Source organism: Xenopus laevis, chromosome 1L (genome assembly GCF_017654675.1).
Source record: "Xenopus laevis strain J_2021 chromosome 1L, Xenopus_laevis_v10.1, whole genome shotgun sequence".
In the NCBI taxonomy this organism is placed as follows: domain Eukaryota; kingdom Metazoa; phylum Chordata; class Amphibia; order Anura; family Pipidae; genus Xenopus; species Xenopus laevis.
This window is the reverse complement of record NC_054371.1, coordinates 27,464,202-27,536,290: the sequence shown is the minus strand read 5'-3', so window position 1 is coordinate 27,536,290 and position 72,089 is coordinate 27,464,202. Positions and strand designations below refer to the sequence as shown.

Genomic DNA, 72,089 nt, shown 5'->3' with positions numbered 1-72,089 from the left:
TCCCTGCTCAGCAGTTAGGGACCGTCTGACAATTCCTATCCACAGCAGTAAATGAAGGGAGAATTTCACTGCATACAGTCAGGTTTCTTATAAAAACGGTACACATTTTTTAATTAAAGAATATTGGAGATAGGTTTCTTTTTCATTAAAAAAAGTAAAAATGGGATATTATTTTGTTGCCTTTACATGCCCTTTAAAAATATTCTTAATTCATTGGTGCCAAATTAGGAAATGATTCATGGATCCAGGCATCAATTTAAACATATACCCCCCAAATGCAGGTGCTTGGCTTAGCTGTGGCATGTTTGAAGCTAGACTTTTCCACCATTCGATAAGGCCAGGCCAATGTATTCTTTATGTTACAAGATCTGAGCGCTAAATATTTCTCACCGTATATGTGAAAAGAAAACAGACTGAATAGAAAGGAAATCATCCATCCTGCCCTCCTTGCTAACCTGTGAGCTACAGATTACAATGCGAGACTGAGTCGAGCTTCAAGTTCAACTGTATGGGGTAAACGGGTGCATTATCAATAACCAAAGTATGTGAGGCATGGTAACCAAGTCTCTGAGTGGTTTTCATGTCAGTGGTCTCAGGTGCATATCAAATCACAGTGCAACCTGGCTTTGAACCTTTAGAAAGGAAACAATAAATTTCAAGAGGACTATTTGATACTCTGAGTGAGTTTCTGAGAGGGACTGAAGATTCTAAAATGAATCTGAATGTAGCCCAGTGTTCACATAGCCTTCTGTGTTTAACCCCTTTCCAGACCATTAAAATGCTCTCTGTTTCATGCATAGATAAACTCCTATACAGAGCGACACAATGCACAAGGCACACCGACTGGCCATGAAATGGATTTTAATTAAAACAACATTTGGGGAGAACCAATGTACAGTATGGCTCTAAATTTGCTTCAGTATTCAAAGTTCTATAGAGAAGTTGTGTTATTAGTCTAGTAAGATAATTTAAATATAGTGCATGCATATGGTAACATAATGTATGCTCATTTTTTTTATTACAGGTATGGGATCCATTATCCGGAAACACGACATCCAGAAAGCACTGAATTACGCGATGGCCATTTCCCATAGACTCTTTCTAATCAAATAATTCTAATTTTCAAAAATAATTAAAATTTTTTGTTTGTAATAATAAAACAGTAGCTTGTACTTGATCCTAACTAAGATATGATTAATCCTTATTGGAGGCAAAACAATCCTATTGGGTTTAATTCATTTTTAAATGATTTTCCCATCCTCTGGTATTTAAAGGGAGCTAAAGTCTGCATTTTTCTGCATTTGATAATCGAATGCGCCTGTGTTTAATCAATTTTAGAAGGATGCGGCCAAGAACTAACAAAAGCCTGGGCAGTTGAGCTGGGCCATGTTTAATGCAATAAAGTATCCAAAAGGGGTGTGTTGGTGGCTGTAGTTGTGGGACTGCTATTCAGCAGGATTGTTTTTTGACTACAGCCAGACAGCAAACAAAACAGAGGGGATTGGTCAATGCACATTCCTCTGTCCCCTATTTTATAAGCATGGGTGTCCGCAGAAGGTGTTGCCCCAACCTGACTTCTTCAGTTTCTGGAAATTCTTTGTAAATATAATTAACAACAACAGAAAAATTTTTAAACTTTTTAATTCGGTTATCTTCTGCATTGTCATGGATAGGTTCATCTTCAGTGGGATGCTACCCTTTGTGATATTCGCCCCCTCCTGGAAAAGTTTCTGCAGACACCCATGTTCATCTGTACTCTAGTATCTATGCAAGTGCATGTAATTTCAAAAACGGGGGTTTTAGCTTACAAAATTATGATGAAAAAATTGGCAAGCCACCATACCACCTCAACCTTGTATGCTGGTCCCTAACTAGTTACCTCTGGTCATAGTATTCATAGTAAGCTGGCACATGCATGGTAACATTTTTTGCGATAAGTTGGGATAAGTGTCTCCTGACCTGGGCATTGGTTTCAGTCTGAGGGCCGGAAGAAGACCCAAAGATTACTGAAGAAAGGAAGATGGTGCCCGTGAACTGCGATGCCCTGAATCTGCACCGAGGGGTGAGTAAAGATTTGATTGAAGTTTGTAGCAGAAAATATCGAGATAGATTCGGACTTTGATAAATAACCCCCTAAATAAATAGGAACTAGGAACTATTTTAAACAGAGAGAAGAAAATATAACAAGCAAGTCACATAAGTGCATATAAGACAAAGCAGGTTTTGTTCAGCATTGGCAGTAATAGTGCTAAGAATTAGCTTGTGTATGTGGAGCTTTGCTTTCAGTAATGAAAATCTGCACAACCGCAGGCAGAAAGAACACAGGTCCCCTGGTGAAATGCCAGATCTCTACTGAGTGGGACGAGTCAGGACCCCAGAGTGGGCCTTTATTAACAGAAATCCCTGGTTGCACGCTTTTGCAACCGTGTAATAGATCTTATCTAGAAAATGCAAGGCAGGTTACTTTCCTCTTACAGTTCTAACAATGTGCCATTTATTCTGTCCGCAGCCTTATCTCACGTCTGTAGAAATCGAGACCTCTCCAGACCAAAGATTCTTAAACAGCGTCTGCATCAAAATTGTAAATATTACATTTACATTTACCCCAATTAAAGCTAGATTGGTTAGACTAACCGCCCAAATGTGGGTATCATTTACCAGAGAGGGGGCGATCTAAGATAATGGGACAGGGAACATTTCCCATGAGTCAAGGCTAATTTCACTAGATAATTGCCCCTGATAAATGTGTTGGTCGCCATGAGATTTCTGCAGCAGTTAGCATACCCATTAGTGCTCCATTTAGCCCAGGAGATTTTAGGTTACGTCTTTGAAAATCAGTAATCATTCAACATTGCAAAAATGTTTAGGCGGTTGTTAAATGACCTGTTATATTAATCCTGAGGGATTCCCAAATGGTGTAACACGTGTTACGGAAAAGGAAGATGAGTTTCTGTCTTCTGTTCACCACTACAAAATCTGTCCAGAGTAGTTGGTTCCCAATGAAATGGCCCAGCTCATGCCCTGAGCAGTGGCTGGGGGAGCAGCTTGAAGGTCAGTTAGGGTGAGATTTAAGAGAAAATTTGAAATTCTAGATATGGGAATCATGGAAGCCAACTTGAATATTAGGGTGAGATGTCTTAGGCTTCACCCACAGTAGATGAAAGGGTCCCTTCTATTCCAGAATAAATGATAAGTCACGTAAAATAGCCAGCTAATATTACCAATTAATTACTAGTTAATCTACCAAATAAAAAGTATTTGTTGGAAAAATGATTATCTCTCGAGATCTGTCAGTTGAGAGATGTAACCCTAGTCTCCTAATCCTCTTACAGAAAATATTCTAATATTAAGATGACTGATTTTATTAAATCCCAGCAAAGAAAGTGGGTAAGATCCTTTTAAGAAGACAAGCTTATCATTCCAATAGCCTACTGTAAGCATTTTTTCCTGGACTTTACTTACCAAACACATTTTAAGTATTTGATTAATTTACAAATGTTTAATAAGGTGGGATGTTATTTGGGATATAAATATTGCAGTCTACTGGTTTGCAAACAAAGTTTAGCTTAGGTTTCAAAGGTGGCATGACACAGCTTAAAGCTACGGGGCTCAATCAAAATCTATTTAGATCCCCAACAAGCCTTCAAAAAAATGACTTGTTTCTGACACATATATTCAACTTGCTGTCAGACCCCACTGGGTCCTCTAAAGTATTCAAGCCTCCAGCGGCTGCTAAATTTCTGGTTACAAGATAAAAACCCAGGGGTGTAAATACAATAGAAGCAGACCCTACAGTTGCAGGGGGGTCCAGGAGTGTAGGGGGTCAGTAAAGCCATAACTAAAGAGAAATTTCAAAATATCTTGCTAGAATAGGTCAATTTATCAATGCTTTGGGACCCTCAAATGAATTTGCTGCGGGGTCCAGTAATATCTATTTATGCCACTGTAAAGACCATTTCTACAATAGAAGCAGACCCTGCAGTTGCAGGGGGTCCAGGAGTGTAGGGGGTCAGTAAAGCCATAATTAAAGTGAAATTCCCAAATATCTTGGTAGAATAGGTCAATTTATCAATGCTTTGGGACCCTCGAATTTGCTGTGGGGTCCAGTAATATCTATGTATGCTACTGTAAAGACCATTTCTTTTCCATACTTGTGAACATACATCTACATCAAACAACAATTTGTTAGATCCCCTACCCAATATGGCTGAGCCCTGTAACTGCTAAGTACTATCCCAATACCAAAGCTGATTAATTCTGCTTTGATTGGCTAAATGGTCTAATTCATGACGAAGTTACAAAATCACATTGGGCCCATGGTTAATGACGATTAGGCAGAACAGCATCATTCTGATAACAGTATATAGCTGTCCATTTATCACCCACATATCAAAGTAAATTAAAAATAAACATCCATATTACGTTGATCCACAGCCAACTGGTTGAGTCCAAAATGAAGCAGTAGTGTGGCTCAACCGGATCCAAATAAAGTGCGGGTACGAACCACTGAATTAAAACATATACGGCTTTATTGAAAATGCTTACAAATAGCAAAGTAGCGGGCAGGGGAATGCGTCTGTTCCCCTGCCCGCTACTTTGCTATTTTTAAGCATTTTCAATAAAGCCGTATATATGTTTTAATTCAGTGGTTCGTACCCGCACTTTATTTGGATCCGGTTGAGCCACACTACTGCTTCATTTTGGATGATTACTTCACCGCAGCCAGAGCGGACTTTGTTGCTCCACCGGCGGGCGGATTACCTACGAGGACTCAGTTCCCGCTTTGATAATGTCTCCGTTCTTCTCAACTGGTTGAGTCCCCCAGTGTGAGCCCATGTAGTTCCAGACAACTTAGTGCCAAATCCGGTCATCTATTGATCCTAATTTCTGTTTTATTGGTTGAATTTTATTGAAATTGCACCAGAGACTGATCTACTCAATTTTCAGTTTTGTGGGGTGCTTGCTTTTTGCAAAGAAATCCAATGGGTTTGATAGGAAATTGCCCATATCTGTGTGCCGCCAGTTAATGCCCATATATTATACCAAAATGAAAGATTTATTTGGTGCTGGTTGATTTTCAAGGTTTTATTATTCCTATCTTTTCAGTCAATAATAATGTATTCTTATACTGAAAAATTAAACGTGTAAACTTTCCCACATGTGCATGTTAAACAGAACTATACACACAGCTTACAGTTAATCCTATGGGCTAGAAGAGCGACATTTTGACATCACTTTTTTAACAGCTTAAACAGGTAAAAGGAAAGGCTGAATGGTACAATTTCACATATCCCCCAGTGAAGTTTAGAATGTCGTATAAGGTGAACTTTCATGTAACTACTAATGGGAAACACAATCCTCTTTTCTTGACTGGCAGAGCAGAAAAAAGAACTTAAGAGGGCTTATTCTTGTAATTTCTTGAATGCTTAATTGGGAGAAGAAAGGGGAAAATGTTGAATATATTGATTGTGAGATCTGGTAACCTGCGAGTGCAGATCGATGTATAGAACAATATGCCTTCTTTGCTTATCTTGCACTACGTTTAATATTTGATCTCTAATTTCCTTTGTTGGGAAGAGAGTGTTTCAGCTCCACAAGAGTCTGAATGAAATGATGCATTGCCTTTTTCTGTTCTTTGGTCATAAGATCCAGCTCCCAGACATGTTGGGGTTTAAAATCATTGTCCTGATGCTGTGGGACTACAACTACAGGTTGCAGGATCATTTTTCCCATGAAACAAAGAATATGAGTGTGACATCCTTTTTGGCAGAGTTCTCAGAAATGTACTGGAATAAATGCAGGTATAAAAGGTGCCCAGTCTATAAAAAGCATTTGGTGGTATAGGACCCCCTGCTGCATGTTTTTTTAGCTGTTTTTAGTATAATTGTCTAACTAGATGCCACTAGATTGGTTAAGCCCTCAGAAGGATTTGTATGACTCCCAGAACTATCCATATTCTCTATAGATATTTAATTGTATAGCTGATATTTTACCCACTATAGCAAAAACATTAGATAACACTGATCAAGCAAAACAGATTATGGATCATTACAAGTATTTTTCCTGGAACGTATTTTAAGTTTTTAATTCATTTACAAATGTTTACTAAGGTGGAACACTATCTGGGATTGAAATATTGCATTGGAGTGGTTTTAAAACAAAGTTTAGATTAGGTTTAAGGGTGTAGGTTCCTTGACACAGCTAGAAGCTACTGGGCTCAATACGCAACATAATTAAGTCACCAGCATACAATGCCGCAAATACGTATATCTCATCTCGAGTTTGCCCACCTATTGAAAATACGTGATGTATTTCAGCAAAGTGTATTTACAAACCTGCGGATCACTTAGGGGCCCATTTACTTAGTTCGAGTGAAGGAATAGAAGAAAAAAAACTTCGAATTTCGAATGTTACTTCGGCCTTCGACTACGACTTCGAATCGAATGATTCGAACAAAAAATCGTTCGACTATTCGACCATTCGATAGTCAAAATGCTGTCTCTTTAAGAAAAAACTTCGACCCCCTAGTTCGCCACCTAAAAGCTACCGAAGTCAATGTTAGTCTATGGGGAAGGTCCCCATAGGCTTAGCAATCTTTTTTTGGTCGAAACAAAAATCGTTCGATCGATGGATTAAAATCCGAAAAATATTCAAAGTCGAAGGATTTAACTTCGACAGTCGAATATCGAGGGTTAATTAACCCTTGATATTCGACCATAAGTAAATTTGCCCCTTAGCGTCCAATAATATGGCGTTTTGATTTTTTTATGGTGTATTGGTGTTTGTGTTTCTTGCAAGTGCACCGTGGGAATTGCTATAGTGTGTATTACATTATTTTTAGTAATTGCTACACTGTGTATTACATTACTTTTAGTGAAGTGACTAGCACAGTCACGAAACGCATTGAGCCGTGCACTCCCCTGCTCAATCTCCCTTTTCGTATGCTCTGCATTTATGCTTTTAGAATGATTAAATAAAGTTGAATTTTTTAAGAACACATCCGTCATGAGCGATATATCCTGTGTACTGATCCGGTCATCTCTAAGTACGCTTTTCTCTGCATCTCATTACTTTTAGTAGGGCTTCACTTGTTGCATATATTTATGGTTGTAAAAATGCAATGTAAAAACTCTGTGTGGGATCTCACCCATATACTAGATAACGAATTGGAAATGGCCTTTCTGTAATCCAGAACTTTCTGGAGAATGGGTTTCTGGATAACAGATACTATTCCTGAATAGCTAAGACAAAGGAAAATAAAATTAAATCCAAATGAAAGTTCTTCAATGTTTTACAGTATTCATATGATTCTACTGCAGTATCTACTGTGCTCCTCTAGCCCCTTAGCATATCAGTAAAATCCCTGGTATTTCCCTTGATGTTATGGATTTCCTAGCACGAACCTTTTTGTTATTAAATGTATGTTTCCAAATACAAGGAGTCTGACTGGTAAAATGGGAAGTCTGGAGGTGCTGGTGCTGGTGGGAAAATATGATGTGATTGGTGTGGCCGAAACATGGCTGAATGAGTCACATGAATGGGCAGTTAATATCAGTGGCTATACTTTGTTTTGGAGGGACAAAGTCAATAGAAAATAATGAGGGGTTTGTCTGTTTGTTAGGCAGGATTTAAAAGCTAATATAAAGGAGGAGGTGATGTTAGAAAAATTAAATTGTAGCAAATTAATTGTAGGGGTATGCTATTGACCCCCCTAATGTAAGTGAGGAGGAGGAGGCTAAGCCCCAGATGCAAATAGAAAAGGCTGCTAGTTTGGGTAAAGTAATGATAATGGGAGATTTTAATTACCCAGATATTGACTGGAGCAACAGTACTGCCCGATCAGTTAATGGGAACAAATTTATAATCTTGTTGCATGACAATTTTATGGCACAAGTTGCTGAAGAGCCAACCAGAAAAAATGCTATTCTGGATCTAGTGACCTCTAATGACCCAGAACTTATAGCAAATGTGCAAGTCATTGAACCCCTGGGTAATAGTGACCATAATGTTATATCATTTAATATCTGGTGCAAAAAGCAACAACCTTGAATTTCAGAAAAGCTCATTTTAGTGCCTTGAGGGAATTATGTTTTCAGCTAAAAACACAGAAATGGTTCTCATTTAAAATGATATTTAATTGTTACTGTTGTCAATTTATTCCCTTAAGGAGTAAATGTAGAAGCTCTAAGAATCATGATGTGTGGCTTAATATAGGAGCAAAGAAGTTAATAGGAAGAAGAGAAAGGCATTTAAAAACTACAAGTCTGTTGGGACAGAAGCTGCATTTAATCAATATAAACACTGTAATAAATGTTGTAAATCAGCAATCCGGAAGGCAAAGAAAGGAAATGAAGAGTGCGCTGGTGCTGAGGCAAAAAACTAACCCCAAAAAGTTTTTTAAGTATATTAATAGCAAAAAGATGAGGGTTGAGAGTGTTGCTCCTTTAAATAATGGTACCAGTATGGCTGTAACAGATACAGATAAGGCAAATGTGTTAAATCAGTTCTTTTCATCAGTGTATACAATAGAGGAGTCTGGGTTCACAGGCTCACTTTATAACTGCACTAATGGCTTAGCTCAATCTAGTCAGTGGCTGACTCAGGATATGATCCATAAAGCTTTAATACAAATTTATGTAAACAATGCTAGATGGCATACACCCCCGGGTTTTAAGAGAGCTTAGATCAGTTTTAGACCGGCCCCTATTTCTGATTTTCTCAGATTCGCTTTCATCTCGTATGGTACCTATGGATTGGAGAACAGCTGATGTTATTCCAATACTTAAAAAGTATTAACGATCTCAGCCTGTCAATTATAGGCCAGTAAGTTTGACATCTGTGGTGGGCAAATTATTTGAAGGCTTGTTCAGGGATCACATTCAAAATTTTGTCCTAGTGAATGGCATTATGAGCAACAATCAGCATGGCTTTATGAAGGATATGTTGTGTGAGACAAATTTGATTGCTTTTTATGATGAGGTAAGTAAGTTGCTGGACAATGGGGGGCAGGGCCGCCATCAGGGGGGGACAGGGGGGACAAGCGTACCGGGCCCGGGCATGAAGGGGGGCCCGGCAGCGCTGCATTTTTTTGAAGATCCGGGCCCCCCTTACGAGCGCCCGAGCCGTACGTCATTCCTCTTCAGTGCCGAATGCGGAAGTGCCGAAAAGCCGAAGCCGATGCGCCGAAAAGACCCGAAGTCACGGAAAAAGCCGAAGTCCCGAAGTCACGAAGCGCCGAAAAGACCCGAAGTCACGAAAACAGCCGAAGCCGAAGTCCTGAAGCAGCGCAAAGACCCGAAGTCACGAAAACAGCCGAAATTGAAGTCCTGAAGCGGTGAAAAGACCCGAAGTCACGAAAGGAGGCGAAGTTGAAGTACTGAAGCCATGAGTTCAATTCTACTGAACACCAGTTTGTGTTTTTTTTTTTTAATCCCCTGGCCACCAATGTATTATTTTAATATTCTATAGGCCCCTGCCACCAATCTTTTTTTTAAAACTTTTGTTTTTGGGGCCCCAATTTTTTTTTTAACTCGTAAGGGGCCCCTTGCCACCATTGTTTTTTTTTGGTTTTTTTTTTTAAAAAAAAAATTAATTTTCTTTTTGGTGGCCCCAAATTTTTTTAACTTGTAAGGGGGCCCCTGCCACCAGTTTTTTTTTTTTTTCAAAAAAAAATTATTTTTTTTTTAAATTTTTTTTTGGGGCCCCAATTTGTTTTTAACTTGTAAGGGGGCCCCTGCCACCATTTTTTTTTTTCAAAAAAATTTTTTTTTTTCCAAATTTTTTTTTTGGGGCCCCAATTTGTTTTTAACTTATAAGGGGGCCCCTGCCGCCAATGTTTGTTTATTTTTTAGTTTTTTTTTACATTTTTTTTGTTGGGGCCCCAAGTTTTTTTTAACTTATAAGGGGGCCCCTGCCACCAATGTTTGTTTATTTTTTAGTTTTTTTTTACATTTTTTTTGTTGGGGCCCCAAGTTTTTTTTAACTTATAAGGGGGCCCCTGCCACCAATGTTTGTTTATTTTTTAGTTTTTTTTACATTTTTTTTGTTGGGGCCCCAAGTTTTTTTTAACTCATAAGGGGGCCCCTGCCACCAATGTTTTAAAAAAAAAAAAATTTCATTTTTTTTTTTTGGGGCCCCAATTTTTTTTATAAGGGGGCCCTGACCATCAATAGCTTTTTACAATTTGTGTGGGGGGGGGGTTACTTTTTTAGCGCTGATGTCTGTGTGGTCTTTTAACTGCGATGTGGGCGGGATATGGGGCGGAGCTTGGTCGTCAGTGTGGGCGGGGCCCAGGGGGCCCCAAAAATTTTGTTGTACGGGGCCCCGTGATTTCTAATGGCGGCCCTGATGGGGGGGGGGCAGTAAATGTGATCTATTTGGATTTTGCCAAAGCATTTGATACTGTGCTCCACAAACGACTGCTTTCTAAACTAAGGTCTGTTGGGCTTAAAGGGGAAGGAAACCTAGTCGGCACAATGCCCCCCACCCCCCCTCCCGTTTGTTGCCCACCCTCCCCCTGGCCTACCCGTCCCGCTGAGCAAATGCCCCTAACTTGTTACTTACCCTTCTGCGCAGGTCCAGTCCAGGGAGTTCACCGACAACATCTTCTTCCACGCGATCTTCTTCCTGCTGTGAACGCCGTTTTGGCGCATGCGCAGTAGGAGCATTTTGCCGGTACGGATCTACTGCGCATGCGCCAAAAGTCACGCGCATGCGCAGTAGACCGTACCGGCGAAATGATCCTACTGCGCATGCGCCGTTCAAAGCAGGAAGAAGATCGCGTGGAAGAACATGTCGTCGGTGAACTCCCTGGACTGGACCTGCGCAGAAGGGTAAGTAAGTAACAAGTTAGGGGTATTTGCCCAGCGGGACGGGTAGGCCAGGGGGGAGGAGGGCAACAAACGGGAGGGGGGGGTGGGGGGTTTGCGCCGACTAGGTTTCCTTCCCCTTTAATGAAGTCGTTTGCACATGGATAGGAAACTGGCTACAGGATCGGGTACAGAGGTTAGTTGTTAATGGTACATTCTCTACTTGGAGTAAGGTTCTTAGTGGGGTCCCTCAGGGCTCGGTATTGGGTCCACTTTTATTTAACTTGTTCATTAATGACTTAGGGGAGGGTATTGTAAGTAGTATATCAGTGTTTGCAGATGACACAAAACTATCCAGCCCAATTAATTCCATCCAGTATGTGGCATCCTTGCAACATGATCTTGACAAAGTGGCAATCTGGGCAGCTAAGTGGCAAATGAGATTCAATGTTGATAAATATAAAGTCATGCACCTGGGATGTAAGAATATCCAAACCACTTATACCCTTAATGGGACTGCACTAGGCAAATCCATTATGAAAAAGGACCTTGGAGTCATTGTAGATCAGCAGCATCAAGGGCAAATATGGTCTTGAGCTGTATTAAAAGGGGCATTGATTCACGGAAGGGGTCATTCTGATACATTAGATAGCTTTAAGAAGGGGTTGGATAGCTTTTTCGCAAGTGAGGGAATACAGGGTTATGGAAGATAGCTCATAGTACAAGTAGATTCAGGACTACATGGCAATTCAAAAACAGGCAGACACCACTCCAGAACATCCATCAAACAAATAGTAGAATCCAAGAGCCAAAGTTTTGAATTGCCTTGAATTACTCCCCCATGCTGAAGGTCTGGGGCATGAGCACCCGGACCCAACTGGGAAAGCGGTAAGTTTATCCTGATGATCCTATTAATCCTTACTTTTCATAACCATTTTTTGAAATATAGATCCAGGACTAGTCAGATTTTGGAGTCAGGAAGGAATTTCTCCCCCTCTGAGGCAAATTGGAGAGGATTCAGATGGGTTTTTTTTTTCTTCCTCTGGATCAACTGGCAGTTAGGCAGGTTAAAAAAAAAAAAGAGTTAAAAGGTTGAATTTGATGGATGTGTGTCTTTTTTCAACCTAACTTACTATGTTACGATTCACTGTAAAACAACAAGAGGCTTTCTTCATATCTAGGTGTACTTTGCCTTCCCTAATTTCATTTATAACTAGGGAACCTAAACTTGAGCCACACTCAAATTTAAAAGATTTTGGGGTGCCACACAAGCATGAAAATTCCTGGGGTTGCCAAATAAAGGATGTGATTGGCTATTTAATAGCCGCATGCAGACTGCCAGCCTACAGGAATCTCTGATAATCACTTGTACCTTTTTTCCTCTAAAACGTGCCTCTAAGTGAGGACTTTAAAAATGTGTGTTTACTTTAAGGCCAGTAGGAACATCATCAAAAGGGGTGGTAAACAACATATTGCTCACAAGTTGGTTATTTAATGTGAGCTATTCAACAAGAATAAGAAAACATATTCACTGAGTTAACTCACAATAGCGGACTATAGTTTGTAAAAGCTGATAAGCCATGCACTCAGTGGTAGGAATGGAAGAAAGATGGCTCAGCTGAGTCAAGAAAAATGGATGCTCTTGTGTATCGCTTTGCATAACTTTTCTTTGCATACTAATTGCTATACCGCTTGAACAGTAGTTGATAGTGAACATTAAACCCTCACATTAAAATCCCTTTATTTCTACTTATTAGAAAGAAAGAAAAGTATGGTTAAACAAAATATCAAAATATGATCTTTGCCTTGGATGAGCAATGTTATCTGTCATCACTCTTGCTTTCCTGCATTCGACTCATGTTTGCATCCTGTAACCTTTATTAATTACCTAATATCTCATATAGCGATCACATTACTCCAGATCATTATTTTTGGATTATTCTTTGATTTGTATTAAGTCATGCAACTAAGTAGCCTCTTCTGTAATCCTTTCTTAAGTGCATGTCCATGTTTATGAAACCATGCTTTCATTTAATGCTTTGTAATATAAAGATTAAAATACAAAATTCTTTAGAAGATAAAGTTTCATATTTCTATTTCATCATCATAACATTATTGCTACTCCGATGCTTCAAATACTGTCGCCACTTTGACATATTGGTTTTGGCCCAGTCTTCTACCTGGCATCACCCCCTTAGTTACAGAGTTAGCAGACAGTTGTGATTATGTATTCTGGTAGAGTAATAATAACTGGTGACATCACCAAACAAGCGGATCTTTAAGGGGCACATTTACCTAGGGTCAAATATCGAGAGTTAATTAACCCTCGATATTCCACAGTCGAAGTATAATCCTTCGAATATCGAAGTCGAAAGCATTTACCGCTATTCCTATGATCGAAAGAATAATGGTTTGATCGAACGATTAAATCCTTCGAATCGAAGGATTTTAATCCATCGATCGGATATTCCTTCGATCAGAAAATTGTTAGGAAGCCTATGGGGACCTTCCCCATAGGCTAACATTAGCCTCGGTAGGTTTTAGGTGGCGAACTAGGGGGTCGAACAATTTTTTAAAGAGACAGTACTTCGACTATAGAATAGTCGAACGATTTTTAGTTTGAATCGTTCAATTCGAAGTTGAAGGTCGTAGCCAAAAAAACCATTTGAAAATCGAACTATTTTTCCTCTATTCCATCACTCGAGCTAAGTAAATGGGCCCCTAAATGTTTGGCCAGCTTCAGACTGAGACCCTGAGCAGAAGTTCAGAATATAAGTATCATTGCAACTCGACTAAAAAATCATTGAAACTCGCTGCTTAGATCAGGATGGTCAGATGAAGGACTTCCATGTGTTCGATAAGTTTATCACACAGTTTGGTTATTAAATTAGGTTAAATTTGTATTTTATGGAACATTGAAACCCCAATTAAATAGGGATGCACCAAATCCACTATTTGGGATTCGGCCAAATCCCCAAATCCTTCATGAAAGGTTTGCCAATGCTGAACCCTAATTTGCATATGCAAATTAGGGACGGGAAGGGAAAAATACCTTTTTGTTTTTCTTGTTTTGTGACAATTGTTACATCATTTGCCTTCTTGACCAAATCCTGCTGAAAAAGGTAGAATACTGGCCAAATCTCGAACCAAATCCTGGATTCAGTGCATCCCTACAATTAAACTATTGCATGCAATGGTGCAATTTCTCTTGCACAAGTTCTGTCTGTTCTTCTCAGCTCCTACTTATTCTTCCCAGCGATCCCTTGTAGTCACAACACCAAAAACCCAAGGAGTATCAGCCAGCACTACAATGCTTGAGGATTTTCCCACCTGACCAGACTCACTTGTACCAGCAGTCATGGTGGATACTCCAGAGGCCTGAACTGTTGTGGCTTTTGTAGAGATTGGATACCACCTCCTTAATATAGAGTATACAGAGGAGAAAAAAGGCAAAGTACACAATTCTCTGTTGCCAACAAGAAAGTTGTATTTCTCACATGGTATTTCATATGAAAAATATATATTTAACATCTGCATTTTGCAGGTGCAGTAAAGTATTTTTCTGCTACAACCCTCACTTAAACTGCTGAGATATTTGAGCAGCACATTAGGAGAGTTACAAGGTTTGGTAGGAAAGCTGGGAAACAGCAGTTATAGCTGCAAACATTAAAATGAATAAAATGACTGCAACTGGCTGCATTTTAAGGTGGAAGCTACTTGTAATTTTTACTTACAACTGAATGTGTGAATGTATGCATAGAATCTAAATGAAACCAAGATGCAGGAAAATAGATATAAGGGAAATATAAAGGCAGGTAATTGTGATTTGTTATTGGACAAAAGGCTCAGAACCATAAAGTGCACTCAGACATATGTTGCATGGACACACTAACTGCTGCAACTTTTGAGAAACAAAGTGAAGCAAATGGAGAATATACATGGAGAATATTCAGAATCACCATGAACTAAATTGCCCTTAGGTCAAGTTACCTAACCACATACAAAGCTGAGATTTCCGATCTGCCCCCCTGTCCTATTCTATGACTTCATTGGACCTGAACTACTCAGGACAAAATGTTTGTCTACAAATATGCTCCAAGAGCAAACTGCTCAGGCAAGTTTATGTCTGCAATCTGCGTTTAAGGACAGGCTCAAGCATTAACTGGCTGATGTTATCGAGGATGGGGAATCAATTCAATAAACAAAGATAAAATAAAACAAAATGCATTAATAACTGCAGCAAATATAAAATGGCATTTTAAGGTGTATCAGCCTTTAAGACATCGATGGGAGAGGCATAGCAAAAAAGTGTTTTTAAAGTTTGCAATTGCAAATAATAAAAACTATGTACAGGTCAATGAGGAATGACATTTCCTTCCCAGGGAATAAATAGAGCTAAAACTTGCAGGCATCACAGCTCTAAAACATATGTGGAAACTCAAATTTTAAAACATTTTATAATTTCAAGCTTATTTTAGGAGTTTAACTCTCTCCTTTAAAACTCTAAATTTAGGATTATTGCGGATCTTCTTGTTGAATGCTATCAGGAGGTCTTTTTCAGATTTGTGGTGTTTAGAAGATACGGCATAGTAATGAGCAAGAACCTGAAAGTAGAAAAAAGACTATGTTAGAGTTATGGAAAATATATTGTAAGAGAAAAACTGGGACAAATATGTGCATTTAGAGGGATTGGGGTTTAGGATTTTTGTTTTCTGTATTTTTTTTGGACTCCAAACAAAGGGGCAAATTCACTAACCCGAACATTCGCCAGCAACGGCTTCATTCACAGCGCAACACTTCGTCAGGCATAGATCCGCCAGGACAACACTAATTCACTAAAATCCGAAGTTGCGCTAGCGTTACTGCACCAAGAAAATTGTAGTTGCGCTAGCGTTGGCTAATTTCCATACGGCGGGAAGTTAAAGTTGAATGGACGTATATGTTGCAGCAAATACATTACACTACACAAGCTTTGGAAACCTTAATAAAATAAAATAGAGTTGTTATATTGCCCTACACACGAGTCCACTGTATAGTTTATGTGCCATATGTTAGGAAATGTAGGGGGGAAGCCGGGTACCCCCAAAAAAAATTTACGCTATTTTTCAGCCTATCACCTGAAAAAGGAAAAGACGCCAGCGTTTTTTGGGACTTAGAAAAATGTTCAACGATTTTTTGAGGAAGTCCTATCTACTCTATTGCACTTCTCCTGGTCTAAGGCGGCGAAGGCAAGTCTGGAGCAAGAGGTAACGGTCAGTAAAATCCGCATCTTAGTGAAATTTGCGTAGTTACATCCATTCGCCAGGGCGCAAATTCACCATTTATCTCCTTTGCTAGCAAAATTACGCCAGCGTCCGTAAATCGGCAAAGTACCGAATTTTTCGCCCGCATTAGTCACTTCGCCCTTTTGTAAATTTGCCCCCAAGTTGGTAGCCTAACGGTCTGTATATGTGGCCAAAAAAATAAGCCACCCAAATTATATCTGGTATAGGATCAGACAGACATCTATTCAGCTGGCTTGAAAATTCCATTGAGTGAAGAGTTCACTGGGACTTCTCCTGAAAGCAACTCTAACACGGCTGTTGGTCTGTGTAGTGCAAGATTATTTTGGCAACCTCAATAAACAACCTTATAAACCGCATATATAACCAGCTTTGCAGTTGATATTACGTTTTTTAAGGGATGCTACTACCCTACCCTAATGTTGCAATAAACCTGCTCAAACCTATCCGGAGTGCGGCCTGAATTGCTTATTTGGACTGATATTACGTTTTTGTAGTTGTTCTGCAGGTTTCTAGTTTTAAAATGAAATCACTAAACAGGCCAATCCCACCTAGCTTTTTTATCATATAGACATTTTCTAGGGATGCACAAAATTCAGGATTTGGTTTGGGATTCGGCTTTTTTCAGCAAGATGCAGCCAAATCCAAGTGCCTAGCTGAATCAAACCTGAATCCTTAAAAGCATGTGACTTTTTGTCACACAAAGACGTGAAGACATTTTTCTGGTCTCTGGTATATCCAATGTGGCCAGATCTTTTGTGAAGGATCCAGGATTTGGACGAATCCCAATACAGTGGATTTGGTGCATCCATAATATTTTCAATATATTTTATATCCCTCCTTTACTCAGGTGTTTTTAGTCCTTGCTTAGAATTCTGTAGTGTGTTATAGTTTCACTCCAATATAACATTTTAGTTGCTTCTACGCTATTCCTAATATAAATTTCAGCTGCAACTGTAACGGTATTAATATAGTGAATAAAGTACCCCCTCTTGTAAAATATAAGGATATTATAAGTTACAGAGGAGTTTCATGACCATATAAATACACGAGGCCGAAGGCGAATGTTTTTATACAGGTAATGGAACTCCGAGGTAACTTCTAATATCCTCATATTTTGCAACTGGGGGTACTTTATTTATTATAATACACAAATTTCAGTGAGTCATGTGACAGAAATGACATCAGAACTCACCGTTTATAACTGATGACATCAGAACTCACCGTTTATAAGGATATAATTTACAAGATATTCATGGCTTTTGTGTATTATAAAATGTTATGTTACAACATTACTACCACCTTTACTACTATTGATATTATTCATGTATTCGATCTATGTAACAATGAAGTACTTCTTACCTTCTTTCTCAGTCTCTTGATTGGCAGTTCATTGTCAGGAGCTTTTTTCAGCAGAGCTTCGATCGTTCCTTTCCAGTTAAATTTGCCTGTAAAAGTGATTTATATTTATTGGACTATGTAGAGGGCTGACATGCATGCATGCAACTGTCCTATGACTTGCAGCCTGCACGAGAATTCTCAATATATTGTCAACCTTACACTCTCCAGATGTTGCTGAACTACATCATCTAGCTAAACATCACTGTGTACTGGAGGCGGCAGTCAGCAATATTGTAGGTAGTCCACGGCTGCTCTAGCTTTATACTATACTTATTAGGATCTGGCCTATGAATAATTCTGAAAACATTTAAAAGCACATTAAATCAATATATTTCACTTTAAACATTGTAATACTGAATAGAGTAAAAATATATTTAATATGAAAGATCTATTTTTACTATTTCAAAGTTATATGAGAACAGCACATAGGACAGCCAAGAGGCCACTGATCATGAAAGACATTTTATTCAGCACACCTATAGAGGAAGACATACCTTGTGCTATTTCGCTGCTTGTAGCATTCACATCAGCAGATTCATCTTCCCCATTTTCTTGTTTACCTTTAAATGTAAAAAAAAAAAAACATGCTGATAGTTATAAAGCATTTATATATGACCCAACCTAAGGACATGTCATTAAAGAAGGCCGTTTGTGTGAGATGGTTTCAAGGAATGGTTTATCTAGGTCTGTAAAATGAAGTTTGAAACACATGCCACAGATAGTATTATATAAATGTGATGCCAATTTTTCAAGAGACTTTACTTGGTGATAAGTAAGGTTTAGAAATAAAGATGGAGCACTGTATTTGTTATATTTTAGCAATGGGTGAAGAGAGATACTGAAAGGTACAAAGTTATTTGTGAAGCAGAACGAAATTGTTCCAGACATAAACCAACTACAGTCATTGACACTAAGTGTTTTTAATGGGAATAAGTCATATACCTTCTGAACCACACTGGCCTGCCTCTTCCTCAGTGATTTGACTGGTTTCAGCCTGACCTTCGCTGTCATTCTCATCCTCATCCTCATCATGCTTATTTTTCTTCTTCCTTTCCACGGACACATCAGTCTCAGAATGCACGACATTCTCCACTACTTTACGCTTCTTGCTTTTATTCTTCTCTACAGTTTCCATCTGCTCCTCTACAAGATCCTTCTTGTTCTTCTTTTGTCTCTCTTCTTTGCGTTCTCTTTTGTTCTTCTTTTTCCTATTCTCCTCCACTGCTTCTGGAGGCGGTTCGGATCTGTCTTCAGCAACAGAATTTTCAGGCTGCTTCTGCTTCTCTTGATTGCTCGGTGCCTTTAAAGGAGAACTAAAGCTTAAAGAAATAGGCTAGAAATGTTGTACATGATGTTTTGTGCTTCTGTACCAGCCCAAGGCAACCACAGCCCTTTAGCAGTAAAGATCTGTGTCTCCAAAGATGCCCCAGTAGCTCCCCATCTTCTTTTCTGCTGATTCAGTGCACATGCTCTGTGCTGCTGTCACTTACTGAGCTTAGGGACCCACTCACAATATACAGTACACATAGAATAGAAATGTCACAATATAAGGCTGATTAGTAATTAATGCAGATAATTACTACATGGCAGCACAGAAACCAGTGAAATTGGCATCAGAATTTAATAATCAGCCCTGTAGCATCAGCTTATATTACAGGGGAAGCTCATTTTCTGCTGGATAATTAGTGACGAGCCCTAAGCTTAGCTTCTCAACAGCTGCTCAGAGCCCACTGAGCATGTGAGTGTCACAGACACTTTCCAAGATGGTGACCCCCTGTGACAAGTTTGAAGTCCTGGATCATTGCAGCTATTGACAAGCTGAAACTTTAGCCTCATGCAATAAGTTCAGTATATAAAATATGGCATTTTTAGCCATAATTATTTTTAGAGTTTAGTTCTCCTTTAAATGTAATGATACATTTGGAAAAGGCATCAATACAGCTCAGCAGAATCTATTCTGTTGGCACAACATGGAAGCAGAGGGGACAAAGATTTTTAGTTCTGTTTTATAATCAATACTTACAGAGCTTGTAGCCTCAGCAAAAATCTCCCACACCTGGTCATGTAGTGACTGGTTATGAATTTTCAAGCTGTTCTTCATCCAGTTCTTTAAGTATGATGCAAATAAAGAAGATTGTTAGTTCAGTGTTTGCCATCATTTCTTTCATAAGATTAAAAAGAGCATTTATTTTTAGTTCTACACACAAGTGCAAGGGTACTGGATCACATGAGTGACCCAAACCCATCATGCTTTGTAACAACAGATCCCAAAAAAGGCCCTGATACAGTGCCATGACTTTTGGCAATGTAATGTATATACAAAACACTTCCAGTACACACCAATGGCACAGAAACTATTGCAAACAACCAAATTTTCATTTGGAGCCAAGTTCATGAACTATTTGTCCCCTTCAGTGTGCATGCTCTGATCACAGTAGTTCAAGCAGGAAAATTAAAGTGATACAAGTCAAGATGGCAGCGCAGTTCTGCATTTTTCATCTTATCACAGCCGCACACTGTCCAACCCACAATTTAAAGGGGAACTTTCACGAAAATGGATAGGTTTCCTCATACTGAAATAAGAAAAACTCTAAATGCAGTTGATTAAAAATTCTGTACCGTTTCTGAAATAATCAAGTTTATGTTCACTATCCCTCTCTCAGCATCTGTTTCTCTTCATTCTGTCTTCATGCAGCAGTTGGGTGTCAGATAATCATTGACAGTTAGATCCAATATATCTTATAGAGGAGCTTCCTTTCCTAGCAGATGAATTATAGCTCATTCAAATAATTGATTCCAGTACAAACAAAATCTAACAAAATGACTGCCTTTTGCACAAATTCTGCGTGTAGAAAGACATGATGTCTGGTGAATTTAATAGAGTGAGCTCTAATACATCTTTTTGGCAAAAGGAGCCCCCCCTGTAAGATATATTGGATCATTCATCTGACACTCAACTGCTGAATGAAGAGAGAATGATGAGAAGCAGATGCTGAGCGAGGAATCGTGAAGATAAACTCAAATATTTCAGAAGCGGTACAGAATTTTTAATTGACTGTATTTAGAAAGTTCATTATTTCAGTATGAGGATGCTTATATTAAATAACATTTTCGCTGAAGGTCCCCTTTAAATTAGGCCTGACTTTAAAGCAAACTATGGTCCTAACAGTCCACCACAGGCACATAAACGTTAATGTATATGGTATCTTCTGGCTTTTCTCAGAACAAACAAATTTCTAGTCCGGGCCTAAGGAACACAGCAAGGTTTTCATTGAATGCGGTTTGGGAGTGAGACTGGGAGTCAATGTAATGGTGGTGTATTTAAGAAAAGGCAGGGAAGCTTTAGTTCACCTTTAAAAAGGTCCATAAAAACAATTACCTTAAAACATCATACCTGGAATTTGGCTTTTTTCCTTGGAATGTTATCATATGAACTCATTTGGTTTAAAATGTCACGAATGTTTGGGCTTGTGTTTGGCTTCTTCATAATTTCTTGAAGCCTCTGTTTTAAGAAAAAAAAATTCCATTATGGTTTTGCATTATTATAAAGCTCTCTTATTAGAACAGACACATTTATTAAATTACAGTATTATTCAATTTGATTATTAATAACAAATAAGGATCAATCCAACATGCTTTGTAATAGTAGAGGATAAACTTCTGTGGTGTTATATTCAGGCGACTTAGCTGCAAACATGTCTTCCAAATCTACAAATGCATAAAGCGCATTTAAACCATAACCCATTTATCTGTGCCATTCTCAATTAGGCATCACTGCACCTGTAGCCACTGTTGCTGTTTCACATCCCCTTTGTTTGCTTTTGCTTCAAAAGCTTTGCCTCCATATTTCTGGTCTTCACTGATGCATTTTAGGTGGTTTTTGTAGTTGTCTCCCCTGTTTAAAAGAATAATAAATCAGAATAAACACCACCACCAAAAGCAATACTGGGAATCAGTCCTCGGGATCTGGGATAAAAAGCCTAACTCAAACCATAACTTTTTGACAATAATTAAAATTGTGTTACACAATCAAGATAGTGCGTCACCACATCATACAGTATCCTTGACAGTTTTAACTTTTATGCTTCTTATTTTGTGGGCAACCATTTTGGGATGACTCATTCCAGTTTCAGCACAATATTGCACAGGCACAATGTAAAATCCATACAGAGAGGGATAGCTAAGATGGGAGTGGAAGAACTTTAATGGCCTGCCAGGAGCCTGCCACACTTGCTCAGACCTACAGGAATACACTTTCTAATTTGTATTTGTTCAGTTCAGTACAAGGAATACATTTAATTATAGGAGACATAAATGAAAAAAACTAATTTTGCAGGCAATTATAAATAATATATGGTGTTAATGTCACATTGTGCTACAAATTAATATTCTCTTTGAAAATAGCCCCTTTACTGGAGCTCCCCATAGATGTTCTCTTGTCCCTCTCAGAGTTTCAAATGAGGGGTGGGGGTGTCCTAACTGTCCCTGCCAGAAACACAGTAGATAGGGGACAGGCAATCACAGCCCTGCAGTCACACAAAGACAGGCTTTAGTTCCCTATCAGGTCAGGCTAGCTGCTGATTGGTTCCTGTCCTAGAGTGCCACCTGCTCCATTGCACAGCCTGGGAAAGGATATTGATTATTCAATTTAGAAACGCACACCCTGGCCCTCCTGGAATTTGAATCCCTGGTGCCCAGCAAAACGGGGGATCGGCCAACCCCTCAACAATACAAAGAAAGAAGTTCACTGGCACTCAGGTAATGCTAGCAGGGTAAGACCCTTGCTTTAAAAATTTAGTGCGGCATGCAACGTTTCGCATGCTTGATAAAGGGGTTGTCCCCGAAACGTTGCATGCCGCACTAAATAAATTTGAAGCAAGGGTCTCACCCTGCCAGCCTGGGAAAGGAGGCAGCAGCAAGTGGAACAGATGGTCGGGACTAGTAGGGTTTTTGCAGAAATTTACAATAAAGTAACCAGAAACACAACATTTTAAAGCATAATCTTTCTATATCTAAAAGTTTAATGCACTGGCACATTCTTGTTTTTTACATAATATGTCTCCTTTAATAACAAATGCCATAAGCCATTGCTAAAGATCACTGAAGTCCGATGATGTTGACTACTGAGAAAAAGACTAGGGACACAAGCTTTAATCCATGCATAACCCAATCTCAAGGAAAGGGAAATTCGCTGGGGCTGTGCAGATCACACAAAAACTAGCATTATTATCTGCAAGGAAGCAGGTTAACTGGCTCCTGATGAAACGGATCATTTGTGTTTCTTGAGATTTCAGAGAATTCTGCTTATTTGGTTTGTGATCCGTTATCCAGAAACCCATTATCCAGAAAGTTACAAATTAAGGAAAGGCCGTCTAACGTAGACTCCATTTTATACAAATAATCCCAATATTTAAAAATGATTCCCTTTTCTCGGTAATAATAAAACAGTAGCTTGTACTTGATCCCAACTAAGATATGATCAATCTGTTTTGGAAGCAAAACCAGCCTATTGAGTTTATTTAATGTTTACATGATTTTCTAATAGATCCAAACAACAGAAAGATCCGTTGTCTGGAAAACTTCAGGTCCCAAGCATTCTGCATAACAGGTCCCATACCTGTACATTTTTCCAACACAATATGCATAATAAAATAGTAAATGTGGGTTTGCAACCAAAGTCCCAAATAAACTCGGCTTCTTTCAATCATATCAGCTTTTTCCCAACAGCCAGCAGTCCTATGCAACTTATGCAACAGCCTGAATGCATCCAGCAGACACCTTTGCTTTACACAGCCCTTGAGTGCAGGGTATGGATGTAAATATGTAGCAAGTGCCCTGCATCACAAGAAGGAATGCTGGCCTTTAAGAGTGAAACAGCAGCCTTGTGCCTCAGAACTATGATCCGTTTTCTCTAGGCCAGAAATAAAGAAAATATGCTGCCTTGGAGTGCAGGGAAACAGCAGCATCTTCTGAGACAGAACTCTATGAATACACTATATTCTTATCTTACATAAGGGGATGGAATATGCTGTTAGGTCCTGGATGGTAAGTGGGGGCTGAACCTAAGAAGCATACAACCCAATAAAATTAAGTTATATTTTTTTTTCTAGGGTTGTACTTGCTCTTTAAGGGGGCGATGCTGGATAATCCTGTAACGTGAAATATTATACATACCAGAAATCTTTTCCACAATCAATACAAGAGAGACATCCACAACTGCGGCACGTTCCTCTGTGTTTTTCAACTTGTCCTTTCTTTAGAGATTCCCCACAAGCATTGCAAGTAAAAAATACCATGGTGAACTACACAAGAGCAAGGCTTTCTTCCCAAGAGAAACCCTAAAAAAAAAAAAGGAAAAAAAGATTTAATCCTAGATTAAATCTCAATCTCTGCATCACACGGTCACAATGACCTTATTAAAGGAAAAGTAACATCAAAAAACTAATGTAAAAAAACTAAGTAATTCAAGTATTGTTGAAATTTTATTGCTATGACCTCGTTATATGGAAGGCAAAACATCGAGATAAGGCTATTTCAAATAAAATGAGGTTTATTGAGTTTAACAAAGAATTTTTAATGGTTTTGCCTTGGGAAAATGATCATGTTACACCGAAGTGTCCCACAAGCATTTTGACAAAGACACTCCACTTTTCACAAGCTTTTATAGATTAAAATGGGAGTACACATACATACGTTATATAACTTGAACCCTCCCAAAATGGAAGAGGACTGAATGTTCTTATCTACAGATATTGCACTGAAAATAGTTTCCCGCTTACAACTGTCCCTCAGCCTTGCAGTTCTTTATCTGTTAAAAGCAGACACAGGGAGGAATCAGCAAATGAAGAAAACACTTCTGTACAAAGGGGCCTCATCTAGTATCTGCTGACACTCTGAATTCTGTCAGTAACTTACAAAGTGACCTCTCATCACTGGGTGTCATTAATAAGAGAAATCATAAATGGGGGAACATCACCTATCCCTTCACCTTTCCTCCCTTGGGCATGTGGTTATTGCTGAGTCAGAATGATAGGGGCATTTGTTATTAGACTTTATTATTCTTACACTCTGACACATAACCATTTGTCCGTTATTGGAATAGGCTGTCCTCATATAAATGTGTTCATATAAAAAATATATTATCATATCCTCTCTTGAAACGCAGAAATGCGTTTCATATTACCCTGTCGTTAGCATTTTAAGGGTACTGAGAGGAACCCTGAGAACAAGGGAGGGTTTGTCATAATGAAAACAGTGGTCTTGTGAGTTACAGTTAAACATCATGACAGCACCAGTCACAGAAGTGAAAACTTCAAACTGAGATCAGATAAGAAAAACAGGAGGCTAAAGGGTCTAAAAGTAAATCCTGTTTTGAGGAAGTAACTTGGCTGAGATATAGTTGGCAACAGGAAACCTCACAAAAATATTTGAATGTGGATATCTATATGCTATCATGTTATATAAGGCTTAAAGAAAATATATGCAAAAACATATACCGTATATACTCGTGTATAAGCCGAGTTTTTCAGCATCCAAAATGTGCTGAAAAAGTCTACCTCGGCTTATACGCGAGTCAGCATTTTAGGAAAACATTATTTTTTTTTTTTACTGTTTTGCTGCTTTAATATCCGTTAGGTTGCCTGTCTGTGGATTCCCCCAGATTCAGCTCAGCACTCACGGCCCGTCTGTTTTGCCTAACCTGCCCACCCACCAATGAAGAAACAGTAGGCGTGTTTAAAGATCGCTGCCCCTTTCTCTGTGCGGACAGAATGTTGCCTGTGTGTGCGGCCCGCACTGCCTCCCCGTGCCTGGCGTCCCCTCTCACCTTCTCCCGCAGGCCGCGGCCTCATTGCGCATGAGCGAGATCGCAGAGTCCAAGAAAGCGGAAAGCGCCACTCGCACTCACCAGGAAGCCGAGCACCAACATGGTAAATGAGCTTCACATGCTAATATCCATTTTAAACGTGCAGGGTTATTACGGGCTTGGTCTCCGTCTAAGCCTGCCCCCAGCAGGGTCTGACAGGCAAAGGAAAGCAGGCGGCGCTGCTCTAAGCTGTAACTCCAGCCTCGAGCCTTGGGGCCTAGTCACTAGCTGTCCGCACCCGGGCTCTCCAAAACAAGGATCTTATTGGGACAGGAAGGGATAGATAGAGCTAGAGTTATGGAAAAGATGTGTCTGCTCGCTATGTGTATTGCTATGAACTGTGTCTCACAAAAACACTCCCCTGCCAGCCATGACTGCTGATTGAACTGCATTTACTCCGCACTAATGAAGACACAGTGAGAAAAAGCAGGAAGCATTGCGCTTCTACAAAGTTGATCTTTAAACAAGCCTACTGTTTCTTCATTGGTGGGTGGGTGCGTTGGCAGATCAAATGGGCCGTGAGGATTTCTTTACTGAAATCTGAATCTGGGGGAATACCATATTATTGTCCGTGAAGATGCTGGGCAACACCAAAGACACCTGATCTTCCCTAAACTTATTTTGCCAGTTCTTCCCCTAGGCTTATACACGAGTCAATACATTTTCCCAGTTTTCATAGGTAAAATTAGGTACCTCGGCTTATACGCGGGTCGGCTTATACACGAGTATATACGGTACGTTTGAAAGAAAACATTGCATATGCATAAAAACATAACTAAGCAAAAATGAATTAAATAATACTGAACATATTGCATCTTTAAAGTAAAAATTATTCTTTTAAGATAAAATTATTCTTTTTTTTCTAATTATAGCACAAAGAATTCTAACAGAGAAATACAGACCAAGTATTAATGCTAAGATGACATGGATAGACTTAACGAAACTTGAAATGGAGTTGTTTAACCCGCAATAAACTTTACCTAATCATTGGTAATAACTGAACTCTTCTATAAAAAATTGCACTAATTGTTGTAGCTCTAAAACTTTTGCTATATGACATTCAACAAACATTTCAGAAACAATATGAGTACAACCTTTTTTCTCCTATCAAAACACATACTAAGTCACACTATGTTGGTCAGCTACTCTATTTATTTAGACAACCTCTATGTTTATGACGGTGATAGATTTATAGATATTAACATTATGGGTGGGGCTAGTCTTGGAATCTAGACTCTATTCAATACTAATATTAGCACATGACAAAGTTCTATTATTATGGGGTCTATCATTTTGTTTATGTCAGTGCCGTTTACACACAACCAGCTACATATAGAGCTGAGGACCTGGGGCAATAATACAATTGAGTAATTACAGGAAACTTTTCTTCTAAAACCTTTTTTAAACAAATACAATTTTACCTTTGTTGTTTTCATAACTAATCTATAACTAAACATACAGAGAAAATGTTACATTATCAATTCCCATTTTTTTGTCAATTTCACACAATTTAACTATATCACATTCAATACTGTATGAATCTAAAACTTAAAATTAACCCATTTCAATATCAGTCCATCAGTTCATTATAGAGGAAAATCCAATCAGAGAGACATCATGGCTTAGGATATGCAAAAGAGGTAAAGGCATCACAGATATGAATGGCAAACTTTTGAAATGGCTCTTTGTATGTATGTATGTAGAGTTTCCTTCAATGAGTGGTGTGATCAATGATAGCTGTTCTATTTGGAATAGAATGGATTGGAATATAGTGAATAATCTCAACAGCTACTGATGGAGTTTTGCTCAGATCACCAACCTGGAAACAAAGAGACAATGTGACAATATCTGGTGTTCTGGTAATACTGACTTGAGTAATCTAGTGTACTAGCTAAAGAACTCTAATGAAACCACTGTATGAACTGTCAATTATGAGAAGTGGTTGTATATTTATGATATGAGTGAAGGACGTTTGTTTTCTTGTGGTTAATTCAAATTTAGAAAGTCCACAACACCTGATAGGATTGTTGAAGAGAATTGACAGGACAGCTGGGAGTAAATCCAACCAAATGCTGCCAGTAATTGTGTTGTTGGAAGTGGGATGGTACAAAGACAACTCCACTTAGTATCAGTGTAATTTGCAAAATTTGTAACAGAATTGAAAATGTAATTGTGTAAACTGTCAACTACAACCTGTACTGTTCCTTCTTATAACAAAACAATTTTTTAATTAATCATAAGTAGGAAAAAACATTTAATAACATTTTTATATATTTAGGCCTAATGAGAATGACATAGACCCATTTTAGTAGCATCATTTATTTCTACAAATTTCGTAGTGAAATTACTATTTATCAGATGAAATTAACTATAAATCCATTAAGTCACTTCTGCATTTTCTTACACTTGCAGACTTGTGATGCAAGATACACAAGTGCAATAATACTGGAGATTTTTTCTATAGCAGCGGCACAAGCACATAAGCTGCATTTTTATAAACTGAAGCTTAAAAATACAAACAACAATAATACTCCCCTCTTGTACTGCAAATGCAGTACAATAATAATATATGAAATATTACCTTCATGTTGGTGAAAAGATCCAGATTGAGGAGATACAGAAAAAATACAGATGCATATGAAACTATAACGTTTAAAAAAAAAATACTAGCTGTAGGTAAAAGATACTGAGTCAGTGAAAAAAGTTAAGCATCTGAAATATTGTGCAACCAAGAATTGTGGGAAATGTAGTTTACACTTACGGCAGATAAAATCCTTTATCTGTCACAGCAGACTTTCAAGTTGTGAGAGGAGAGAAAACTATCGCATTCTGGCCAGGAAAACGCAGTCTTGTCCCCTCCACTGTGACACTTAACAAAGACTTTAAAACTTAAAATGTTTTGGGCACTCAACTAGCATATCTAGGAGGATTGTTAGATATGGAAAGTGGTTTTGTTTCAGATCACAAGTAAAACATAATACACTTAAAAAGAATTATCAATCTGACCCATAAAAATAGAAGTAAAGTTAGTTTGAGACAAAAACTATAACAGAGAACATTTAAAGAGATAACACTAATATTTCTGTTATAAAGACAAGTGGAGTGTATTAACCTTATTCACGAGAAACCCATTCACAAACGAAAATACACAAGAGAACTAAATAACAAAGAAGACAATGTTAGGATAAGATAAGAATAGTGACATGATAGTCAAAGACAAAATGACAATATTAGTATAATAGTGACAGAAGCATAGAACAAATATTATATTACAAGTGGTACCTATTAAAACATATAAACATTAAAGAGAACCAAAAACAATATAGCAAGTGTATTCATTACACACACATCAAATTCATATTTCCGTCAAGTCCTTTTCTTTCTAACATACACACAAGTATTACATTCAAAATATGCTCTAACAGACCTGTAGAAATACACCTACAGTGGTGTGCAAAACTATTTGCCCCCTTCCTGATTTCTTATTCTTTTGCATGTTTGTCACACTTAAATGTTTCTGCTCATCAAAAACCGTTAACTATTAGTCAAAGATAACATAATTGAACACAAAATGCAGTTGTTAAATGAAGGTTTACGTTATTAAGGGAGAAAAAAAACTCCAAATCTACATGGGCCTGTGTGAAAAAGTGATTGCCCCCCTTGTTAAAAAATAACTTAACTGTGGTTTATCACACCTGAGTTCAATTTCAAAGGTTATAAAGCCATTTCTAAAGCTTTGGGACTCCAGCGAACCACAGTGAGAGCCATTATCCACAAATGGCAAAAACATGGAACAGGGGTGAACCTTCCCAGGAATGGCGGCCGACCAAAATTACCCCAAGAGCGCAGAGACAACTCATCCGAGAGGCCACAAAAGACCCCAGGACAACATCTAAAGAACTGCAGGCCTCACTTGCCTCAATTAAGGTCAGTGTTCACGACTCCACCATAAGAAAGAGACTGGGCAAAAACGGCCTGCATGGCAGATTTCCAAGGCGCAAACCACTTTTAAGCAAAAAGAACATTAAGGCTCGTCTCAATTTTGCTAAAAAACATCTCAATGATTGGCAAGACTTTTGGGAAAATACCTTGTGGACCGACGAGACAAAAGTTGAACTTTTTGGAAGGTGCGCGCCCCGTTACATCTGGCGTAAAAGTAACACAGCATTTCAGAAAAAGAACATCATACCAACAGTAAAATATGGTGGTGGTAGTGTGATGGTCTGGGGTTGTTTTGCGGCTTCAGGACCTGGAAGACTTGCTGTGATAGATGGAACCATGAATTCTACTGTCTACCAAAAAATCCTAAAGGAGAATGTCCGGCCATCTGTTCGTCAACTCAAGCTGAAGCGATCTTGGGTGCTGCAGCAGGACAATGACCCAAAACACACCAGCAAATCCACCTCTGAATGGCTGAAGAAAAACAAAATGAAGACTTTGGAGTGGCCTAGTCAAAGTCCTGACCTGAATCCTATTGAGATGTTGTGGCATGACCTTAAAAAGGCGGTTCATGCTAGAAAACCCTCAAATAAAGCTGAATTACAACAATTCTGCAAAGATGAGTGGGCCAAAATTCCTCCAGAGCGCTGTAAAAGACTCGTTGCAAGTTATCGCAAACGCTTGATTGCAGTTATTGCTACTAAGGGTGGCCCAACCAGTTATTAGGTTCAGGGGGCAATTACTTTTTCACACAGGTTTGGATTTCTTTTCTCCCTAAATAATAAAAACCCTCATTTAAAAACTGCATTTTGTGTTTACTTGTGTTATCTTTGACTAATAGTTAAATGTGTTTGATGATCAGAAACATTTTGTGTGACAAACATGCAAAAGAATAAGAAATCAGGAAGGGGGCAAATAGTTTTTCACACCACTGTACATACGTTATATAACTTGAACCCTCCCAAAATGTTGGAAGAGGACTGAATGTTCTTATCTACAGATATTGCACTGAAAATAGTTTCCCGCTTACAACTGTCACTCAGCCTTGCAGTTCTTTATCTGTTAAAAGCAGACACAGGGAGGAATTAGCAAATGAAGAAAACACTTTTGTAAAAAGGGGCCTCATCTAGTATCTGCTGACACTCTGAATTCTGTCAGTAACTTACAAAGTGACCTCTCATCACTGGGTGTCATTAATAAGAGAATAAATAAATGGGGGAACATCACCTATCCCTTCACCTTTCCTCCCTTGGGCATGTGGTTATTGCTGAGTCAGAATGATAGGGGCATTTGTTATTAGACTTTATTATTCTTACACTCTGACACATAACCATTTGTCCGTCATTGGAATAGGCTGTCCTCATATAAATGTGTTCATATAAAAAATATATTATCAGTATATGCATTGTTGTCCTGCATTGGTAAAACTGGTGTTTGCTTCAGAAACACTACTGTTGTTTATATAAATAAGCTGCTGTGTAGTGATGGGGGCAGCTGCTCAAAGAACAGGCTGAGGTTACATAGCAGATAACAGATAAGCTCTGTAGAACATAATGGTGTTATCTGTTATCCACTATTTATCCTGTGCCATATAGTCTTTTTTCAATTTCCGCCATTGCTACACAGCAGCTTATTTATATATACTATAGTAGTGGTTCTGAAGCAAAAACATCAGTTTTACCAGTGCAGGGCAACAGTACATGATTATTTTCATTACTTTAAAACACTCATTTTTGGTGTTCCTGTATACCCCTCTTTTCACCAAGAGTTCAATGAACAGGGCTTCTGCTGAACACACATTGTGCCTAACCTATTGCTTTAATTATGATACATGTTTGGAATTTATTTTTGTACATGGCACAATGTGAAAGTTGAGTGTAAAGTCACATTCTACCCCATACTGGATGAGCACCATCAAAACAAATCAACAGTCTGCTACAAGGAGTTCTGTATAAACAAAGTCATCCTTTCCCCCTTGTTGCTTGCTTTGATTGTGGTTGTACAAACTAGAAGCAGAATGTGATTTTATTTTACTGTGTAAAAGGGGACATACTGCCCCTTTAAATAAAGGATACTGGAAGAGGGAGGTGTCCATGCAGCACCTGTTAAGGTCCTAGAGTCTGTTGGTATCAGGCCCGGACTGGCAATCTGTGGGTTCTGGCAAATGCCAGAGGGGCTGCTGTACGGCTCCATAAAAGTTACCATATAGTGGGCTGGTAGGAGGCTGTTTGGGCTGGTAGGAGGCAGTTTGGGCCTCTGTGTACTTGGAATGACAGGGCCTATTTTGACTCCCAGTCCAGGCCTGGTTGGTATACTCATTATGCTTAGTTCTGATGCTCGGTTTAAAGGAAAACTAAACCCATCAAACAATGTAGGTCTCAAAAATTTTTGCATAAAATAGCTCATGTGTAAAACCCTGCTTCATGTAAATAAACCATTTTCATAATAATATACTTTTTGAGTAGTATGTGCCATTGGGTAATCATAAATAGAAAACTGCTATTTCAAAAAAATGGGATCCTACAATTCACACAAACAAACCATACATGTTAGGTCACATGAGCCAATTAACAGACAGAGTTCTGCCTTTTGCTTCCACACTTCTTCCTGTTACAGTTAGAGCTGCAGTATTTCTGGTCAGGTGATCTCTGAGGCAGCAAACAGACCATCAAAAAATGGTGGTTCGAGGCAAGGGATGTAAAAGGACAATATTTACTTAAACATATATACCAGTTTGATTTAATATGGCACTTAATTTGATATAAACTATCTGTTGCTCAAGTATTCATTTTGGGGGTATAGTTTTCCTTTAACAAAACTTGACCCGCACCCAATACCCTCTTCCAACCAGGTGAGCTAGTGTTCTTTATCTTCCTGCATTCTCCCCATTACTGATGTCACAGTGGGCAACGGGGCAGTGTGAATATAAAAACCAGTGACAGGAGGCTGATGGAAGAGGAATAGGTGCAATGATGCTCAACACAAAGAGGGCTGTGGGTAAAGTTCAGCCTGTGCATAACTAATGCTTCGGGTCCTATATAAAAATGCTGCTCACACCATGGGGGGCCTATTTATCATACTGTGCAAAAAGTGGCGTGAAGTATTACTGGTGATATTGCCCAGAGCAACCAATCAACAATTTAATTTTAATTTTTAGAAAACAAAAGAAAAAATCTGATTGGTTGCTATAAGCAACATCACAGTTAATGCTTCACTCCACTTTTTACACAGCATGAAAAATAGACCCCCCCTGTGTACACAGCACCAGTCTGCAATGGGATATTACCAGAGGGGGACCACCATACAGAATACTGTGAAAGTCATAAAGTCTTGTGGGCAGTGGGTGGGCAGTCAGTGTATAAGCTCACAAAACATTCTAGTTATGTCCTGGCAGAAGCGCATATGCAATGTTGCAGCAACAAGCAGCAAGAAAGATAGTTCACATTTAAGTTAACTTTTCGTATGTTATAGAATGGCCAATTCTAAGCAAACTTTAAAATGGTCTTCATTATTTATTTATTTTTATAGTTTTGCGTTATTTGCCCCTGACCCCCATTTAAAAACAAATGCTCTCTAAGGCTACAAATGTATTGTACAGTCAATTAACCCCAGGGTTGCAGAGTCTCTGAGAACCAGGGTTGACAGGTAGGCGGTTTTCCAGGCAAATGTGGCTACTAATTTAAAGCCTGGGCTGGTTTTAAAAGTACAAACTAGGCAAGGTTAGGATTTGAGCTACTTTTTGGGGCTTTGGCTGGTTTGCACTTTGAAAACCAGCCAAAGTCTTTTCTTGCCCTAATGTGCCACGTCTGTGTCACCCAATACATGTTGGGTAATGCAGTTAACAATTTGCCAAGTTTAATGTAAGACTACAATACCCAGCATGCAATGGGACTGACTTGTGTAGAAGTCAGGAGTTACCAGATATTGGGCTCTGTATCCCAGTCTTCTGTCCCTCTTAAGCATTCTTGCGTTTTCCTGTGACCTTCCTCAATTTCAGACAATTATGGGGCAATAATCAGTATAGACAACTACAAGAGTCCTCTGCACTCAACCCATTATCAATATATTTAAAACATTGAGACATTTTGTGCATACTGCTACTGAAAAATGCCTTACCCTTTGTCCATATATTGCAATATATTTAAGCTGGCCAATTAAGTCAAAGTCATCCCATATCTGGCCAGTCCTACACTCAAATTGCATCTGATTCATTAAGAATTCTATTGCTTCATTATACATTTTACAAATGGACTAAGTTTTACCTGCAACTTATTTGCTGCTTTCAAAGTAAAAATCCCAAACTTGGCTGCCCTTTTATTAGACACCAGTGGGATCACCTGACTATAGCTGGGAAGGGTGGGAGCTACAACATGGAGCTGGTCACTGCTCCTGTATAAACTATAACAAACAAGGGAAAGTTGTGCTCACCACTAATTTTTAAAACCATTAGGCGGGGGTGCAATGAGGCTGTGACCACAAAATACATATAGTCAAATACAAGAGTCCTCTGCACTCAACCCATTATCAATATATTTAAGACAGAGACATTTTGTGCATACTGCTACTGAAAAATGTCTTACCCTTTAAACAAAACAGGGATTGTTTGTCCATATATTGCAATATATTTAAGCTGGCCAACTACGTCAGTCATCCCATATCTGGCCAGTCCTACGCTCAATTTTCATCTGATTCATTAAGAATTCAATTGCTTCATTATACATTTTACACAGGGACTAAGTTTTACCTGGGGCAATAATCTGCTGGCCAACAAAATGTCTAGAGTGTTTGACCTGTTTAACTGATATTTATTGAAATTGTATATGTATTAGGGGTATCAAGGGGCCTCTATACCTCCTGGGCCCCCTCTGTAGTTATGTCACTGGTGACTTGGAAATCTGTCCCATTTTGCTTCATGGACAAAATTTACTAAACAGTGAAAATGGTGTATTTTTTTCACATATATGCATTTATTTTTAAGACTTTTTTTTCACTGCACATGTTGTGCAATTTTGGGCTACTTTTGAAGTGCCTCTCTGCTAGTTTTGGGCTGGTTTTGTAGCTGACTTGGGCTGGTTTTGAAAATTAGACCTAGCAACCCTGCTGAGCCAAAAGCCAGATATCAGCAGTGTAAAACAGTTAATATCTCATAACCACTAACTAGAAAATGAATGGAGATAACAATGGAGAACTCTGTGCAATACCTATCAGTTTTGTTTTTTCTTTAATTCCTAGTCTAGACAGAGCTATTAGAGTTAGTGATGGTGCTGTTCTGGCAGGATTATTATCAGATGATCACGTGTCAGAGAGGGCTCCCAGGACATGACACGCCCATTTTCAAAGATAACGGAGATGCAAAGAGGGAGACGCGCGAGCTGCACATCCCACCCTAGATCTAAAATAATCAGTTTCATTGTAACGTTGCAATTCAGAAACCGTTGGATCAGGCACCCACTTTCCGCCTACCTCCCACTTCCCGGACTCGCAGCCCCAGTCACACGATAACCCAACGCGCCACTCTGCCGGCTAACACGACTCACACACACCCCCACGTGGATCACCTGTACTGCGCCGTCTATTTACTCACTATACGTCACTTCCGCTCGGCTTCCCAGCGCCGGGATCTGAGGGCGGAAATGACGAAAAGGCTCGACCCGCTGTTTGACTGCTGCTTTGGTCATGGTGTTCCAGTTCCTGTAAACATAGTGGGTAAGTGAGGCGCCTTCCACTCAGCGTTGTCAGGGTTCAGTCGTACTGCCTTGAGGTAAATGTCCTCATTGTTAATACGAGGAAACAAGTCTGTATTTACATAAGGTATTAATGGCTACTACCGGCTCCTTCCACTGTATAGAGAGGAAGGGATATCCTGTTATATGGTGACCCTCATAAATCATCAGGGTAACTCATTATTCATCCCTAACCTGTAGGCTGAGTCCCAGAGTACAGAAAACTTGCTTCTGCCTTTATTGGACAATCTAAAGGTCACATTTACCTCTTGTACAAAAGATTTTGCCTGGTCATGTGATTTCAGAAAGAGACAGCACTTAAGGGGGCAGATTTACTAAAGGTTGAAGTGACTAACGCTAACCAAGATTCGCCAGCGTTACCGTTTTCAGGGGCTTTCGTCGATTTACTAACGGGCGCAGGCGTCATTTCGCTAACGAAGGAGACAGACGCAAGCGGTGATTCGCGCACTATCGCCAGGCGAATTTTCGCTTTGTCTATTGGACATTACTCCGCAAGATGTGGCTTTTACTGAACGTTACCTCTTTCGCCAGACTTGCCTTCACCAGCTCAGACCAGGGAAGTGCACTGGAGTGTATAGATCTTCCTCAATCTTCTGTTACTTACAGGCCCGGACTGGCAATCTGTGGGTTCTGGCAAATGCCAGAGGGGCTGCTATAAGGGCCATAGAAAGTCACTATTTAGTAGGGATGCACCGACTCCAGGATTCGGTTCGGTATTCGGCCAGGATTCGGCCTTTTTCAGCAGGATTCGGATTTGGCCGAATCCTTCTGCTGAACCGAATCATAATTTGCATATGCAAATTAGGGGCGGGGAGGTAAATCACGTGACTTTTTGTCACAAAACAAGGAAGTAAAAAATGTTTTCCCCTTCCTACCCCTAATTAGCATATGCAAATGAGGGTTTGGTTCGGTATTCGGCCGAATCTTTCGTGAAGGATTCGGGGGTTTGGCCGAATCCAAAATAGTGTATTTAGGTGCATCCCTAGTATTTAGTGGGCTGGTAGGGGCTGATTGGGCCTCTGTTTACGTGAAATGCCAGTTCCTATTTTAATTCTCAGTCCAGCCCTGGTTATTGACATCATATTTTTTAGTGGAAAAAGTTTCTAAGTCCAAAAAACGCTGGGGTACCCGGGTTCCCCCATACATTTTCTAACATATGGAACATAAACTATACAGTGGGCTCATGTGTAGGGCATTATAACAGCTCTATTTTATTTATTAAGGTTCCCTGGACTTGTGTAATGTATTTACTGCAACATATATGTCCATGAAACTTTAGATTTCCCGCCAAATGCAAATTAGCCTAAGCGAAGACGTCTAATAAAGTTGAGCTTTGAACGCTAGCGCATCTTCCGTTTGATTTCCTCGCATTGCCGAAGTAACACTAGCGAAGATTCGCCAGCGTTTGGCACCCTGGACTCAACTTCGAATTTTAGTAAATTCGCTCTGTCTGATGAATTTTCGCCTGGCGAACTGTTGTGATGGCTGCAAAGCTGTCACTGGCAATTTTTCACCGCTTATTAAGGTTACACCCTAGGATGGGTGTGGGGCAGTGTGACTTGGATTTTACAATTATTCTTATCTCTACCAGGCAGTTGTTATCTTGTGTTAGGGAGCTGCTATCTGGTTACCGTCCCAGCTTTTTATTCAACAGCTCTCCAGTTTGCAATTTCAGCAAAAAAATTCAGTCTGGCTGCTAGGGTCCACATTGCCCTAGCAACCATTCATTGATTTGAATAAGAGACTAGAGTATGAATAGGAGAGGCCTGAATAGAAACAGGAATTATAAAAAGTAGCAATATCAATACATTTGTAGCATTACAGAACATTTGGTTTTTTTTTTTTTGATGGAGTCAGCGACCCCCCATTTGAAAGCAGGAAAGAGTCAGAAGAAGACAGCCAATTATTCAAAAAGTATAACAATAAATAATGATGACCAGTCGCTTAGATCTGGCCATTATATTACATACTAAAAGTTAAAGGGATACTGTCATGGGAGAAAGTTTTTTTCAAAACGCATCAAATAATACAATTTTTTATTTATAAAAAAAAAAAAATTAATTAGCCATTCTATAACTGTTAACTTTAAGGGGTTGTTCACCTTTAAATGAACTTTTAGTATGATGTAGAAAGGGGTATTGTGAGATAATTTGCAATTGGTTTTCATTTTACTATTATTTGTGTTTTTTTTGAGTTATTTAGCTTTTTATTCAGCAGCTCTCCAGTTTGCAATTTCAGCAATCTGGTTGCTAGGGTCCAAATTACCCTAGCAACCATTCATGGATTTGAATAAGAGCCTGGAATATGAATAGGAAAGGCCTGAATAGAAAGATGAGTAATAAAAAGTAGCAATAAAAATAAATGTGTAGCCTTACAGAGCATTTGTTTTTAGATGGGGTCAGTGACCCCGATTTGAAGGCTGGAAAGAGTCAAAAGAAAAAGTCAAATAATCAAAAAACTATAAAAAAAAATAAATAATGAAGGACATTTCAAAAGTTGCTTAGAATTAGCCATTCTATAACCTACTAAAAGTAAACGTAAAGGGGAAATACCCCTTCAAAGGTGAACAACCCTTTAAAAAAAAAGTCCAATATATTGCTCCACTCCTCTTGTGTATCTCTAAAACTGCCATTTTTTTTGCATGATCACAGCAATGCAGTCCCTTCTCAAGCAATAAACTGGTAGATCCCCTTGAATTCAGGCTCCGTGTGAACACCAGTCATAGGCAACCAGTTAAAGGATTAGTAACTCAAAAAAAAAATGAAAGTGTTTTAAAGGGGAAGGAAACCTAGTCGGCGAAAAACACCCACCCCCCCCCCCCACCCGTTTGTTGCCCACCCTCCCTCCTCCCCCCTGGCCTACCCGTCCCGCTGGGCAGCGTCTGATAGTCCAGGGAGTTCATAGACGACATCTTCTTCCACGCGATCTTCTTCCTACTGTGAACGGCGCATGCGCAGTAGGATCATTTCGCCGGTACGATCTACGTGACTTTTGGCGCATGCGCAGTAGGTCTGTATCGGCGAAATGATCCTACTGCGCATGTCGTCTGTGAACTCCCTGGACTGGACCTGCGCAGAAGGGTAAGTAACAAGTTAGGGGCATTTGCCCAGCGGGATGAGTAGGCCAGGGGGGAGGAGGGAGGGTGGGCAACAAACGGGTGGGGGGTTTGCGCCGACTAGGTTTCCTTCCCCTTTAAAGTAATGAAAATATAATGTACTGTTGCACTGCACTGGTAAAACTGATGTGTTTGCTTCAAAAACACTACTATAGTTCATATAAATAAGCTGCTGTGTAGCTATGGTGGAAATTGACAAAAGACTATATGGCACAGGTTAAATAGTGGATAACAGATAACACCATTATGTTCTACAGAGCTTATCTGCTGTGTAACCTGAACCTTTTTTCCTGAATGGCTGCCCCCATTGTTACACAGCAGCTTATTTAAATAAACAATACTAGTGTTTCTGAAGCAAACACAACAGTTTTACCAGGGCAACACTGAATTATATTTCTATTCCTTTAATTTTTTGATGTTGCTGTTCCTTTAAGCATCTCTGGGTATGAATGGTTCTCAGGAGAGCAGTATATCACGAATGATTCCGGAATAATGGTGGATAGAGAGGGTAGAATTAAGAAAATGGTAATGTTGGGGTTTTTGAGAGTGAAGGGAAAGGAAACTTAGTCCAATATTTGCTTGAAAGCCCATCTTGTTTATAAATGACATGGATTTATCTCACTGCTTTTTTGCCTTTTGAATGTGCCCTTGTCTTCTGTGATACCGTGCCTTTTCATCAGTCGTTTTCTAGTTTATTTTCAGAAATGTAATAAAGGTTTCCTTTTGATTCCAGTGTTATGCAGACTAGGTCGGCGCCCTGAACTCCTGTGCTTTACTTTATTTTTTATTACATTTTATGTCCTGTGATTAAAGCTTGATTTCATTGCTCCTTGTAAATAGGATGGTTGTGATCAAGCTCCATAAGTATAGCTTAACATTATTACCTGCAACCTTAACAGTAACCATTATGTGAAAGAACACGATATTGCATTAAAAAAAACATTGTGCAAGAACAAAATATACCGTTGTGCTGTATAATGCTGCCATCATAGTTCTTCTTATATAGTTTCCTGGTTCTCAGAGAGAATACCAAGTCTCTAAAAGACGGAAGCCTCCTCTGGAGACACTACACTACACTTGAAAAAGGATCCATGGAGATCCAAAACATGTCGTGTTAATAAATATTTTGCAGCAAAGTCTGCTGAATTGCGTGCTCCATCCTATCCTCTCTTTATATATTTTATTGGTCAGACTGGTGTTGCCTAATTTATGAAAGAGAGCAGCAACACATGGTGGATTTCGTTAGAACAAACCTGTCTTGTTCACAATTATGTAAGCCTGATCATAATTTCAGTTTGTGATGCTCAAAATGGGTGAGGTCTGGGTGCCATGCTAAGTCTGCCAATCTTGGTTTAGTGTGTATAAACCCAATTGACCGCTTTCTTTTCTTTTGGCAGTTGCAACTCATATCCAGTATGGACCATGCAGCCAATCACAGCTGCCACCTCCTCCAGCAACTGCATGAACAGCGGATCCAGGGACTGCTCTGTGACTGTATGCTTGTGGTGAAAGGAGTCCGTTTTAAAGCACATAAAAATGTCTTGGCTGCATTTAGCCAGTACTTCAGGTAAGTACCAGCTCTATATTCTGATTTCCATAAAGCAATGCTGGCCCATTCCTATGAAAAGGTTCAGAACAGTGCAGGACCTTGCACACCCTGCAGAATGAAAGAGACGCCTGGTGCACAAGGGTAGAGGCTCGGCCACCTCACCGCAAGATACAACAAGAAAAAATCCGATGGCACACAGGACTGCAGGAAATCTTGCAAAGCGGTTTGTAAGTGCAACGTTTCGGGGAATAAAACCCCTTTGACAAATTTTGAAGATTTCCTGGAGTCCTGCGTGCCATCGGATTTTTTCTTGCCGTTCCTATGAAAAGCCATAGGAGTGTGTCAGCGTTGATAGAAAACAATGTGCACTACTTTTCTCCTGACAAACATTCCCCCCAAAGTAGTCCCAGCCCAGCAGTACTTCTTACACAATCAGGATGGAGGGCTGTGGTCTTCTTCCTGTGGTCACGTTAGGGGATCCTTCTAAAGGCTAGAGCAGGGATCCCCAAACATTTTCACCCGTTAGCCACATTCAAATGTAAGAAGGGTTGAGGAGCAACATAAGCATGAAAATAGTTCCCAAGGATGTCAACGAAGGGCTGTGATTGGCTGCCTACAGGAGGCTCTATTTGCCAATACAACTATTTATTTATGCAACCAAAAGTTTCATCTAAGCCTGAAATTCAAAAATAAGCACCTGCTTTGAGCAACATCCAAGGGTTTGGGGGGCAACAGGTTGCTCACGAGCTACTGGTTGGGGATCACTGGGCTAGAGTATGAATGAAAGAGACTCTACCCAACCTATTTTCCCACCTAGCACATTGCTTGAAATATTTTTCTCACTTTCTTGGCGCTATAATTCACATATATAGCGAAAAATGCTTATTGTATGTTTTACAGCTATGGGACCTGTTATCCAGAAAGCTCGGGACCTAGGGGGTTTTCCGGATAACTGATCTTTCCGTAATTTGGATGGTCATACCTTAAGTCTACAAGAAAATTATGTAAACATTAAATAAACCCAATAGACTGGTTTTGCTTCCAATAAGGATTAATTATATCTTAGTTGGGATCAAGTACAAGTTACTGTTTTATTATTGCATAGAAAAAGGAAATCATTTTTAAAAATTTGGATTATTTGATTATAATATAGTCTGTGGGAGAAAGCCTTTCCGTAATTCGAGCTTTCTGGATAATAGGTTTCCAAATAACGGATGCCATACCTGTACAACCATATGGCATGGCTGAGGAGCTCTGTTAGTCTCTCACCCTCAGAACATTATGGAGGGTTTATATGCTTGTGTCCCATCACCGACGAATCAGTAAATTCAGTTTTGGTAAACTTGCTTCTATCTGTAGCAGGAAAGTGTAGCTGTATAGCTTACAAAACATAATTATCTAGGATTATGCTAAATGGCGTAGTGCTTTTGACACTTTAGCCAACATGGGTAGCGTTTTGGCTAAACCACAGATTACATGGATTTAGAAAGGCACTGTTGTTCATGATAACTGCTCTTCGTTGAACTTCATGGCGTCTTATTTTTTTTTTTTTTGACAGATCATTGTTCCAGAATGCTTCAAGCCAGAAAAACGATGTCTTTCATTTGGACATTAAAAACATTGGTGGCATTGGACAAATTCTCGACTTTATGTACACCTCTCATTTGGACCTCAATAACGACAACGTACAGGTGATGTTGGACGTTGCACAGTGTCTTCAAGTGCAAAATGTGCTGAGTATGTGCTACAGCTTCTTAAAACTGGCCAACCCCGTGGAGCCGGCCTCATCTACACCATGCAGTGGGCCTTTGTCTCTCCCCAGCACATGCCCCGGCGTGTACTCTAATCCTATATCAAATCAGCAGCTCAGCCCTCCGTTACTTCAGGACATTGTAACAGAAGAGAGACATTCCAATGTGGTGCAAACCCTTAGGGAGACTGCCCCTTTAAATGAGGTATCGAAAGCTGCATTGACTCCTTTAAATGAAATGAAAGAAATTCAGCTGAAACACTTAAATCAGCCATATAAGTTGCGAGACTTTTATAGCAAGCTTTTCTACAAGGAAATCGCTGATAAGGTCCTAGAACAGGCGGCAGCACCCAGTTTAGAACAAGCGGCAGCACTCAATTTAGAAGAAGCGGCAGCACCCACCTTAGAACAAGCAGTATCCACCAACTTAGAACAATCGGCAGGACCCAACTTAGAACAAGCGGCAGCATCCGCCAACTTAGAACAAGCGGCAGCACCCAGCATAGAACAGGCCACAGCTCCGAACATGTGCATGGATCAAAATGCCATAGAAACTCAGCCTTGGGATTTCAATCATTCCGCACCCATTTTGGAGCCATCCAAATCTCTATCACCTCTTCCTCTGGAACCTCTGCCTGCATTCTCCCATACGTTTGTCACCAACGTGGACTCTGAACACTCAGCGCTAAAGTTTCCAGAACAGATGCAGCTTAAAAAAGCAGTCCATTTAAAAAAATTAAATATGCTCCGGTCACAAAAAGCAGCCGAGGGATCTTCTCAACCAGAGAATGCCTTGCAAAGTACAACAGAGTCTGTGTGTTCTGGGGAAAAGGTGTTAGAAGCCCGTGACAGAGGTTTATTGGAAAAGGAATCGGCGAGTGGGATTTTTGAAAGTCTCGGTGACACTTTAGCTCCAGCTGAGGGAGTAATCTCCACCAACAAACACTACTTCTGTGATATATGTGGCAAGGGCTTTAGACACCCAAGCAATCTGGAACAGCACAAACGTTCTCATACAGGTATAGTGAGGTAAAGGGTTCAGGTGCAAACTAATAGCAGGAAGAAACTGGTTACAAGTTTGGCATGCATTAACGGAAAATCTGTTTTCTCATGTAAAAATATATCTCTGCTATTTCTGCTTATTGTGTGCAAAGAAATGATTCTTTGCATTTTTATACACAGGGAAGTGTAGTGTGTTGTATTTGCTGGCCTCAGTAGTGCTAATCTTCAACTTTTTTCATTGCTCAAAAATGGGAAGTCTAGAGTACTGTTGGTGTCTTATCTAGTACCCAATATCAGGAAAGCTATCCCCCAAGAGATCAATTTTATGCAAATAATTCAAAAATGTTGTTAATGACTTGCTGATAACGAAGTTGCATGAAAAATACAATTAAGCCAGCACTCACCAGGAACTCCAATCTCCCATTTAGTAATCAGGTGCACGTCATTCGGTGTCCACTCCAACGACTTTGAATATCAACACTCACTGTAGCAGACAGCACCAACAGAAATATTTGTTTAAAAAGCCTCTATTGTGCTTTTCTTAGGCTTTGTGATCAGGACAGTTACAACGTTTCAAGCCAAACAATAAAGGCTTTTTAAACAAATATTCCTGTTGGTGCTGTCTGCTACAGTGTATGTTGATAAAACGAAGTTGCATGAATCCATATATGCAAATTAGGGGCGGGAAAGGAAAAAGTGGGAAAAAATATTTCACTTCCTTGTTTTGTGATAAAGTCATGTGATTTTCCTTTCCACCCTTAATTTGCATATGCACTTGTTTTTAACAAGTGGTACTGCTTGAAAAAAAATATTGGGGATATAATATTTATTAAATATTTCATATTTATAGTTTCTTTTCCGCACTGGATTCCATCTCAGAAAAGAATTGCCATAACCGTTTCTGGCCACCTTGGTAGAATGGAGGAGCAAGTATTCAGAGAAGTAAATCAAAAGTTTTCCTCATTAGTTTATTGATCCCAGAGGCCACCTTTACCGCTGGCAGAGAAGGAGTTAAATATGTCAGAGGGGAATGTACTTTGTGGGCTGTAAACTGCTTAGAGTATATATTTATTAAGTTATTTTGCAATGAAATGAAATGGAAATCATTTTGCGAATCCATTCAGTGTATACATTTTCATACTTTATTTTCAGGCAAATTGGAACAGATCATTGTTAAATATGACTATGAAGATTTTCATTCATCCAGGTCATAGTTGAATTGAAGAAGCTGCTCGGATGAGTAGTGAAACGTCTTCATTGATTACTCAGCAAGTCCAGTTGTTTTTAGAGTGACCTATACTAGATATCATTGTTAAACCCCCCCCCCCCCCGAGGCCTCCCTTCCCCCATCCCGAACTGCAACATTGGGGACCACAAATAAGGCCCTATTTGCCTACCCAGTTATAACAGTATCAGGGGTCCCCAATGGGTCTGTTTAGGAGGAGGATGGTTTTTTAATAAACGTTGCTTTTTCCATTGAGTTTGTATTAATACTATTTTCTCATGTATTCTAGGTGAGAAACCCTTTGAATGCAGCATCTGTGGGAAGCACTTCTCACAGGTAAAATTATTTTCTCTGCATTGTACAATAAAAGCAAAGTATAGCAAGTATAGTAGGGATATTTCCATTGAACAACTTTTCATTGTTGTGTGTCACATTAATTAATTTAATATTTTGTAGGCTGGCAATCTTCAGACTCATTTACGTCGGCACACTGGTGAAAAACCTTATATATGTGAGATTTGTGGCAAAAGGTATGCATTGCACTTATTTATTTTTCATTAATATATATTCAGTATATACTGAGCATTTGTAGGGATACAAGTACAACCTGAACCCTACTGTCAGGGAGCCGGGAGCTCCCTCCAGGGAGGTAGTCGGGATCAAGGAGGAAGCCTTCTTGAGGGTGCAAGGTCGCGGTGTCCAAGGGGTTAATCCAGAGAGTAGTCAGAATCCAGGCAAGAGTTCAGGGGCAGGCAGATAACAGCAAAGGCCAGGCAGGGGTCAAGGATAATAATCAGGATCAGGATAAGGAATATTAGCACACAGGGAACCCAGGAAATACTTAGGGCAAGGTTTCCTATACTTGGGCGCCATCCTGGCGTCTAAACAGGCTTTTTATTTGAATTTGGCGCCTTAATGACGTCATTGACGTCCTTGCGCCGACGTCGGCGCACTGACGTCATCGCGCCGGCGCCGCTTACCCACGTGGCGGCCATGGGCGCCGCCATCTTGGGAGCGACGCCGGCAGGAGAGGACGCGCCGCCCGGAGCTCCTGGGCCTGCTCCGGGCGGCGATCGTTACAGTACCCCCCCCTTCACGGGGGGCCTCCGGACCACCAGGACTTGGCTTCTGGGGAAACTTGGAATGGAACTCCCTCACCAGACGAGGAGCATGGACATCAGAGTATCCTTCCCAGGAGCATTCTTCAGGGCCAAAGCCCTTCCACTTGATGAGGTACTGAAGAGACCCCCTGGAGATTCTGGAGTCAAGGATCTTCTCCACTTCATATTCTTGTTGACCATCCACAGAGATAGTAGGAGGAGGAGGCTGGACAACAGAAAAGCGGTTGGAGGTAGCGGGTTTCACCAAGGAGACATGAAACACGTTGGGAATTCGCATCTCAGGAGGAAGCTGAAGTCTGACAGCCACAGGATTGATCACCTCCAGGATGGAAAAAGGACCTACGAACCTCGGACCCAACTTAGGAGATGGTACCTTCAACCGAATGTTCCTGGAAGACAACCAGACTTTATCACCGACCTTGTAGGGAGGAGAAGGTCTACGTCTACGATCTGCAAACGTCTTAAGAACCAGAGCACTCTTCTCCAGATTGGACTTGGTTGCGGCCCAAATAGCAGACATGTGGGCTGCATGGTCATCAGCGGCCGGAACATCGGACAACACAAAGTCTTGTGGGAAGGCTTGAGGATGTTGACCATACACCGCCATAAATGGGGACCTTCCAGTGGAAGTGTGGCAGGCATTGTTATGAGCAAATTCCGCCCACGGGAGGAGATCAGACCAATCATCTTGACAAAGGGAAACGTGGTTCCTCAAGAACTGTTCCAGGGCTTGGTTGACACGTTCAGCTGCCCCATTCGTCTGCGGGTGGTATGCAGATGAAAACTGAAGAACAATTCCCAGGTCTTTGCATAGGGAACGCCAGAACTTGGCAGTAAACTGTGTGCCTCTATCGGAGACGATCTCCACCGGGAAACCATGCAGGCGGAAGATGTACTGGATAAATAGCTGGGACAACTCCACCGCAGAGGGCAACTTCTTCAGAGGGATGAAATGGGCCATTTTGGAGAAACGATCAATGACAACCCAGATCACCGTGTTCCCACAGGAGGGAGGAAGTTCGACAATGAAGTCCATGGACAGGTGGGTCCAGGGACGGGAAGGAACTGGCAAGGGCTGTAGTAACCCACTGGGGCGGGAGTGGCTTGACTTAGATGTGGCACAAACATTACAAGCAGCAACAAAGTCTTTCACATCTTTGCGGATATCAGGCCACCAGACCAGGCGTCGTAAGAGTTCAAGAGTTTTAGCTGGGCCAGGGTGTCCGGCTTGCCTGGAGCAATGGGTCTGTTGCAGGATAGGCAGACGCAGCTCAGGAGGAACAAATGCCATCCCAATGGGAGTACCGGAAGGAGCAGAAGACTGACCAGCCAGGATTTGGTCGGCAAACTGTGGATACAGGGAGGCAATAATCTTGACTGGAGGGATGATTGGCTCTTGTCTCTCAGGAGAGCGGTCCACCGGAGTGAAGCTACGAGACAAGGCATCGGCCTTCCGATTCTTGGAGCCTGGGCGATAAGTCAAGATAAAATTAAATCGAGAGAAGAAGAGAGCCCACCTTGCCTGTCTGGGGTTTAGCCTCTTGAGGGACTGGATGAACTCGAGATTCTTATGATCGGTGTAAATCTGAACAGGAATCAGAGAACCCTCCAAGAGGTGACGCCATTCTTCAAGGGCGAGTTTAACAGCCAAGAGTTCTCGGTTCCCGACATCGTAGTTCTGCTCTGCGGACGAGAACTTCTTGGAGAAATAAGCACAGGGGTGCAACTTCCCATCAGCGGGGTGTCTCTGAGACAGGATGGCTCCGGCTCCGACTTCAGAAGCATCAACTTCGATGCAGAAGGGTAGTTCAGGATTGGGGTGTCGGAGGACAGAAGCGGACGTGAAGGCCTCTTTCAAGGACTGAAAAGCATCAATGGCAGATGGAGGCCACAAGCTGGGTTTACCCCCTTTCCGGATGAGGGCCAGGATAGGTGCAATGCGGGAAGAGAACCCCCGGATGAACTGCCGATAGTAATTAGCAAATCCGATAAATCTCTGGATTGCCTTGGTACACAGCGGGAGAGGCCACTCCTGGATGGCAGACACTTTCACGGGATCCATCTCAAATCCCTCAGGAGAGATAATGTATCCTAGGAAGGGGATCTTAGACACCTCGAAGACGCACTTCTCCAACTTGGCGAAGAGAGAGTTCTTCCTCAAACGAGAGAGTACCTCCTTCACCTGGGAGCGATGGCTTTCTAGGTCTTTAGAAAAGATCAGGATGTCGTCCAGGTACACGACTACGAACCTTCCTAGGAGATCCCGGAACACATCGTTAACAAACTCCTGGAAGACGGCAGGGGCATTGCAAAGGCCAAAGGGCATAACGAGATATTCATAGTGCCCGTCACGAGTGTTGAAAGCCGTCTTCCATTCATCACCCTCACGGATGCGAATGAGGTTGTACGCCCCACGGAGATCCAACTTAGTGAAGATTTTAGCCCCCTTCAATTGGTCAAAGAGTTCGGCAATCAAGGGCAAGGGATACCGGTTCTTAACCGTAATCTTATTAAGACCCCGGTAGTCGATGCAAGGACGAAGGCCTCCATCCTTCTTTTCCACGAAGAAGAATCCAGCCCCGGCAGGAGAGGTAGAAGGGCGAATAAACCCCCGCTGAAGATTTTCTTGGATATACTGCTTCATAGCAGTGGTCTCCGCTGGAGAGAGAGGATAAGTACGACCTCTAGGGGGCATGGTTCCAGGCAGGAGATCGACAGGACAATCGTATTGTCGATGTGGAGGAAGGAATTCTGCAGACTTCTTACAGAACACATCAGCGAATTCCTTGTAAAAGGGGGGTAGAGTCTTCAGATCAGACAAAGAGATATTCACCCTCCGGAGGGGTTCAGCAGGAAGGCAGTGCTGCTGGCAAAATGGGCTCCAACGGGAAATCTGTCCTGCGGACCAATCAATGGAAGGATTATGCAGGCGCAGCCAAGGAAGACCCAACACAACTGGAACGGATGGGCAGGAAATAATTAGGAACGAAAGTCTTTCTTTATGCAATGTCCCAACCTGCACAGGCAATTCCCCAGTCGTCATGGAGATAAATTCATCCTCCAGGGGTCTGTCGTCAATGGCTGTGACTCGGAGAGGAGTAGACAATGGGAATAAGGGAACTTCCAAGTGTTTGGCGAACAGAGCGTCCATGAAGTTCCCAGCAGCTCCAGAGTCAATGAAAGCAGAGCCAACAATAGTCTTAGTGGCTAGGCGAATCTGTAAAGGAAGGAGAAACCTGTGAGTGTTCTCTTGAGACTTTGGAGTAGTGCCCCCTACATGTGTTACCCTAGATATACCTCGGGGAACAGAACTCGTGGGCTTCGCTGGACAAGAATTCGCAAAATGAGACTGTCCGCCACAATACAGACATAAGCCAGCCATTCGTCTACGGAGTCTTTCTTGTTCAGAGAGACGAGCCCTTCCAACCTGCATCGGTTCCTCCGGAGGAGAAGGAGGAGCTTGAGCAGCTGGAGTTTGCAAGAGAGGTCTCTGGAAGCGAGGTGCCAACACGGGTTGAAATCGTTTACAATGCTCCCTCTCTACTTGATGCTCTCTGAGACGAGTGTCCACTTTAATGGACAGTGCAATCAGATCTTCCAGCAGATCAGGGAACTCCCTGGAGACAAGATCATCTTTAATGCGAATAGACAGACCTTGATAGAATACGGCCTTATAGGCATCGTCATTCCAGGAAGTTTCAGCCATCAAAGTTCTAAAGTCAATAGCATAGTCACTGACGCTGCGGTTTCCCTGTCGGAGTTGCAGGAGACGAGAAGGAGCATTAGTGACCCGACCCGGGGCATCAAACACAGTACGGAATGTTTGCAGAAAAGCCTTGGCATCAAAAGTCAGTGGAGAATTCTTCTCCCAAAGAGATGTTGCCCACTCAAGCGGTTTGCCCACCAAACGAGACATTACATACCCCACCTTGGAACGTTCATTGGGGAAGTGTGAGGGTTGAAACTCGAACTGGATCTGGCACTGTGTAGCAAAACCTCTGCAGGCCTGTGGGTCCCCACTGAAGCGAGGAGGAGGCGGAATACGAGGCTCACCAGACGAGAAACCTGTGTTAGATGAGACGTCCGCCAAGGGAGGATTTGCAGCCGCTTGGGAAGCAGGAGGCGCTGGAGGCACTCGGGAGAGAAGGGTATCGAGTGCCTGTGCAATGTGGTACTGCTGGGCTTCATATTCCTCCATGCGGGATGCCAGTCCGCGGAGCGCTCGTCCGACATCAGGCGTAGCTTCCTCAGTAGGATCCATGGCCCAAGTATAATGTCAGGGAGCCGGGAGCTCCCTCCAGGGAGGTAGTCGGGATCAAGGAGGAAGCCTTCTTGAGGGTGCAAGGTCGCGGTGTCCAAGGGGTTAATCCAGAGAGTAGTCAGAATCCAGGCAAGAGTTCAGGGGCAGGCAGATAACAGCAAAGTCCAAAGGCCAGGCAGGGGTCAAGGATAATAATCAGGATCAGGATAAGGAATATTAGCACACAGGGAACCCAGGAAATACTTAGGGCAAGGTTTCCTATACTTGGGCGCCATCCTGGCGTCTAAACAGGCTTTTTATTTGAATTTGGCGCCTTAATGACGTCATTGACGTCCTTGCGCCGACGTCGGCGCACTGACGTCATCGCGCTGGCGCCGCTTACCCACGTGGCGGCCATGGGCGCCGCCATCTTGGGAGCGACGCCGGCAGGAGAGGACGCGCCGCCCGGAGCTCCTGGGCCTGCTCCGGGCAGCGATCGTTACACCTACGCATACTGGTGCTCTGAAGAGTAGGTCGGAAAAAACTTGAATAATGAATCACATATTCACCTGGTTGTGCAGGCTGCATGTGGCTGCTGGGTAAGGGTATTTGGCCTGGGAAGTAGCAGTTATAGTAGGGAGAGATGGTGCCTATAGTAACAGTGGGATAATAGTCTCTGGGAAGGGAGTGTGACTGTGGGATAGCAGGTATAGTAGGGAGAGATGGTGCCTATAGTAACAGTGGGATAATAGTCTCTGGGAAAGGCGTGTGACTGTAGGATAGCAGGTATAGTAGGGAGAGATGGTGCCTATAGTAACAGTGGGATAATAGTCTCTGGGAAGGGAGTGTGACTGTGGGATAGCAGGTATAGTAGGGAGAGATGGTGCCTATAGTAACAGTGGGATAATAGTCTCTGGGAAGGGAGTGTGGCTGTGGGATAAAAGGTATAGTAAGGAGAGGTGGTGCATATAGTAACAGTGGGATAACAGTATCTGAGAAGTGGCTGTGGGATAGCAGTTATAGTAGGGAGAGATGGTGCTTATAGTAGCAGTGGGGAGAATAGTCTCTAGGAATGGACTGTGACTGTGGGATAGTAGGGATAGTGGGATGATAGTCTATGGTAAGGGAGTTTGGCAGTGGGGTAGCAGGTATAGTAGGGGCAGGTGGTGCCTATAGTAACAGTGGCATAATAGTCTCTTGGAAGGTAGTGTGGCTGTGGGATAGCAGGTATAGTAGGGAGAGATAGTGCCTATAGTAACAGTGGATAATTGTCTCTGGGAAGGAAGTGTGACTTCGAGATAACAGGCATAGTAGGGAGAGATGGTGCCTATAGTAACAGTGGGATAATAGTATCTGGGAAGGGACTGTGGCTGTGGGATAGCAGGTATAGTAGGGAGAGATGGTGCCTATAGTAACAGTGGGATAATAGTCTCTGGGAAGGGAGTGTGGCTGTGGGATAAAAGGTATAGTAAGGAGAGGTGGTGCATATAGTAACAGTGGGATAACCGTATCTGAGAAGTGGCTGTGGGATAGCAGTTATAGTAGGGAGAGATGGTGCTTATAGTAGCAGTGGGGAGAATAGTCTCTAGGAATGGACTGTGACTGTGGGATAGTGGGATTATAGTCTATGGTAAGGGAGTTTGGCAGTGGGGTAGCAGGTATAGTAGGGGCAGGTGGTGCCTATAGTAACAGTGGATAATAGTCTCTGGGAAGGAAGTGTGACTTCGAGATAACAGGCATAGTAGGGAGAGATGGTGCCTATAGTAACAGTGGGATAATAGTATCTGGGAAGGGACTGTGGCTGTGGGATAGCAGGTATAGTAGGGAGAGATGGTGCCTATAGTAGCAGTGGGATAATAGTCTCTGGGAAGGATTTTACTATTGAGTGCTGTTCTTAGATCTATCAGGCAGCTGTTATCTGGTTACCTTCCCAAGAGAGAGGGTGATATTACTCCAACTTGCAGTAAAGAGTGACTGAAGTTTATCAGAGCACAAGTCACATGACTGGGGGCAGTTGGGAAACTGACAATATGTCTAGCCCCATGTCAGATTTCAAAATTAAATATCAAAAAATCTGTTTTTTTGTTTTTTTTTTTTGATAAACTGATTTCAGTGCAGATTTCTGCTGGAGCAGCACTATTAACTGATGTGTTTTGAAAAAAAAAAATAATAATATGGCCATAGACATGCAGCTTATAGCCCGTGTCGGCGGAACGATCGCTTGTAACAATCTTCCGACCTGCAACTAACCATTCAGATTAATAAAAAGTAGTAAAACATCTATGGCCAGCTTTAGTCCTTGCAGGTGTTTTAATAAATTTATTCTTATCGCTGCTGCTAGACTCTTTCATGTTTCTCATCACCCCTCTTTAGCTGCTCCCCTTTATAAATTCCTGCATTGGCTCCTAGTCCTCCTCACAAATCACATTCAAAGTTTAACACTCAGATTCAAGACAAATAATTAATAATAATAATAAGCCCTATCCCCCTCCCACATCTTTTGCTCTGATTTCAAGTTACACTACTTTACTTGCCCTATGCTGGACTCATTGTAACTCAGCAGTAACTTTTTAATGGAAACTCAACAGTTTAACGCTCTGCTGAATCGCCATAAGTAAGACCGTTTTACATTTACAGTAGAACCCCCATTCCAGGGGGTCCAGGAAAATGTAAAATCAAGGAAATGTATTATCCATAATATATAGGTGGGAGCACAAAACAACAATGTAAAATGAGGTAAGACTTTAAATTAGGAGATGTAAAATGAAGGTTCTACTGTATATAAATATTGACCCACATCATCTGTTTGGGCCTCAGGCACCAATTAATAAAGCCCTCTGTATCCAACACATCATAACATGTGCACCAATTTTGGCAAATCAGAAACTATTTTTATTTTTTTCCAGATTTACATTTTCGGCTGATGTTCAGCGCCACATTGTTATCCACACTGGCAAAAAACCCCACTTGTGTGATATCTGCGGCCGAGGTAATTTCACTACTGTTGTAGCAGGGCAGCAAAGGACAAATAATGCAATACTGCGTAATGCAGTATATTATGTGTGTAACAAATATATCTCCAGCACCATAGGCTTCTATTTAAAGGTGAGTGAAGGGGAATGATGTCGTAAAATCTACATCTTCAACAGACAACACAACGCTGCATTGGTGCCTTTTAACAAGACAAGGAAAGGGAATTCACTGGGGCATGCCAAAATGTTATCCAATTCTGTTATCCAGGGCTTTTCCAGATAACTCATCATTCTGTAATTTGGATCTTCATACCTCGTCTACTTGAAAATCATGTAAACGTTAAATAAACCCAATAGACTGGTTTTCTTCCAATAAGGATTCATTTGTATTATTTGGATGAAATGGAATCTATGGGAGATAGCCTTTCCGTAATTTGGAGCTTTCTGAATAAGGGGTCTCCAGATAATGGATCCCATACCTGTACTAATTTTTATTGCCGTTCCAGTAGTCCTTTCAGGAAAAAAATGCACTTTCTTTGTGCTTTAATTGTGTTGCTATTTCATGGGATTATGAAGAGCTCCTGTTAAATACACATTTCATCACATAAGGCTTATATCATGCCAAATAGGCTCCATAGAATCTCCCATATATATGTAGACGAGTATCCCATGTTTCACCAGTCCCCAGAACACCTTTTTCCCATGGTCTGGGCTTGTACTAAATTGAACCACTTCTGGTCCTCTGTAACAATTTATATCTCAAATAATGGACCTGCCAATTTCACTAGATCCCCAGGTAACCTTGCTCAATCAGGTACAGGATCTAGCCCCAACAAAAGCAGAAAGAATTCTAATATCTATACTGCTAGCATATGCCAAGAAATGTATTAACAATGAGTGGAAACAACCCAAAACCTCACAAGAGCTCCCTTTGGAAGTCCTTAGTCCTTACCCCTGTACAGATTGATCTATACTAGACTGGGCTGCCCAGACAAGTATATAAAATGTTGGTCATCCTGGTTGGATCTGATTAACTGACCCCTCAAATTAGAGTCCTGCAGCGGGTCGGGTACCTGCGGGTTACCCGCAAGAAAAAGGGCGCCCTGCGGAATGAGGGGAGGATTTTAAAGTTTTACAAAACTTGTTTCTCCGCCCACTTTTGATGACATCACTTCTGGTTTGTAGCACCATCACTTCCTGTTTGATGGTGGTCGGCAGGTTGCCAGTCCAGTTCGGGTAGCGGATCAAAGTGGGTAAATATGCAAGTTGCGTTTTGGGTAGCGGGCTGTGGGTTCGCGTCGGGTCCAGGTCTTAGAAATTGGTTCCGCGCAGGACTCTACCTCAAATCCAGAGCTTACTTTGGAAGTCCTGAGTCCCTACTCCTCTACAAATTGATCTATACTAGACGGGGCTGCCCAGACAAGTATCTAAGAGTTTGGTCATCCTAGTTGGATCTGATTAACTGACCCCTCAAATCCATTCTACCACAACCTTCCCCAAGTATAAAGAATCCGCCCCGGATATTGACCCCTTCAAGTAACAGCACGGACAACATACCGTATATACTCGAGTATAAGCCGTCCCGAGTATAAGCCGAGGTACCTAATTTTACCTCCAAAAACTGGGAAAACTTATTGACTCGAGTATAAGCCTAGGGTGAGAAATGCAGCAGCTTCTGGTAAATTTCAATCCAAAAATTTAGGGTTTCTGCTCCCATTGGAGGTGCCGGCGACCATTCTTGGACACCGACGAATATTCTTGGAGACTATTCTTGGACACCGGCCACTATTCTTAGACGGCGGCGGCTGTTTTTGCGCTTAAGCCGAGGTAGAGTTTTTTAGCATATTTTGGGGGCTGAAAAACTCGGCTTATACTCGAGTATATACGGTAGTCGACATAGGGATACTTTATTCCATATTTCACTCAGATTGCATGTTTTGTTGTGTTTGGGATTTTAATTTCTTGTTTCAGTTATTGTTAAAACGTACAATGCTTGCAATATTCCCTTGGAGACTGACCATTACTAGTCATAAATGTACACTGTTTTTTGCTACCTTAGTTTAACCTCAATGTACCATTAGGCAATCCTAATGTAAGGGAATGATGCCGATATGTTTCATGTTATTTCATGTTAATATCTTATTCATTAAATAGCGCCCACCTATGACATACAGTAGAACCCACATTTTTCAGGGGACCAGGAAAAAATGATGTAAACTCCGGGAAAATGTAAAATCAGGGAAACTTAACTTTTTCTTCAAGTACTGAAAGGATATAAGCACAGGAGTCTATTTTAATTGAGATACAATATTTACTGTATCAAATGAAAAGTTTACCCCCAAAATTAACACTTAAGCAACTCTTAACTGTAACAGGAAGAAGTGTGGAAGCACAAGACAGAACTCTGTCTGTTAATTGGCTCATGTGACCTAACATGTATGGTTTGTTTGTGTGCACAGTGAATCATACGATCCCAGGGGGCTGCCGTTATTTTTTTAAAATGGCAGTTTTCTATTTATGATTACCCAATGGCACATACTACTAAAAAAGTATAATATTATGAAAATGGTTTATTTACATGAAGCAGGGTTTTACATATGAGCTGTTTTATGCGATATCTTTTTATAGAGACCTACATTGTTTGGGGGTATAGTTTTCCTTTCATAACAAATGTTAAACATTGCAGCGTTAATGTTACACTATAGGGGGCATGTGCAAGCAATAACAACAACCTAAACAATAAGTGATTGGTGAAGGGGCAGACTAATTGGAATTGACAATTTACAGGCAGAACCATGGCAAAATATACATCTGGTTAGTATTTTAAACCTTTATTTCAGAAATAATAACATTCATAGAGGACAACATTTTGATGCGAAATCCAGGAAAACATTACTTAAAATCAGGGAAATGCAACCATTGAAATGCATTCTAAATTGGCAGGACCACTTAAAAAAAAATGTAAAATGCTGCAAAACTTAAAATCAGGGTACTTTAAAATCGAAGTTTCACTGTATGTCACTGACATAAGTCTTGTACTAACAGGAAAAAGGCCTTTGGTCTCAGAATAAATGGTGCGACCTCTAGACCTGTCTCATTCATTTCTCTGTGCTGCTAGGTTTCAGCAATGTTAGTAACTTGAAAGAACATGAGAAAATCCATGTGTCAGATAAAATATACACCTGTGATGAGTGCGGCAAGTCCTTCAATATGCACCGGAAGCTCATCAAGCACAGAATCAGTCACACAGGCAAGAAACCTTACAACTGCTCAACTTGTGGTAAGTTGCAAATATTTCCCGTTAACTAGTCCAATCAAAGGATTATGGGATCATTTCTTTCTATTCAACATTCATTTATTAACTCAGGCAATTGTCTCCCACTATGTAATGGGACACTGGATTCTGGATGGCGGTATTTTTGACCATTCGTCCATACAAAATCTCTGCAGTTCAGTTAAATTTGATGGCTGCCGAGCATGGACAGTCTGCTTCAAGTCATCCCATAGATTTTCCATGATATTCAAGTTGGGGGACTGTGACGGCCATTCCAGAATATTGTACTTCTCCCTCTGCATAAATGCCTTTGTAGATTTCCAAGTGTGTTTAGGGTCATTGTTGGAATATCCAACCCCTGCGTAACTTCAACTTTGTGACTGATGCTTGAACATTATCCTGAAGAATTTGTTGATATTGAGTTGAATTCATCCCTGAATTAGCCCCACAGCATGATGGAACCTCCACCAGATTTGACAGTAGGTAGCAGGTGTTTTTCTTGGAATGCGGTGTTCTTCTTCCGCCATGCAAAGCACTTTTGTTTATGACCAAATAACTCAATTTCTGTCTCATCAGTCCAAAGCACTTTGTTCCACAATGATTGGCTTGTGTAAATGAGCTTTTGCATACAAAAAGTGACTGTTTGTGGCGTGAGTGCAGAAAGGCTTCTTGCTCATCACCCTGCCATACAGATGTTCTTTGTGCAAATTGCGCTGAATTGTAGAATGATGTACAGATGTTCTTGCAGGTCTTTGGAGGTGATCTTTGGGTTGTCTGTAACCATTCTCACAGTCCTCTGCATATGCCGCTCCTGTATTTTTCTTGGCCTGCCAGACCTGAGTTTTACAGCAACTGTGGCTGTGGCCTTCCATTTCCTGATTACATTCCTTACAGTTAAAACTGACAGTTTAAACCTCTGAGATAGCTTCTTGTAGCCTTCTCCTAAACCATGATACTGAACAATCTTTGTTTTCAGATCTTTTGAGAGTTGCTTTGAGGATCCCATGCTGTCACTCTTCAAATGAGAGTCAAACAGAAGCACAACTTGCAATTGGCCACCTCAAATACCCTTTCTCATGATTGGGCACACCTGCCTTTGAAGTTCAAGGCTTAAAGGGATACTGTCATGGGAAAACATGTTTTTTCCAAAATGTATCAGTTAATAGTGCTGCTCCAGCAGAATTGTGCACTGAAATCCATTTCTCAAAAGAGCAAACAGATTTTTTTATATTCAATTTTGAAGTCTGACATGGGGCTAGACATATCGTCCGTTTCCCAGCTGCCCCAGTCATGTGATTTGTGCCTGCACTTTAGGATGGAATTACTTTCTGGCAGGCTGTTATTTCTCCTACTTAATGTAACTGAATCAGTCTTAGTGGCACTTGGCTTTTACTATTGAGTGCTGTTCTTAGATCTTCCAGGGAGCTGTTATCTGTGTTAGGGAGCTGCTATCTCGTTACCTTCCCATTGTTCTGTTGTTAGGTTGCTGGGGGGGAAAAGGGAGGGGTGATATCACTCCATGCAGTAAAGAGTGACTGAAGTTTATCAGAGCACAAGTCACATGACTGGGGGCAGCTGGGAAATTGACAAGATGTCTAGCCCCATGTCAGATTTCAAAATTGAATATAACAAAATCTGTTTGCTCTTTTGAAAAATGGATTTCAGTGCAGAATTCTGCTGGAGCAGCACTATTAACTGTCTTTTGAAAAAAAAACATGTTTTCCAATGACCGTATCCCTTTAACGAGCTAATCCAATCAGTTTGGTGTTGCCATTAATCAGTATTGAGCAGTTACATGCATTCAAATTAGCAAAATGACAAAGTTACCCAGATTTTTGCACAGGCAGTTTTTCACATTTGATTTAATTAAATACAACTGAATGCTGCTTCACTAAAAAATCTTTGTTCAGAAAACACCCCAGTACTCCTGGGAAATGAAAGACATACCACTGTTATCTTTTTTGCTGAAAGAGGAGTAAATTATATTGCAGGCTGAGAGGGGTTTCACTTAAAAATGAGCCCTTATGTCAGCAGGTACATGAGCAAGTTAAAATAAAGAGGAGACAGACAAATGGTATAGTGGAAGGTGAATGACCACGCAAATATTATCTTTACATTGTGGGCCAAATGATCAGATACCACGTGAAGTTAAGTGCAGGAAATCCTACACGTTAGCTTTTTTTTTTTTTTTAGACATTATTACATTTATTTTTTTAAAAAATATTTTCATTTCCTAGGTAAAAAGTTTGCAGGTTCTGGTGATTTACAGAGACACGTTAGAAGTCACACAGGAGAAAAGCCATACACCTGTGACATTTGCAGTAAAAACTTCAGCCGTTCTGCTGTCCTGAGGCACCATAAAATGACGCACCGTAAGGCTGCCGAGAATGACCAGAATGCACCAGATAAGCCGCCCAACCCAACAAGCTTAGAAAAATCTCAAAATATGGAAACGCTGACCCAGGGCACGGCTGCTACTTTAATACCCGATCCTTGTCATTCAGTGGAAAATACCAGAACTGAGGGTGGTACCATAAGTACGTATTGCAAACTGCCGACCATTATGCACCAGCATGAACTGAATGGGGCCAAAAAACTGACCGACGATCAGGGCTCCAAACCTCATGCGCACTGTTATACATTCCCAGAAGTAGAAGTCGCAGAAGTGGAAGTCGCAATGACCGAAGAAAACCTGCATTCTAACATGATCCGATCTTCCTTAGTAGCTCTGGATAACTGCGCTGAGCCCGCGGGTAACCGTGCAGCCTCGAATGTTTACAAAAACACTGATGCCCCTTTATACACCAGCATGACACTGTGGGGCTTGTCTATGAAGACTTTGCAAAACGAAAGTGAGCCGGACCAGTAATGACATCTTTTTTTTATGCAAATGTCTTTAGAAAATGCAATATTTGGTTACTTAAAGGAGAAGGAAAGGCTAAATATAAGTAAGCTTTATCAGAAAGGTCTATATAAATACACCGGTAAACCCTCAAAGTAATTCTGCTCTGAGTCCTCTGTCAAAAGAAACACAGTATTTCTTTCCCTCGATTGTGTACACATGGGCTTCTGTATCAGACTTCCTGTTTTCATCTTAAATCTACAGGGCTAGGGCTTGAGCATGCTCAGTTTGCTCCTCTCTTCCCCTTCCTTTTCCCCTCTCCCTGCTATAATCTGAGCCATGAGTGAGCAGGCAGGAAGTGATGTCACACCAAGCTAATATGGTAGTTGTTAATCCTAAACAAACAGAGAGAGCTTCTAGAGCTGTATGGTAAAGTATTCTACAGAATAAATATAGCGTTATAGCTTGTACTATTGTCGCTAATCTATTGGCAATAAACTGCTTCAGTAGCTTTCTTTCTCCTTTAATAGACATTAAGAGGCACATTTATCAAGGGTCGAATTTCGAATTCATGTGAGTTTTTTTAAACTCCCTTAAATTCTAATTTATTCGAAATTTGACTTGCCGAAATGTATTAATAAAATCACATTTTTAAAACTTAAACTACCCAAAAACTAGAATTCGATTCGATCAAACCCGATCTCCAAATTGATCCTTGGACCTCTCTCATTGACGTAAACACCAATTTGGCAGGTTTTACTTGGCGAATATTCGAATTCTTAAAGGGCCAGAGTATGATAATCTAGAAAATGAAATTACAATTTTTTTAAAAAAAAAAACTCAAACCGAATTTGAATAATTCCGTAGTCTAGTTTGAGAGGTTTGACCATAGAAATTTTTAAAATTTTATTAGCCATCCATTGGTTGAAATGCTGCTGCTTTAGTCATATTTTACTCTTGGACAACATGTTTCCAGTGCATTAACTGTTGGTGTGACCATGAATGCTCTTGAAAGGCTGGCGAGTTATGGTTGTATAATGTGTTTAAAAGAATACAAAGGCCATTTATATAACTAGTTCCTCCCTCTGTCTTGGTACCTGTTAAAAAAAATGCACAGTAGTGCAGCAAGGTTGGTGGCCTTCATGTGTGGCTACTTAAAGGAGACATTTTGTGTAAAAATAAGATACTGTATGTACCAATGCGTTATACTCATTTATATATAGAAGAATTTTGTGTTTTTTAAAAAAAAGTAGTGTAGTAGTAGCAGGCTGATTTGAATATTTCTGCAAAAACTCTTAATATTTCTTCCACTTCCTGCTTCCTGAATTCCCAGGCTGTGCAGGGGAGCTGGCGGACTGCACTGTAGGACAGGAACCAATCAGCAGCTAGCAGGACCTGATAGGGAAACATGGTTAGAGAGCTGAAGCAACCCTTCTGGATTTTCTGTTTCTTTCTAGGTAGGTACTGGATAGATTATAATTCAGTAATGTCTCAGGAAAGCCTGCCCTAACTGTCTCCTACGAGCCAAATTACAGACAGACAGCATGTCCAGTGTCTGCTCAATTCACTACCTCTGCCCAGTGGTGTTAGGAAATTTTTAGTATCATTTGTAATAGAGCAACTTGGAAAGGGCCAGAATTCCTATGGAAAACATTGTTCTACTGTGTATATATAGAGTATGGGATACGTTATCCAGAAAGCTCCGAATTACAGACAGGCCATCTCCCATAGACTCCCTTTTATCCAAATAATCCATATTTTTAAAAAAATATTTTTTTTCTCTGTAGTAATAAAGAGTAGCTTGTACCAACTAAGATATAAATTATCCTTATTGGAAGCAAAACCAGCCTATTGGGTTTATTTAATGTTTACATGAATTTCTAGTAGACTTAAGGTATGAAGATCCAAATTATGCAAAGATCCATTATCCGGAAAAACCCCAGGTCCCGAGCATTCTGGATAACCGACCCCATACCTGTAGCAGAGACCGGAGAGATAGAGGTAGGTCTGTTTTCCTGTTCATACAAATCTGCAATTAAAATGCACACAGTGATTCATTAGTCAATTGGCCAGTGAAGCAAGATGACTCAAGCGGTGAGTAATTGTTTTTTACTTTCGGGTCAATGACTGGTTTCCATCTGTAAATGACCCTCTGCCTGTTTACATTTTTTTTTTTTTTTGCTTTGAGCTCTCTTTCTATCTGTTTCATTGAGCTTTATCAGAGAGGTCACATTAGTGATAGAACAATGCTAATAGAAGTAAATTCCGGATGAAGTAATTTTGTCATCACCTTGCATGCACCCCACTTATGTGAAGAGGGAAAACGCAATATTCATCATCTTCTAGAGATCGTTATAAACACATGACTTCAGACATTGGAACTCACTGTGGGGCTCATTTATAAACACTGGGCAAGTTTGCACCTAGGCAGTAACCCATGGCAACCAATGAGACCATTGCTTTCAGCGTTCAACCTGCTGCTGCTGGCTGGAAAATAAAGCTAATCACTGATTGGTTGCTATGGGTGACTGCCTAGATGCAAATCTGCCCAGTGTTTATAAATGAGCCCCGTACGTGTTTAATCGCCTTCCACTCTGGGGTATAAGAACCATCATTTGGAAAAATGAGGCTTAACAGGTGTTAATGCACAGATGCATTATAAAGCATGAGGAGGGGAGACAAAGGGGCTGCTGTTATATTACACTAAAAATGCCCTGTGGTATTTACAAATGGAGAGTTGGCCCACCTGGACAAACATAGGGACTGTCTAGTCCTCACCTACGTTAGGCCGCCTTCTCTGTCAACTGATCACTGGGGGACTAACCCCTCTAATGTTCCTCATTATGGCTCAAGGTTGCTCAGCTCTCTTGCCCAATCTGTGTGCGGAGGAGATTCTCTCCTCAAATTCACCTTTCACATTCACCAGAAGGAGACTCTCTCCTCACATACACCCGCAGGAGACTCACATTCACCTCTCCCTTTCACATTCACCCCTAGGAGACTCTCTCCTCAAATTCACCTCTCCCTTTCATATTCACCCCAGGGGCTTCATACACATTCTCCCACAATATCCAGAGTGGAGAGATTATTGCTGGGTAACCAGAGTGTGTCATCTGCCTTGTTGGTACCAAATGAACATCACCCAACGTTTATAGTTTTTGAATTGTTTGACTTTTTCTTCTGACTCTTTCCAGCTTTCAAATGGGGGTCACTGACCCCACCTAAAAAGTAAATGCTTTGTAAGGCTACAAATGTATTGTTACTGCTACTTTTTATTTCTCGTCCTTTTATCCAATCCCTCTCCTATTCATATTCCAGTCTCTTATTCAAATCAATGCATGGTTGCTAGGAACCTAGCAAGCAGACTGCTGAAATTGCATGCAAACTGGAGAGCTGCTGAAAAAAAAAAAACTAAACAACTCAAAAACCACAAATAATAATAAACGAAAACCGATTGCAAATTGTCTCAGAATATAAGAATATCTCTACATCATACTAATAGTTAACTCAAAGGTGAAGAACCCCTTTAACGTTATCATCCTCCTTTCTGTGAAGTGTAATAGCACTTCTGTTGGATATACATATACAGTTTATCAATACTTTATATCTCCACTGCATGTGAATGTATCAGTGAGAAAGTGGGACAGGGAGAAGACCAAGGGTAATTGATAGCTTAGGAATTATTAATGAAAATACAGTAGGACAGCTCCCATTCCCCATGTCTCCAGCCTCTCTCTTTATCTGTCAATCTCACCCTTTTTATCCCTCCAAAACAGACTGGAGGTGTTGTCCATATGTGATTTAATAAAAGAAACACGTAGCAGATGCTCTCTTGTTTAATAGCATTGTCACATGTTCTGCTGATAAATCACATTTGGGGGTTCGGCAAACCATATAAAACCTAATCACAGGCATTGTGTCTGGTAAGTGTATAAATTAAAGGGGTACTGCTCTCAATTCCCTAAGCCTAAATCCATTATATGATAATTCAATATTCCCAGTGGCTTTTCAAGTTCAGTTGGTGTTGAAAGCAGTGTTCTTCAGACCTGCACTGCTGCTTCTATTAAAACAATGTAGTAAAAGACAAGACAATATTATTGTCCCCTAGGCAATGAGTAGGGGTGTGAGGATTTAATCCTTCACCTATTCTGTATAGTTTAGTATAGGATCAGAGGTTTCTTTCCTAAGCAGCATTCTCTCTCTCTCTCCTTTTCTGCTGACTGGCTGGCAGTTGGAAAACTGACCAGCAGGTGGTGCCACTGGGACATTTCCTGGAATCTTCAAAAAAATCTTGTTAAAAGAGAACGAATACGTTTTTTAAAGATCAAAATGAGTGATGGTTATGCTGTAAGTGGGTGGTACCAAGTATCTAGCATTAAGAATTGCTCATGATTATTTGGTATTTTCCCCTTGCTTAAAAAGATCAAACTAGCTTTATAGCACCAAAAGCACTCCATTGTACTAATAATGTAAAGCCATATAAAAATGCAAATGTCCCTTTTGAGTAAGATTGTGTTTCCCATTAGTGGCATTTGCATTATGCTAATTGCACCAAGACAAACGACTCATCAGCTGCTCGTGTTTAGAGGTCAGAATGCTAATTCAGTCTGAATGGTAATACTCGCAATACTAGGAATATATCTGCATGCACAAATTTTGGCAGTACAGGTATGGGATCTGTTATCCAGAAACCAGTTATCCAGCAATTACAGAAAGGCCATCTCCCATAGACTCCATTTTCTCCAAATAATCCAAATTTTAAAAATTATTTCCCTTTTCTCTGTAATAATAAAACAGTACCTTGTACTTGACCCAAACTAAGATATAATTAATCCTTATTGGAGGCAAAAACCAGCCTGTTGGGGTTATTTAATGTGTAAATTGTTTTTTAGTGGACTTAATCCAAATTACAAAAAGATCTGTTATCCAGAAAACCCCAGCTCGGAAGCATTCTGGATAACAGGTCCCATACCTGAATTATGGACTCCTGCTAGAAGTCACTGGCCCATTTACACTCACTTGTAACATGTACTCCATCCTCACCAATAGCAAAACGATTTGAGCAGTGAGTTGAGGCAGAATGTTAACCTGAATTGAGCACAAATACACACTCACCAAAATGGTTAATTAAATGTTCAGCACAAGTCACTTTGATTCCGTTGTGTTAGGTGATAATGGGAACAAAGGGATGATTCTGAACATGACAGATCTTCCTCATCCTCCGTTATATAGAATTGATACAATGACACGTTACACAGCTTATACATCATTCCCTGCCTCAGTGGAGCTTACAATCTAAGGCCCCTTCAACATCATTCTATTTAGCCTGGATTTTGTGTTCATTAACCCTTGCAGTGCTGTGCTTTGGACAATCTCTCTGCCTTCATGTGCCTACCTTCAGTTAACCCTTCCCAAGCCTGTTCTTGCTTTTATGTTTGCTCTGCTGAATAAGAGCTGCTTAATTGTTAAAGGGGTAATTCACCTTTAAGTTATGCCCATTGACTTTAAGGCATTTGGAGAAAAAGTCAGCATAAGAAAAAAAGCCCATTGACTTTAATACATTAGGACAAAAAAGGCTGCATAAAAAAAAAATGTCCATTGACTTTAATGTATTAGGGAAAAAAAAGTCGCCATAAGGAAAAATGTCCATTGACTTTAATGCATTAGAAGAAAAAAGTCACCATAAGAAAAAATGGCAATTGACTAATACATTAGGACAAAAAAGTCGCCATAAGAAAAAACGCATGTTGACGTTAAAACATTAGGACAAAAAAGTCGCCATAAGAAAATATGGCCATTGACTTTAATGCATTAGGAGAAAAAAGTCACCATATGAAAAATGGCCATTGACTTATATACATTAGGACAAAAAAGTCGCCATGCTTGCTTGTTTATGGAAAACTCAATAAAAATGTTGAAAAGAAAAAAAGTCGCCATAAGAAAAAACGCACATTGACTTTTAAACATTAGGACAAAAAAGTCGACATTAGAAAAAAATGGCCATTGACTTTAATGCATTAGGAAAAAAAAGTCGCCAGAAGAAGAAGCGCACATTGACTTTAATGCATTAGAAGAAAAAAGTTGCCATAAGAAAAAATGGCCATTGACTAATACATTAGGACAAAAAAGTCGCCATAACAAAAAAACGCACATTGACTTGAGAAGATTAAGAGAAAAAAGTTCCAAACTCTTATACATAATTTTGCAGGCTCATTCGTCTCCATTCCTCTTATTAATTTGGAGGCAAGTCTCCCGAGACGTCAACTTTTTCCCCTCCAAGGAATTAATTCTGATCTATAATTACTTTACATTCTTTTAAAATACCAGTAAATGAATCACTCCAACCCATGTGCCAAAGTGCACACAATAATAAAAATAATATGGTAAAATGAGCTTTCCAGAATTGTAAGATTTTGGCACAATTATTGTTTGGAACTTCTAGTGAGCAGGAATAGTTTGTAGCTGATATTCCCAAAGGTTTCTGCTGTACTTTCAAATGATGTGGTTTGGGAATCACTAGATCCAGGAAGGGGTTTCTACATCCCAACTGCCGGCACACCAGCTGCATTGGTAACTCCATGGAAATGCGGATGATTAACCTTTGATGGTTGAACAATGGAGGCCAAGGCAGTGGGCTGAGCAATGGTGCCAATGATGATGTGCCTCACCTATTAAAGGACTGAATGTCAAAAATGATTAAAGGAACAGTAACACCAAAAAATGAAAGTGTTTTACAGTAAAGAAAATATCATGTAGTGTTGCCCTGCACTGGTAAAACTGGTGTGTTTGCTTCAGAAACACTACTATAGTTTATATAAACAAGCTGCTGTGTAGCAATGGCGGTAATTGAAAAAAGTCTATATGGTACAGGTTAAATAGTGGATAACAGATAACACCATTATGTTCTACAGAGTTTATCTGCTGTGTAACCTGGGCCACTGATTTCTCTCTCAAATTAGGATTTGGCTCGGCCGGGACGAAGGATTCTTCGGGCGAATCTGAATCCTGCTGAAAAAGGCCGAATCCCGAACCGAATGCTGGATTTGGTGCATCCCTACTTACAATTAATTACACAGAGCCAGTTGTAGAGTTAGGAGAGAGGCACCAGGTTTGCCCCACCATCAGGTCCCCTAAAATGATTATGTATGTTTTTATTTGTATAGCACTGTACCGCAAATAATAATACGTAAATAATGCAATTAATACAAAAGACATACCCCCACATGTAATAAAAGGCACTCATTTTACCCAGGAGCAGTAACCCATAGCAACCAATAAGATGTTTGCTTGTAAACAGGTGACCAGCAAATGCTACCTGCTGATTGGTTGCTATGGGTTACTGCTTCTGGGCAAACTTAGCACCCTTTATCACATAACCCTGACAGTATGTACCAGCTGTAGGACATTGTAAATATATATACAGCAGAACTGTCTAACCTGTGGCACCTACTCAATGCTGAAGGACCCACAACTGCAGCTCCACTGGATGAACATCCCAGATTTACACACTATTTACTCCTCACACTGGGTCCCCAGCCTCCCTGTATAACCCACCCCCTCCTCTCTTGGTTTCTAAATTACAGGCTGGCTTCTTGACTGAGCTCCATATAGACAGCCATAAAACAGTCGTTCAGTGAGACAGGACAATTTTTTCCATCTTTTGGATTTACTACCCCCTTTAGGTGATATTGTAACAGAAATACAAATACATTTCATCTTGATGGCACAAGCTGATAATATTCCAGCCTGGAGACACAGTATAAATCATTGTGGCACAGCAAGGTGACTGCATGCTCTGGGGATGGGCCTGGACAAGCACTGCAGATCTGGGAGAAAACTAGGGATGCACCGAATCCAGGATTGGGTCGGGATTGGCCAGGATTAGACCATTTTGAGCAGGATTTGGATTTGAATGCTTCTGCCCGGTCGAACCGAATCCTAATTTGCGGCAGGGAGTTAAATCGTGTGACTTTTTTTCATAAAACAAGGAGTAAAAAATCTTTTACCCTTTCCATCCCTAATTTGCATATGCAAATTAGGATTTGGTTCGGTATTTGGCCACATCTTTCACGAAGAATTCGGGTGATTGGCCAAATCGCAGCTTCCCGCAATAACTGCAACTCCACATCTTGCCCCTCCCACCCCACTCTATTACCGCCCCTTTTCTATATTTAGCCCATTAACCCCCCCCCCCAACTCCTACTTTCTTATTCCCTCTGGTGCTGGAAGTTAGTTTGCCTTCATCTTGGAACTACTCTCTGGTTGCTATGGTCAGTGGCCATAGCAACAGATGTATATAAATGTTGCATAAGGAAGTTGCTGTTGCCTTGGTTACGGATTTTATTATAGTGCTACTTTATACACATCACTGTACATCCCTAGGGAAAACCTGATGTAAAACGGAGGCTCGCGGGTGCTGTTTCTCGACACACATCTGATTATGACTCCAGCCAGCTGATTAACAGACCTGGAGTAGAACTGACTTCTGCTAGTCAGGAGGAGTTCCCCTTTAAAATAGAAGTCTTATACTCACTGCTCAGATGACGGGCTTGAGGCTGCCCATTTGCCATGCTCTTCCCATAATTCCGTTCCTCCAGCCTGCTGCTTCAAGTGCATGGACATTCATTTAAAGGGGTGGTTCACCTTTTAGTATGTTATAGAATGGCCAATTGTTTTCAATTGGTCTTCATTATTTATATTTTATAGTTTTTTAATTATTTGCCTTCTTCTTCTGACTCTTTCCAGCTTTCAAATGGGGGTCACTAACTGAAAAACCACAAATAATAAAAAATGAAAACCAATTGCAAATTGTCTCAGAATATCACTCTACACCAGGGGTCCCCAACCTTTTTTACCCATAAGCCGCATTTAATTGTAAAAAGAGTTGGGGAGCAACACAAGCATAAAAAATTACCTGAGGATGCCCAATAAGGCTGTGATTGGCTATTTGGTAGCCTGTATGTGGCAGGCAGCCTACAGGTGGCCCTACTGGGCAGTGTATCTGGTTTTATGCAACCAAAACTTTCCTCCAAGCCAAGAATTCAATTTACACCGGCCCTCAGCCTCCGTCATGAAATTAATAATAATGCGGCCCTCAAGCACAGTGCGATTAGGAATCACGTAGCCGTAGCAGTAATATTTGGGCACATTAGTGAAATGATCTGCCACTTGGTCTATACTGCTGCCTGTGTGCTGAAGGTGTTAGTAATAGACACGTACTGGCACGTAGTGACGCGACGCTCTCGCCTACTTCTTTAGGGCTGAAGGTGTCAATAGACGCACTGACGTGCCAGTACAGTAAACGTAAGAATTATGCGAGAGCGGCGCATTCACCTTCAGCACACAGGCAGCAGTATAGACCAAGTGGCAGATCATTTCACTAATGTTTCACATCCAGCAAACCTTAAGTTGGCCATAGATGTTGAGATTTTTAAAAGATCAGATCTTGATCGTGAGACCACGATCTTCTCAGAACGATCGTACGAATTTACCATCAACTAAAAAGACCAATTTGCCAGGAAAACAAAGGGGAGCTGCCTGCTTGGCCCTGCAAACTTAGATAGATTGCACTGGGACCGACAAAGATTTTTTGACCTGGCCGATCAATTTCCCGACAGATGTCGGCCGAAAAATCGTAAGATGTACGATCGTTCGAATACCACTAACCACACGATAATTTTGAAGGATTGGTCGGACTTCCCTAAAATCGGTCGTTTGGCAAGAAGAATCGTCGCGTCTATGGGAAGCTTTCGCGTGGTATTGCGGAGCTCTCCCAACCTCGCTTCCCACTGTGATCGTTGCTCTCGCGAGAACCTGGTCCCTTCTCTACCGGCTTGAACAGTACTGCTTTTTCCTCGCTTCTGATCGCTGATCCAGATAGAGGAGGTAGCCCCACTGCTGGAATATTAATATATGTGCTTGAATAAATGCCTACTTTGATATTAGAACGCCTCCTCTATCTGGATCAGCATTCAGAAGCGAGGAAAAGCAGTACATTTCACTAATGTGCTACACAATTCCTTGTTTAATGAATGGTCGGCCCCACACATTTTCACCTCACCAAATCTGGCCCTTGTTACAAAAAGTATGGACACCCCTGCTCTATGTCATGTATTTGCAGGTAAAGTTGCTGTACCCTGTTAGCCAGTAAAAATGTTACAGTGCAACCCTTTTGAAATAAAAAGTAACAAAATTGGTACAAAGGTGAAACCTTTATTGGCTAAATAATATAATCATAGCAAGCTTTCAGAACATTTTAGTTCCTTTTTCCAGTTGAGTCAAGTCAAGAGTGAGTTTATTGTCATTTCATCCATATAAGTTTGTACAGTACACAGTGAAACTAAACAACGTTCCTCTAGGACCATGGTGCTACACACAACATAGATGTACCGACAACAGACAAAAAGTGCAAGTGCAAAAATATGCAACTCCTGCAAGACAGGACAGCATAGTGACAAGACAGTGCACACTCAGCAGATGTAATATGTTAAGTAAATAATGCTAAACATCAGATATGATGGGTGCATCATTGTGATATGACAGTAGTAAGAACATGATAAAGAACATGACAAAGTGCAGATGTGCTCATAGGGAACAATTGTATCCAATGGCTATTCATCCATACAATGGCGTACAGTGGCTGTGTAACGTTGTGGTATATAGTAAGGTCAGATGGAGTGTGTGTGAGAGAGATCTGTCCAGTCCCTGAGTATTCAGGAGCCTTATGGCTTGGGGGAAGAAACTGTTACAGTCTGGTAGTGAGGGCCCTAATGCTTCGCTACCTTTTTCCAGATGGCAGGAGTGTGAACAGTGAGTGTGAGGGGTGTGTTGGATTAGCCACAATGCTGGTGGCTTTACGGATGCAGTGAGTGGTGTAAATGTCCGTGATGGAAGGAAGAGAGACACATAGCTATGATCTTCTCTGCTGTCTTCACTATCCTCTGTAGGGTCTTGTGCTCCATGACAGTGCAGTTCCCAGCCCAGACAGTGATACAGCTGCTCAGGATGCTCTCGATAATCCCTCTGTAGAAGGTTTTTAGAATTGCTGAGGAATGATAGTGTTGAATGCTGGACTGAAGTCTATGAACAGCATTCGAACGTAGGTGTCTTTTTTTGTCCAGATGAGAGAGGGCCAGATCGAGGGTGGTGGCTATTGCATCGTCTGTTGAGCTATTTTGACGGCATGCGAACTGTAGGGGGTCCAGTGCTGGTGGCAGCAGGGTTTTCATGTGTTTCTTGACAAGCTTCTCAAAACACTTCATGATGATGAGGGTGAGTGAGGGATTTCTTCAGCACGGGGACAATGGTGGTGGTTTTGAAGCACTTCGGGACAGTGGAGGTGTTCAGGGAGATGTTAAAGTTGTCAGTGAAAACATCTGTCAGCTGATCTGCACATTCTCTTAGCACTCTGCCAGGGATAAAAAGCTGTGGTGTTCTCTGGTGTGTATATATATATATAACATTCAGCTCATAGGTCAAATGACCAACAAAGAGGAATATCAATCTATGTGTAAGGTATCAAAGTCATTTACGAGGGGATCTGCAAGAGAACAGCAGTTAAGGTACAAGAAAATGTGGGTCAAATAGGCTGAGTATAAATTAGGGCTGAATTATTGTAGTGTAGAGTAGAATCAAAGGAATTCCATATGCCTTTCCTTGGGTGATCTCTCTCCAGACTCATGTTGCTATTTCTGACCTGGTGCTGTCCTTTCTTAGTCCATATAATTAGCCATAAATCCAAGTCCCAGGTTTAGTCCCTTCTCCAGAGAATTGAACATTTGCATTAATTTGTATTCTATGCTAATTGCAGAGCTGCAGAACTTTAAGCGTTTGACCTTTCCCAGAAAAAGACAGAAGACAGTGGAATGCAATGAATTTCCTCCTTTAAGGAACCCCACAAACTCTGGGGCCCGGGCTGGGCACACCTGTTTCTGGGTAACATTTTACAAACATTTGAAGCTCTTGGCTGGAATTATTTGCCAGCATTTATTTTAATCCTACAGCTCTCTCTCCCTCCTACATCTAACAGGTCTGTTATAACCTGCTGGGTAAAATTACACACATTATCTTCAAAATACAGCACACAGCCAGCACATGGTGCTACAAGGGATTTTTGAATTTCTAAATCTGCAGAAATCACATTAACTCTTTAGGTCTGCCCAACAATTCATGATTCTATGTCATTTATTTGCATCTTACAGGTACCCCTGTGTGTACAGACCATCACTTGTACATCTTTTCTTTCTCATTCTTGTACCATAAAGCCCTCAGTATCTGGGTCTCACATATATAGATACCGGGCTCTTCCTATCAAATGCAGAGGCTAGTTTTGCCATTTGTCAGGGTCCCCTAGACAAAGTGTTGCTACTGACACAGCAAGTGTATAGGAAAATAGGGGCCTACGGGCACAAGAGAGAAAGGAAATAGGGGCACACAGGGCACATAGATGGTGGACTGGGCCAATTGGGGTTGGGGGGGCTGGCTGGGCCTATTTGGATTGGAGGGGCGGGTTCAGTCAATCAGGGTTGGGGGCAGGCTGTGCCTATCAAGGTTGGGGGGGGGTTGGCTGGACCAATCAGGGTTGGGGGTGGGTTGGGCCTATGGAGTTGGAAGCGGGCTGGGCAGCTTTATGCTCTGGGAGAATTATTTTCTGTGCTATAGATAGACGATGATAGATAGATAGATAGATAGATAGATAGATAGATAGATAGATAGATAGATAGAAAAGTAGATGGATGATAGATAGATAGATAGATAGATGATAGATAGACAGACAGACAGATAGATAGATAGATAGATAGATAGATAGATAGATAGATAATAGATAGATGGGGCGGGTTTGGTTAATCAGGGTTGGGGGCAGGCTGTGCCTATCAAGGCTGGGGGGGGGTTGGCTGGACCAATCAGGGTTGGGGTGGGTTGGGCCTATGGAGTTGGGGGTGGGCTGGCCAGCTTTATGCTCTGGGGGAATTATTTTCTGTGCTGTACCCCTGAAGTGGGATGCCCATAGGAGCCCAATTAGGCCAATTATCCTAAGGCCGCTCCTAGATAGGTGGATGATAGATAATAGAAAGAAAAGTAGATGGATGATAGATAGATAGATAGATAGATAGATAGATAGATAGATACTGTAGATAGATAGATAGATAGATAGATAGATAGATAGATAGATAGATAGATAGATAGATAGATAGATAGATAGATAGATAGATAGATAGATAGATAGATGATACACATATACTGCCATTGCCAGGTAAAAAAATCCATTTCCTTTTTCAGGACTTTTCTGTTCAGATGAAATGAGTAAATTTGATTGAAAAGTTATGAGATGAGCCAATTGTGCATTTAGTCTGCCAGTAGGAAACTTGGCACGGCCCATTGTACTCCCACACTGCACATGGCAGCTCCGTCAGCACGTTTCCCCATATTAAAATGTTTAAAAATAAGCATGATGTTTTTGCTGTATCTGGATTCATTGCAGGCATGCTGTGCTTCATTTGTACAGTTCATTGTTTTAGGGCAACTTTATTAAAAGAATTGAAGAGTTGCTATTATCCCAAATTGTCTGTTTTTAAAATCCATTTTCTTATGTACGTCTCTTTAGCGCTTCTCACTACTAAGGGCTGCTATAAGGGTAGAACTGAGAAAGGCTCATGAAGTTCTTTAGCTTTTGTAGACTTTTAATGACTGAAAAAATAAATCGTCATGTATAAAACCTCTTACTTCAGATCATGGGTTTCACTTGTGACAGAAGAAGCAGTTGTGTCCAAACCTTCACTGAAAATGTTGTCCAGGATAAAATACGAAAATATTTGTATTTAAAAATACGTGGAAATTACAAATATGCTGAAAATGAAATATTTCTGTCCAAACGGGTTTTTATAAACCACTGAAAAATAGGAAAAAATATAATAACATATTTTATGTTTGGTACATTTTTACTGAATCCTTCGGGAAAGATT

The 72,089-nt window shown here is 40.7% G+C and overlaps 2 protein-coding genes across 6 annotated transcripts; one reads left to right on the top strand and one right to left on the bottom strand.

The window, feature by feature from the left end:
• Positions 1–14,273: 14,273 nt before the first annotated feature.
• Positions 14,274–34,944, bottom strand: lyar.L (Ly1 antibody reactive L homeolog). 5 transcript variants are annotated; one of them, XM_018228629.2, is made up of 9 exons: positions 34,853–34,944; positions 23,666–23,829; positions 21,272–21,386; positions 20,886–20,993; positions 19,515–19,598; positions 18,434–18,791; positions 17,986–18,051; positions 17,453–17,538; positions 14,274–15,412 (listed from the first exon to the last, which is right to left on the bottom strand). In XM_018228629.2, exons 2-9 carry the CDS (start codon positions 23,785–23,787, stop codon positions 15,278–15,280), a joined length of 1,074 nt encoding a protein of 357 aa, XP_018084118.1. In that variant the 5' UTR covers positions 23,788–23,829; positions 34,853–34,944; the 3' UTR covers positions 14,274–15,277. The 5 variants fall into 5 exon arrangements, with proteins under 5 accessions (XP_018084118.1, XP_018084112.1, XP_041443812.1 ...); XM_018228623.2 differs by having other exon boundaries at positions 34,758–34,894; XM_041587878.1 differs by lacking the exon at positions 34,853–34,944 and adding an exon at positions 24,078–24,115.
• Positions 34,945–34,975: 31 nt separating this feature from the next.
• Positions 34,976–58,344, top strand: zbtb49.L (zinc finger and BTB domain containing 49 L homeolog). Its single transcript, NM_001092536.1, is given in 8 exon segments — positions 34,976–35,000; positions 39,551–39,720; positions 41,261–42,471; positions 43,969–44,015; positions 44,136–44,209; positions 51,947–52,029; positions 55,131–55,292; positions 57,524–58,344. Coding segments are annotated over 7 exon segments (2,361 nt in total). The 5' UTR covers positions 34,976–35,000; positions 39,551–39,568; the 3' UTR covers positions 58,156–58,344.
• Positions 58,345–72,089: the final 13,745 nt, after the last annotated feature.

Excerpts from the sequence above, each read along its gene's own strand:
- lyar.L (XM_018228629.2), bottom strand. The coding sequence starts at position 23,787 with ATGGTATTTTTTACTTGCAATGCTTGTGGGGAATCTCTAAAGAAAGGA. Across the intron at positions 21,387-23,665 it reads GATTGTGGAAAAGATTTCTG|GGGAGACAACTACAAAAACC; the intron begins GTATGTATAATA and ends TCTTTTAAACAG. Across the intron at positions 18,792-19,514 it reads TTGCTGAGGCTACAAGCTCT|GCACCGAGCAATCAAGAGAA; the intron begins GTAAGTATTGAT and ends TCTCCTTTAAAG.